We start from the raw sequence: 72,089 nt of genomic DNA, 5'->3' as shown, positions 1-72,089 counted from the left end.
GATCTCTTAGCACAGGCACCACCCCTAAAATTTCCAGTACACCAGCACCAGTCTGGAGACTATGTCCTCATCAAATGATGGAAATAAGAAAAAACTCGAGCCAGTCTAAGAAAGACCCTACAGGACCTGCAGCCCCAGATGATGTGACTTCTGTGGATGATGCAGGCCCCAGACATTATGCTGAAGAAGCATAAGGCTAAGCCAAATAATTTATTCCTTTTTAATTATCTCACTCTGCCTGCAACCAGTACCTGCTACACTCTATTAAGCTCATCTCTTAAATCCGCCTTTTCTTCTGCCCTGTTACTTAACAAACACCCCCTCCAGAGCTTCTAACAGTGAGACTGCTTGGCTAAAAGAAATTAACATGCTCCCAGTGGGGTTCCTCATTGATGGCATACAGTGAACTGAGATGCCAAGTAACACTATGGGTCACTCTTTAACTGGAAAAGAATGTTGCTAATTATACGCATGATTATATCATGTGATTTACTAATTCTAGGATGCAAAGCCAGAATAAGAGCAATGACTGTTATGCTTACAAACCTATTGCTGCGTACATCTGCACTTTCCAATCAAAAAGACCTAATTCAGAAAAGAGAAAATTGGGAGATGTAGGGGTTCAGTCAGGATAGTGTGGACAATTATAAAACATAAACCTTCTTGGAAGGCCAGGGGTGTTTGTATAGCTTCAGAGAGCTTGGCTGAAGGTGGCCTAATCCTCTTTGAACTATAGCAAGGGTAACTAACATACGAATGTAGAGTAGTTTGTCCAAATAGCTTGTTTACTCATGTGTTTCTAAAACTAACCTCTGACCATCCTCGGGTGCATGATTGCTCTCTACTCAGGGATTCGGCAACAGTAATTACCTTCTAGTAGTGTTTACTTGGGACTTCTGTCATTAAATGTGTGCTAAATAAATGCTGGGTGGGCCAGTGAGTGGGGGCCGCAGCTGACGGGACTTTCTTTTGAGTCTGTAAGTGGTTCAGACACTTGGCAGGACTGACAAGCCTACGATCTGTGTCAGTGTATGTTATTTATCCGTTGTTGAGTCAGGGTCTGCAGGACAGACCCCAGCATATTAGAAAGCCTGGGATCACCCAAGTGTCTTTATCATTAGACTGCATAGGTTCGGGCAGGAGTCTCTTTTATTAAAATGCCTTGGTTGGTCAGGTGTCTGGGGTAGCACAGGTGTCTCTCTCATTAGAATGCCTGGGGTTGTCCGGGAGTCTCTCCTATTAGAATGCCTGGGGTTGCCCAAGTGTATCTATCATCATGCTGCCTGGAGTTGGCCAAGAGCCTCTTTTATTAGAGTTTCTAAGTTCGCCCAGGAGTCTATATAATTAGACTCCCTGGGGTTGGCCAGGAGTCTCTGTCATTAGAATGCCTGAGATCATCCAGGTATCTCTATCCTTAGACTGCCTGGATTTGACCAGGAGTCGTTCTTAATAAAATTCCTGGAGTCATTCAGGCGTATTTATCCTTAGACTGCGTGAGGTTGGAGAAAAGTCTCTCTTGCTAGATTCACTGGGGTTGGCCGGGAGTCCCTCCCATTAGAATGCCTGTGGTTGCCAAGGTATCTCTATCTTTAGACTGCCTGAAGTTAGATGAGTCTCTCCCACTAGAATGTCTGGGTTCTCCCGTCTGTTTTTATAATTTGGCAGTCTCTCTCATTAGAATGCCTAGTGTCAGCTGGGAGTCTCTCCCACTTGAGTGTCTGGGGTCGCCCATGTGTCCCTTTCATTACAATGCCTCAGGAGGACCAGGAGTGTCTCCCATTAGAATGCCTGGGGTCACCCAGGTTTCTGTATTATAAGACTGCCTGGGGTTGGATAAGAGATTCTCCCATTAGAATGCTGGGGGTTGCTTAGGTGTCTCTATTATTAGACTGCGTAGTGTTGGCTGGGAGTCTCTCATGTTAGAATGCCTGGGGTGGCCCAGGGGTCTCTACCCTTAAAGAGATGGAAATTGATGAGGGGTGTCTCATTAGAATGCTTGGGGTCAGCTGGGAGTCTCTCCCATTAGAATGATTGAAGTCACTCAGGTTTTTTTATAATTAGACTGCCAGGGGTTGGCCAAGAATCTCTCCCAATAGTATGCCTGGGGTACCCACAGGTCTCTATGCATTCACTGCTTGTTCCAGGCAGGAGTCTCTCCCAGTACAATTCCTTTGGTCAGCTGAAAGTCTCTCCTATTAGAATGCCTTTGGTCCTCCAGGTGTCTCTTTAATTAGGCAGCCTTTGGTCAGTCAGGAGACTTTAGAATGCCTGCAGTCTCCCAGGTGTCATTGTCATTAGAATGCTAGGGGTTGGCCAGGAGTCTCTCGCACTACAATGTCTTGTGTCGCTCAGCTGTCTCTCTCATTAGGCTGCCTGTGGTCAGACAAGAGACTCTCCTATTAGAATGCCTTGGGTTGCCCAGGTGTATTTATCAATAGACTGCCTGGGGTCAGTCCAGAGTCTCTCCCATTGAAATGCCTGAGGTCGGACGGGAATATTTTCCTTTAGAATGCCTGTGGTTGTCCAGTTGTCTTTATCAATAGACTGTGATCAGCTGGGTGTCTCTCTCATTAGAATTCCTGTAGTCTCCCAGGTGTCTCTGTCATTACACTGCCTGGGGTCGGCCAGAAGTCTCTCCCATTAGAATGCCTGGGGTCGCCCAGGTGTCTCTATAGTTAGACTGCCTGGCATTGACCAAAAATCTCTCATTAAAATGCCAGTGGACGCCCAGGTGTCTCTATCCCTAGATTGCTTTCTTCAGCCAGGAGTCTCTTACATTTGAATGCCTATGGTCGACTGGGAGTCTCTGCTGTTTGAATGCCTAGGGTCTCCCAGATGTCTCTTTCATTAGACTGCCTGGGGTCAGTCAGGAGTCTCCTCTAGAATGCCTGATGTTGTGAAATGTCTCTATCATTAGATTGCCTGGAATCGCCCAGGTATCTCCATCATTAGAATGCCTAGAGTCAGCCAGGAGTCCCTTTCATTAGAATGCCTGGGTTGGCCAGGAATCTCTCACATTAGAAAGCCTGGGGTTGCTTAAGTGTCTCTACCATTAAAATACTTGGGGTCACCCACTTTTCTCTGTCATTAGAATGTCTGTGTTAGGTCAGGAGTCTCTCCCTTTAGAATGCCTGGGGTCCCCCAGGTGTCCCTATCTTAGACTGCCTGCATTTGGCTGGGAATCTCTCCCATAAGAAAGCCTGGGGTTGGCCAGAAGTCTCTCAAATTAGAAGACCTTGGGTCGCTTATGTGTCTCTAACCTTAAAATGCTTGAGGTCATTCACTTGTCTGTATTATTAGAATGCCTGGGTTAGGCTGGGAGTCTCTCCCATTAGAATGCCTGGCATCGCCCAGGTGTCTTTATCATTTGGCTGCCTCAGTTGGACCAGATTTCTCTATCATTAGAATCCGTGGGTTCATCCAGGAGTCTCTCCCAGGAGAATGCCTGGGGTCGGCCAGGACTCTCCCAGTGGAATGCCTGAGGTCGCCCATAAGTCTCTACCATTAAACAGCTTGCAGTCGACCAGGAATCTTTCTCATTAGAATTCCTGGGGTCGCCCTGGTGACTCTATCATTAGACTGACTGGAGTTGGCCAGGAATCTCTCCCATTAAAATGCCTGGGTTTGCCCAAGTGTCTTTATTTTTAGATTCCCTGTGATTGTCCAGGAGTCTCTGCCATTAAAATGCCTGGGGTTGGCCAGGTGTCTCTCTCATTAGAACACCTGGTGTCTCTATCATTATAATGCCTGGTCTCACCCCCGAGTCTCTTTCATTAGAATGTCTGGGATCAGCCAGCAGTGTTTTTCATTAGAATGCCTGGGTTTTGCAAAAAGTCTCTCCCATTACATTGTCTTGAATCTTGCAGGTGTCTAGATCATAAGACTACCTGGGTCACCCAGGAGTCTCACATTAGAATGCCTTGGGTCCCCCATGTGTCTCTATCATTAGACTGCCTGGCGTTGGCTGAGAGTCTCTTCCCTTAGAATACCTGTTGTCACCCAGGTGTCTCTATCATTAGACCGCCTGGGGTGGGCCAGGAGTCTCTCCCATTAGAATGCCTGGGGTCTCCCATGTGTCCGTATAATTAGACATCATGAGGTCGAGAAGGAGTCTCTCCTAAAAGAAATGCCTTGGGTCGCCCAGGTTTCTTTCTCCTTAGACTGTCTGGATTCGGCCAGTAGTCTCTTTCATTAGAATGTCTGTTGTCACCCACGTGTCTCTATTTTTAGACTCCATGGGGTCAGTCAGGTGTCTCTCCCATTAGAATATCTTGGGTTGGCCGAGAGTCTCTTCCTTTAAAATGACAGGGATCGCTCAGATGTTTCTATCATTAGAATGCCTGAGGTCGGCTGACAGTGTCTCCCATTAAAATGCCTGGATTCACCTAAGTGTCTCTATCATCAGACTGCCTAAGTTCGGCAACGGATCTCTCTCACAAGAATGCCTGTGGTCGCCCAGGTGTTCCTATCATTAGACTGCTGGCGGTCAGCCAGGGATCACTCCTGTTAGAATGCCTGGAATTGCCCATGTGTCTCAATAATTAGACTGCCTGTGATCAACAAGGAGTCTCTTTCAAGAGAATGCCTTATGTTGAGCGGGAGTCTTTCCTACTAGAATGACTGGGCTCTTCTAGGTGTCTCTATCATTAGAATGTCTGGGGTCAGCTGAGAGTCTCTCCTATTAGAATACCTGGGCTCACAAATATGTCTCTATTATTAGACAGCCTGAGGTCGGCTCGTAGTTTCTTTCATTAGAATGCCTGGGGTCATCCGGATTTCTTTACAATTAGACTGCCTGGGGTCAGCCAGGAGCCCATCCCATTTGAATGCCTGGGTTAAGCCGGGAATCCTTCCCATTAGACTGCCTGGGGTCGGCCTGGAGTCTTTCCCGTTAGAATGCCTGGGGTCGCCCAGGTATTGCTATCATTAAACTGCCTGGGGTCGGCTAGGAAATCTCTCTCATTAGAATGCCTGAAGTTGACCAGGTGTCTCCCCCATTAGAATGCCTGTGTTCACACAGCTGTCTCTATCATTAAACTGCCTGGGTTCAGCCAGGAGTCTCTTATTAGAATCATGGGGTCTCCTACATGTCTTTTTTATTAGACTGCCTGGTGTCGGCCAGTAGTCTCTCCCATAAGAATGCCTGAGGTGGAACGAGAGTCTATCCCATGAAAATGGCTAGGATCACTCAGGCTTTTCTTTCCTGGTGTCAGCCAGGAGTTTCTCCCACTAGAATGCTGGTTGCCCAGCTGTCTCTATCATTAGACTGCCTGAGTTTGGCAAAGTGTGTCTCTCACAGTAATGCCTGTAGTCATCAAGGTGTCTCTATCACTGGACTGCCTGGGGACAATGGGGAGGTCTCTCCCATTGGAATGTGTGGGCCTGCCCAGGTGTCTTTTAATTACACTGCCTGGTTTCAGCCAGGATTGTCTCCCAAGACAATGCTTGGGTTCAGAAGAGAGTCTTTCCTATCAGAATGACTGGAATCGCCAAGGTGTCTCTATTATTAGAATGTCTGTGGTCGCCAAGTCTCTCCCTTTAAAATGCCTAGGCTCATGCAGGTGTCTGTATCATTAAACAATGTGGGGTCTGTCGATAGTCTCTCCCTTTAGAATACCTGGGGTGGCCAAGGTGTCTCTATCATTAGACTGCCTGGGGTCGGCCAGCAGTCTCTCCCATTAGAATGCCTGGGGCCAGCCAAAAGTTTCCCCCATTAGAATGCATGAGGTTGCCCAGGTATCTCTACCATTGGAATGCTCAGGGCCGGCTAGGAGTCTCTCCCACTGAAATGCATGAAGTCACCCAGGTGTCTCTATTATTAGACTGCCTGAAGTTGGCCAGGGTTCTCTGCCAGAATGCCTGAAGTACCATAAGTATCTGTATCATTTGACTGCCTGTGGTCAGCTGCTAGTCTCTTTTATTAAAATCCTTCTGGTCACCCAGGTGTCTCTATGATTAGACTGCCTGAGATCAGCTGAGAGTCTCTCTCATTAGAATGCCTGGGTACGCAGGGAGCCTTTTTTGTTAGAATGCCTGAAGTCACCCACTTGTCTCTATCATTACAATGCCTGGGGTCGCCCAGGTGTCTCTGTCATTAGAATGCCTGGAATAGGCAAGAAGCATCTCCCATTAGAATGCCTGGGCTAACTCAGGTGTCTCTATCATTAGGCATCATGGGGTCGGCCAAGAATCTTTCCCATTAGAATGCCTGGGGTCGTCCAAGTGTCTCTATCATTAGGCGGCATGGGACCTGCTGGGAGTTTCTCCCATTAGAAAGAATTTGATCTCTCACATGTCTCTATGATTAGACTGCCTGGGTTCGGCCCAGACTCTCTCCATTAGAATGTCTGGGGTGGCCCAGCATTCTCTGTACTTAGACTGCCTGAAGTCAGACAAGAGTCTCTTTTATTAGAATAACTGGGGTTCATCATGAGTCTCTTTGATTGGAATGAATCAGGTCTCCACGTTGTCTCTATTGTTAGATTGCCTGTGGTTAGCTGAGAGTCTCTCCCTTTAGAATACCTGGGGTCGCCCAGGTGTCTCTATCATTAGACTGCCTGGGATCAGATGGGGGTCTCTCCCATTACAATGCCTGAAGTCAACCAGGCATTTCTATCATTAGACCGCCTGGAGTCAAACGGCAGTCACTTTCAGTATAATGCCTGGGATAGCCCAAGTGTCTCTGTAATTAGACTGTCTGGTGTCGGTCAGGAGTCTCTCCCGTTAGAATGTCTGGGGTCGCCCAGGTGTCTCTACCCTTAAATTTCCTTGGGTCAGCCAGGAGTCTCTCCAATTAAAATGCCCACTGTCATCCATTGGCCTCTCCCATTAGAATGCCTGTGGTCACCCAGCTGTCACTATCAGACTGCCTAGAATCTCCCTAATCAGAATGCTGGCGTCTCCCAGGTGTCTCTATCATTGGACTGTCTGTTGTCAGTCAGGAGTCTCTCCCATTAGAAGGCCTGGGGTCACCCAGGTGTCTGTAACATTAGAATGCCTGGGGTCGAATGGGAGTCTCTTCCATTAGAATGTCTTGGGGCGCCCAGGTGTCAATATCATTAGACTACCTGCAGTCAGCTGGGAGTCTCCTCCATTAGAATGCCTGGGGTCGTCCAAGTGTCTTTATAATTAAACAGCCAGCGGTCGGCCAGCAATCTCTCATTAGAATGTCTGGGTTAGCCCAGCTGTCTTTATGATTAGACTGCCTGGGGTTGGTCAGAAGTCTCCCCATTAAAACTCCTGGGGTAGACTGGGAGTCACTGCCATTAAAATGATGGGTGTTGTCCAGGTGTTTTTATCATTAGACTGTTGGGGGTCAGCCAGGGGTCTCCCCATTAGAAAGCCTAGTTTCAGCCTTTGTGTCTCCCATTAGAATGCCTAGGGTCGCTGAGGTGTCTCTATCATTAAAATAACTGGGGTCTCCCAAATGTCTCATTAGAATGCCTGGGTTTGGCCTGGAGTCTCTCATATTAGAATGTTTGCTGCTGCCAAGAAGCCTCTATCATCAGACTGCCTAGGGTCAGCCTGGGGTTTCTCCCATTAGAAAGCCTGGACTCATTTTGGAGAAGATGGCCGAATAGGAACAGCTCCAGTCTCCAACTCCCAGAGCAAGCGACACAGAAGACAGGTGATTTCTGCATTTTCAACTGACGTACTGGGTTCTTCTCACTAGGGAGTGAGGGACAATCGGTGCTGGTCAGCTGCTGCAGCCCGTCCAGTGAGAGCTGAAGCAGGGCGAGGCATCACCTCACCTGGGAAGCGCAAGGGGGGAAAGGAATCCCTTTTCCTAGCCAGGGGAACTGAGACACACAACACCTGGAAAATCGGGAAACTCCCACCCCAATACTGCGTTTTCCCAACGATCTTAGCAAAAGGGCACACCAGCAGATTATATCCCACACCTGGCTGGGAGGGTCCCACGCCAATGAAGCCTCCCTCATTGCTAGCAGAGCAGTCTGCAATCTACCGGCAAGGCAGCAGCGAGGCTGGGGGAGGGGCGCCCACCATTGCTGAGGCTTAAGTAGGTAAACAAAGCTGCTGGGAAGCTCGAAATGGGTGGAGCTCACAGCAGCTCAAGGAGTCCTGCCTGTCTCTGTAGACTCCACCTCTGGGTACAGGGCACAGCTAAACAACAACAACAAAAACAACAACAAAAAAGCAGCTGAAACCTCTGCAGACGCAAACAACTCTGTCTGACAGCTTTGAAGAGAGCAGTGGATCTCCCAACACGGAGGTTGAGATCTGAGAACGGACAGACTGCCTGCTCAAGTGGGTCCCTGACCCCTGAGTAGCCTAACTGGGAGACATCCTCCACTAGGGGCAGACCTACACCCCACACCTCACATGGTGGAGTACACCCCTGAGAGGAAGTTTCCAAAGCAAGAATCAGGTACACTCGCTGTTCAGCAGTATTCTATCTTCTGCAGCCTCTGCTGCTGATACACAGGCAAACAGGGTCTGGAGTGGACCTCAGGCAATCTCCAACAGGCCTACAGCTGAGGGTCCTGACTTTTAGAAGGAAAACTAACAAACAGGAAACACACCCACACCAAAACCCCATCAGTACGTCACCATCATCAAAGAACAGAGGCAGATAAAACCACAAAGATGGGGAAAAAGCAGGGCAGAAAAGCTGGAAATTCAAAAAATAAGAGCGCATCTCCCCCTGCAAAGGAACGCAGCTCATCGCCAGCAACGGTTATCAAAGCTGGACGGAGAATGACTTTGACGAGATGAGAGAAGAAGCCTCCAGTCCATCAAACTTCTCAGAGCTAAAGGAGGAATTACGTACCCAGCGCAAAGAAACTAAAAGTCTTGAAAAAAGAATGGAAGAATTGATAACTAGAATAATTAATGCAGAGAAGGCCATAAACGAACTGACAGAGATGAAAACCATGACATGAGAAATACATGACAAATGCACAAGCTTCAGTAACTGACTCGATCAACTGGAAGAAAGAGTATCAGCAATTGAGGATCAAATGAATGAAATGAAGTGAGAAGAGAAATCTAAAGAAAAAAGAAGAAAAAAAAATGAACAAAGCCTGCAAGAAGTATGGGGTTATGTAAAAAGACCAAATCTACGTCTAATTAAGGTGTCTGAAAGTGAGGGGGAAAATGGAACCAAGTTGGAAAACACTCTTCAGGATATCATCCAGGAGAACTTCCCCAACCTAGTAGGGCAGGCCAACATTCAAATTCAAGAAATACAGAAAACGCCACAAAGATACTCCTCGAGAAGAGCAATTCCAAGACACATCATTGTCAGATTCACCAAAGTTGAAATGAAGGAAAAAAAATCTTAAGGGCAGCCAGAGAGAAAGGTCGGGTTACCCACAAAGGGAAGCCCATCAGACTAACAGCAGATCTCTCGGCAGAAACTCTACAAGCCAGAAGAGAGTGGGGACCAATATTCAACATTCTTAAAGAAAATAATTTTAAAACCAGAATTTCATATCCAGCCAAACTAAGTTTCATAAGTGAAGGAGAAATAATATCCTTTACAGATAAGCAAATACTGAGCAATTTTGTCACCACCAGGCCTGCCTTACAAGAGACCCTGAAGGAAGCACTAAACATGGAAAGGAACAACCGGTACCAGCCATTGCAAAAACATGCCAAAATGTAAAGACCATCGAGGCTAGGAAGAAACTGCATCAACTAACGAGCAAAATAACTAGTTAATATCATTATGGCAGGAACAAGTTCACACATAACAATATTAACCTTAAATGTAAATGGACTAAATGCTGCAATTAAAAGACACAGACTGGCAAACTGGATAAAGAGTCAAGACCCATCAGTTTTCTGTATTCAGGAGACCCATCTCACATGCAGAGACATACATAGGCTGAAAATAAAGGGATGGAGGAAGATCTACCAAGCAAATGGAGAACAAAAAAAAAAAAGCAGGGGTTGCAATCCTAGTCTCTGATAAAACAGACTTTAAACCATCAAAGATCAAAAGAGACAAAGAAGGCCACTACATAATGGTAAAGGGATCAATTCAACAGGAAGAGCTAACTATCCTAAATATATATGCACCCAATACAGAAGCACCCAGATTCATAAAGCAAGTCCTTAGAGACTTACAAAGAGACTTAGACTCCCATAGCATAATAATGGAAGACTTCAACACCCCACTGTCAACATTAGACAGATCAACGAGACAGAGAGTTAACAAGGATATCCAGGAATTGAAGTCATCTCTGCAGCAAGCAGACCTAATAGACATGTATGGAACTCTCCACCCCAAATCAACAGAATATACATTCTACTCAGCACCACATCACACTTATTCCAAAATTGACCACATAATTGGAAGTAAAGCACTCCTCAGCAAATTTAAAAGAACAGAAATTATAACAAACTGTCTCTCAGACCACAGTGCAATCAAACTAGAACTCAGGACTAAGAAACTCAATCAAAAACGCTCAACTACATGGAAACTGAATAACCTGCTCCTGAATGACTACTGGGTACATAACAAAATGAAGGCAGAAATAAAGATGTTCTTTGAAACCAATGAGAACAAAGATACAACATACCAGAATCTCTGGGACACATTTAAAGCAGTGTGTAGAGTAAAATTTATAGCACTAAATGCCCACAAGAGAAAGCTGGAAAGATCTAAAATGGACACTCTAACATCACAATTAAAAGAACTAGAGAAGCAAGAGCAAACGCATTCAAAAGCTAGCAGAAGGCAAGAAATAACTAAGATCAGAGCAGAACTGAAGGAAATAGAGACACAAAAAACCCTCCAAAAAATCAATGAATCCAGGAGTTGGTTTTTTGAAAAGATCAACAAAACTGATAGACCGCTAGCAAGACTAATAAAGAAGAAAAGAGAGAAGAATCAAATAGATGCAATAAAAAATGATAAAGGGGATATCACCACCGACCCACAGAAATACATAATACCATCAGAGAATACTATAAACACCTCTATGTAAATAAACTAGAAAATCTAGAAGAAATGGATAAATTCCTGGACACTTACACTCTCCCAAGACTAAACCAGGAAGAAGCTAAATTCCTGAAGAGACTAATATCAGGCTCTGAAATTGAGGCAATAATTAATAGCCTACCAACCAAAAAAAGTCCAAGACCAGATGGATTCACAGCTGAATTCTACCAGAGGTACAAGGAGGAGCTGGTACCATTCCTTCTGAATCTATTCCAATCAATAGAAAAAGAGGGAATCCTCCCTAACTCATTTTATGAGGCCAACGTCATCCCGATACCAAAGCCTGGCAGAGACACAACAAGAAAAGAGAATTTTAGACCAATGTCCCTGATGAACATTGATGCAAAAATCCTCAATAAAATACTGGCAAACCAGATGCAGCAGCACATCAAAAAGCTTATCCACCATGATCAAGTGGGCTTCATCCCTAGGATGCAAGGCTGGTTCAACATACACAAATCAATAAACGTAATCCAGCATATGAACAGAACCAAAGACAAAAACCACATGATTATCTCAATAGATCCAGAAAAGGCCTTTGACAAAATTCAACAGCCTTTCATGCTAAAAACGTTCAATAAATTCGGTATTGATGGAACGTATCAAAAAATAATAAGAACTATTTATGACAAACCCACAGACAATATCATACTGAATGGACAAAAACTGGAAAAATTCCCTTTGAAAACTGGCACAAGACAGGGATGCCCTCTCTCACCACTCCTATTCAACATAGTGTTGGAAGTTCTGGCTAGGGCAATCAGGCAAGGGAAAGAAATCAAGGGTATTCAGTTAGGAAAAGAAGAAGTCAAATTGTCCCTCTTTGCAGATGACATGATTGTATATTTAGGAAACCCCATCGTCTCAGCCCAAAATCTCCTTAAGCTGATAAGAAACTACAGCAAAGTCTCAGGATACAAAATTAATGTGCAAAAATCACAAGCATTCTTATACACCTGTAACAGACAAACAGAGAGCCAAATCATGAATGAACTTCCATTCACAATAGCTTCAAAGAGAATAAAATCCCTAGGAATCCAACTTACAAGGGATGTGAAGGACCTCTTCAAGGAGAACTACAAACCACTGCTCAGTGAAATAAAAGAGGACACAAACAAATGGAAGAACATACCATGCTCATGGATAGGAAGAATCAATATCATGAAAATGTTCATATTGCCTAAGGTAATTTATAGATTCAATGCCATCCCCATCAAGCTACCAATGACTTTGTTCACAGAATTGGAAAAAACTGCTTTAAAGTTCATATGGAACCAAAAAAGAGCCCGCATCTCCAAGACAATCCTAAGTCAAAAGAACAAAGCTGGAGGCATCACGCTACCTGACTTCAAACTATACTACAAGGCTACAGTAACCAAAACAGCATGGTACTGGTACCAAAACAGGCATATAGACCAATGGAACAGAAAAGAGTCCTCAGAAATAATACCACACATCTACAGCTATCTGATCTTTGACAAACCTGAGAAAAACAAGCAATGGGGAAAGGATTCTCTATTTAATAAAGGTGCTGGGAAAATTGACTAGCCATAAATAGAAAGCTGAAACTGGATCCTTTCCTTACTCCTTATATGAAAATTAATTCAAGAGGGATTAGAGACTTAAATGTTAGACCTAATACCATAAAAACCTTAGAAGAAAACTTAGGCAATACCATTCAGGACATAGGTATGGGCAAGGAGTTCATGTCTAAAACACCAAAAGCAATGGCAACAAAAGCCAAAATTGACAAATGGGATCTAATTAAACTAAAGAGCTTCTGCACAGCAAAAGAAACTACCATCAGAGTGAACAGGCAACCTACAGAATGGGAGAAAATTTTTGCAATGTACTCATCTGACAAAGGGCTAATATCCAGAACTTACAAAGAACTCAAACAAATTTACAAGAAAAAAACAACCCCATCAAAAAGTGGGCAAAGGATATGAACAGACATTTCTCAAAAGAAGACATTCATACAGCCAACAGACACATGAAAAAATGCTCATCATCACTGGCCATCAGAGAAATGCAAATCAAAACCACAATGAGATACCATCTCACACCAGTTAGAATGGCAATCATTAAAAAGTCAGGAAACAACAGGTGCTGGAGAGGATGTGGAGAAATAGGAACACTTTTACACTGTTGGTGGGATTGTAAAGTAGTTCAACCATTATGGAAAACAGTATGGCAATTCCTCAAGGATCTAGAAACTAGAAGTACCATATGACTCAGCCATCCCATTACTGGTTATATACCCAAAGGATTATAAATCATGCTGCTATAAAGGACACATGCACACGTATATTTATTGAGGTACTATTCACAATAGCAAAGACTTGGAATCAACCCAAATGTCCATCAGTGACAGACTGGATTAAGAAAATGTGGCACATATATACCATGGAATACTACGCAGCCATAAAAAAAGGATGAGTTTGTGTCCTTTGTAGGGACATGGATGCAGCTGGAAACCATCATACTCAGCAAACTATCACAAGAACAGAAAACCAAACACTGCATGTTCTCACTCATAGGTGGGAATTGAACAATGAGATCACTTGGACTGGGAAGGGGAACATCACACACCAGGGCCTATCATAGGGAGGGGGGAGGGGGGAGGGGGGAGGTATTGCATTGGGAGTTATACCTGATGTAAATGACGAGTTGATGGGTGCTGACGAGTTGATGGGTGCAGCACACCAACATGGCACAAGTATGCATATGTAACAAACCTGCACGTTATGCACATGTACCCTAGAACTTAAAGTATAATTAAAAAAAAAAAAAAGAATTCTGGTGGAAGAAATGCCTGGCCAATCTAGCATTTTAATGGGAGAGACACCTGTCTGAACTTATTCATTCTAACAAGAGACACACCTGGCTGATCATATTCTTTCTCATGAAAGAAACACCTGGCCGACCTCAGACATTCTATGGTGAGAGTCTCATGGCTGACCACATGCATTCTAATAGAAGAGACACATGGCTGACCTCAAGAATTCCACTGGGGACACACTGTTCCAAGATGGCTGAATAGGAACAGCTGTGGTCTGCAGCTCCTAGTGTGATTGACACAGAAGACAAGTGATCTCTGCATTTCCAACTGAGATACTTGGTTCATTTCACTGAGACTGGTAGCTACAGCCTACGGAGAGCAAGCAGAAGCAGGGTGGGACATCATCTCACCCACGAAATACAAGGGGCTGGGGGATTTCCCTTTCCTAGCCAAGGGAAGCCATGACAGACCATAGCGGCAAAATTGGGACACTGCCACCTAAATACTGTGCTTTTCCAACAGTCTTAGCAAACGACACACCTGGATATTACATCCTGTGCCTGGCTCAGGAGGTCCCACACCCAAGGAGCCTTGCTCACTGCTAGCACAGGAGTCCCAGATTGAACTGCAAGGTGGCAAGCCTGGCTGGGGGAGGGGCTTCCACCATTGCTGAGGCTTGAGTAGGTAAACAAAGCAGATGAGAGGCTCAAAATGGGTGAAGCCCACCACAGCTCAGTGAGGCCTGCCTGCCTCTGTAGACTCCTGGGGGCAGGGCATAGCTGAACAAAAGGCAGTAGAAACTTCTGCAGACTTAAACATCACTGTCTGACAGCTCTGAAGAGAGCAGTGGTTCTCCCATCATGGTGTTTGAGCTCTGAGAATGGACAGAATGCCTCCTCAAGTGGGTCCCTGACCCCCATATAGCCTAACGTGGAGACACCTCCCAGTAGGGGCCAACTGACACCTCATACAGCTGGGTGCCCCTCTGGGATGAAGCTTCCAGAGCGAGGATCAGGCAGCAATATTTGCTGTTCTGCAGCCTCCACTGGTGATACCCAGAAAAACAGCATCTGGAGTGGACCTCCAGCATACTCCAATAGACCTACAGCTGAGGGACCTGACTATTAGAAGGAAAACTAGCAAACAGAAAGGAATAGTATCAACATCAACAAAAAGGACATCCACACCAAAACCCCATCTGTTGGTCACCATCATCAAAGACCAAAGGTAGATAAAACCACAAAGATGGGGAGAAACCCCAGAAGAAAAGCTGAAAATTCTAAAAACCAGAGCACCCCTTCTCCAAAGGATTGCAGCTGCTCACCAGAAATGGAACAAAGCTGGACAGAAAATGACTTTGATGAGTTGACAGAAGTAGGCTTCAGAAAGTCAGTAATAACAAACTTATCTGAGCTAAAGGAGGATGTTTGAACCTATCGCAAGGAAGCTAAAAACCTTGAAAAAAGATTAGATGAATGGCTAACTAGAATAAACAGTGTAGAGAAGACCTTAAATGACCTGATGGAGCTGAAAACCATGGCATGAGAACTACGTGACTCATGCACAAGTTTCAGTAGCCAATTCTATCAAGTGGAAGAAAGGGTATCAGTGATTGAAGATCAAATTAATTAAATGAAGTGAGTTTAGAGAAAAAAGAGCAAAAAGAAATGAACAAGCCTCCAAGAAATATGAACTATGTGAAAAGACCAAATCTGCGTTTGATTGGTGTACCTGAAAGTGACAGGGAGAATGGAACCAAGCTGGAAAATATTCTTCAGGATATCATCCAGGAGAACTTCCCCAACCTAGCAAGGCAGACCAACATTAAATTCAGGAAATACAGAGAACGACACAAAGATACACCTCGAGAAGAGCAACCCCAAGACACATAATTGTCAGATTCATGAAGGTTGAAATGAAGGAAAAAATGTTAACGACAGTCAGAGAGAAAGGTTTGTTTACCCACAAAGGGAAGCCCATCAGACTAACAGCAGATCTCTCAGCAGAAACTCTACAAGCCATAAGAGAGTGGGGGCCAATATTCAACATTATTAAAGAAAAGAATTTTAAACCCAGAATTTCATATCCAGCCAAACTAAGCTTCATAAGTGAAGGATAAATAAAATCCTTTACAGACAAACAAATACTGAGCAATTTTGTCACCACCAGGCCTGCCTTACAAGAGACCCTGAAGGAAGCACTAAACATAGAAAGAATCAAATGGTACCAGCCAATGGAAAAACATGCCAAAATGTAAAAACCATCTGTGCTAGGAAGAAATTGCATCAACTAATGGGCAAAATAACCAGCTAACATCATAATGACAGGATCAAATTCACACATAACAATATTAACCTTAAATGTAAATGGGCTAAATGTCCCAATTAAAAGACACAGACTGGCAAATTGGGTAAAGAGTCAAGACCCATCGGTGTGCTGTATTCAGGAGACCTATCTCACGTGCAGAGACACACATAGGCTCGAAATAAAGTTGTGGAGGAATATATACCAAGCAAATGGAAAGCCAAAAATAAACAAAAAACAAAAACAAACAAACAAAAAACCCCACAGGTTGCAATCCTAGTCTCTGATAAAACAGACTTTAAACTAACAAAGATCAAAAAAGACAAACAAGGCCGTTACATAATGGTAAAGGGATCAATTCAACAAGAAGAGTTAACTATCCTATATATGCACCTAAAACGGGAGCACCCAGATTCATAAAGCAAGTCCTTAGAGCACTACAAAGAGACTCAGACTCCCATACAATAATAATAGGAGACTTTAACACCCCACTGTCAATATTAGACAGATCAACAAGATAGAAAGTTAACAAGGATATCCAGGACTTGAACTCAGCTCTGCACCAAGCACACCTAATAAACATCTACAGAACTCTCCACCCCAAATCAACAGAATATACATCCTTCTCAGCACTACATCGCACTTATTTCAAAATTGACCACATAGTTGGAAGTAAAGCACTCCTCAGCAAATGTACAAGAACAGAAATCACAACAAACTGTCTCTCAGACCACAGTGCAATCAAATTAGAGCTCAGGATTAAGAAACTCAATCAAAACCGCTCAACTACATGGAAACTGCACAACCGGCTCCTGAATGACTGCTAGGTAAATAACGAAATGAAGGCAGAAATAAAGATGTTCTTTGAAACCAATAAGAACAAAGATACAACATACCAGAATCTCTGGGGCACATTCAGAGCAGTGTGTAGAGGGAAATTTATAGCACTAAATGCCTACAAGAGAAAGCAGGAAAGATCTAAAATTGACACCCTAACATCACAATTAAAATAACCAGAGAAGCAAGAGCAAACAAATTCAAAAGCTAGCAGAAGGCAAGAAATAATTAAGATCAGAGGAGAACTGAAGGAGATAGACACACAAATACCCTTCAAAAAAATCAATAAATCCAGAAGTTGGTTTTTTGAAAAGATCAACAAAATTGATAGACCACTAGCAAGACTAATAAAGAAGAAAAGAAAGAAGAATAAAATAGACACAATAAAAAATGATAAAGGGGATATCACCACCAATCCCACAGAAATACAAACTACCTTCAGAGAATACTACAAACACCTCTATGCAAATAAACTAGAAAATCTAGAAGAAATGGATAAATTCCTGGACACATACCCTCCCAAGACTAAACCAGGAAGAAGTTGAATCACTGAATAAACTAATAACAGATTCTGAAATTGAGGCAACAATTAATAACCTACCAACCAAAAAAAAAAAAAAAAAAGTCCAGGACCAGACGGATTCACAGCCAAATTCTACCAGAGGTACAAGGAGGAGGTGATTCCTTCTGAAATCATTCCAATCAATAGAAAAAGAGGGAATCCTCCCTAACTCATTTTATGAGGCCAACATCATCCTGATACCAAAGTCTTGCAGAGACACAACAAAAAAGATAATTTTAGACCAACATCCCTGATGAACATTGATGCAAAAATTCTCAATAAACTACTGGCAAACCAAATTCAGCAGCACATGGAAAAGCTTATCCACCAAGATCAAGTGGGCTTCATCCCTGGGATGCAAGGCTGGCTCAACATACGCAAACAAATGAACATAATCCATCACATAAACAGAACCAAAGACAAAAACCACATGATTTTCTCAATATATGCAGAAAAGGCCCTTGAAAAAATTCAACAGCCCTTCACGCTAAAAACTCCCAATAAAGTAGGTATTGATGGAACGTATCTGAAAATAATAAGAGCTATTTATGACACACCCACAGCCAGTATCATACTGAATGGGCAAAAACTGGAAGCATTCCCTTTGAAAACTGGCACAAGACAGGGATGCCCTCTCTCACCACTCCTATTCAACATAGTGCTGGAAGTTCTGGCCAGGGTGATCGGGCAAGAGACAGAAATAAAGGGTATTCAATAAGGAAAAGAGGAAGTCAAATTGTCCCTGTTTGCAGATGACATGATTGTATATTTAGAAAGTCCCATCATCTCAGTCCAAAACCTCCTTAAGCTGATAAGCAACTTCAGCAAAGTCTCAGGATACAAAATTAATGTGCAAAAATCACAAGCATTCTTACACACCGGTAACAGACAAACAGAACCAAATCATGAATGAACTCCCATTCGTAATTGCTACAAAGAGAATAAAACACCTAGGAGTCCAACCTACAGGGGATGTGAAGGACCTCTTCAAGAAGAACTACAAACCACTGCTCAACAAAATAAAAGAGAACACAAACAAATGGAAGGACATTCCATGCTCATGGATAGGAAGAATCAATATCGTGAAAACGGCCATATTGCCCAAGGTGATTTATAGGTTCAATGCCTCCCCCATCAAGCTACCAATGACTTTCTTCACAGAATTGGAAAAACCTACTTTAAAGTTCATATGGAACCAAAAAAAGAGCCTGCATTGCCAAGACAATCCTAAACCAAAAGAACAAAGCTAGAGGCATCACACTACCTGACTTCAAACTGTGCTATAAGGTTACAGTAACCAAAACGCATGGTTCTGGTAACAAAACAGAGATATACACCAATGGAACAGAACAGAGGCCTCAGAAATAACACTACACATCTACAATCATCTGATCTTTGACAAACTTGACAAAAACAAGACATGGGAAAAGGATTTCCTGTTTAATAAATGGTGCTGGGAAAACTGGCTAGCCATATGTAGAAAGCTGAAAGTGGATCCCTTCCTTACATTTTATACAAAAATTAATTCTAGATGGATTAAAGACTTAAATGTTAGACCTAAAACCATAAAAAATCCCTAGAAGAAAACCTAGGCAATACCATTCAAGACATGGGCATGGACAAGGACTTCATGACTAAAACACCAAAAGCAATGGCAACAAAAGCCAAAATAGACAAATGGGATCTAACTAAACTAAAGAGCTTCTGCACCACAAAAGAAACTACCATCAGAGTGAACAGCCAACCTACAGAATGGGAGAAACTTTTTGCAATCTACCCATCTGACAAAGGGCTAACATCCAGAATCTACAAAGAACTTAAACAAATTCACAAGAAAAAAACAAACAACCCCATCAAAAATTGGACAAAGGATATGAACAGATACTTTTCAAAAGAAGACATGTATGCAGCCAATAGACACATGAAAAAATGCTCATCATCACTGGCCATCAGAGAAATGTAACTCAAAACCACAATGAGATACCATCTCACACCAGTTACAATGGTGATCATTAAAAAGTCAGGAAACAACAGGAGCTGGAGAGGATGTGGAGAAATAGGAACACTTTTACATTGTTGGTGGAAGTGTAAACTAGTTCAACCATTGCAGAAGACAGTGTGGTGATTCCTCAAGGATCTAGAACTAGAAATACCATTTGACCCAGCCATCCCATTACTGGGTATATATCCAAAGGATTTTAAATCATGCTACTATAAAGACACATGCACACATATATTTATTGCGGCACTATTCACAATAGCAAAGACTAGGAGCCAAACCAAATGTCCATCAGTGATAGACCGTATTAAGAAAATGTGGCACATATACACCATGGAATACTGTGCAGCCATAAAAAAGGATGAGTTCATGTCCTTTGTAGAGACATGGATGAAGCTGGAAACCATCATTCTCAGCAAACTATCACAAAGACAGAAAACCAAACACTGCATATTCTTACTCATAGGTGGGAATAGAACAATGAGAACACTCGAACACAGGGCAGGGAACATCACACACCGGGGCCAGTGGGGTTTGGGGAAGGGATAGCATTAGGAGGAATACCTAATATAAATGCCAAGTTAATATGTGCAGCAAACCAACACGGCACATGTATACATATGAAACTAATCTGCACGTTTTGCAAAAGTACTCTAGAACTTAAAGTATAATTTTAAAAAAGAGAGAAAAAAAGAAAGTTATTCTGAAAAAAAAAGAAATTCTACTGGGAGAGACTTGTGGCCTAACACGAACATTCTAATGGGAGAGACACCCGGCCAAATGCAGTCATTCTAACAGGGGAGACACCTAACTGAACTCAGGCATTCTAAAGGGAGAAAAATCTGGCCAGCCACATTCATTCTAACAGGAGTGACACCTGGCCGACCTCAGGCCAGGAGAGAGACCTGGGAGAGAGACACTTGGCCTACCCCATTTATTCTAAACAGAAAGACACATGGCAGACCTTAGGAATTTTAACAAAGGGGACACCTGGCCTACCTCAGGCATTATAACAAGAGAGACTCCTGGCTGACCTCATGCATTCTAATGAGAGTGACACCTGGCTGTCCTCATTCATTTTACCCGGAGAGACTCCTGGCCGAATTCAGGCATTCTAATGGAAAGACATCTTGCTGCTCTCAGGCATTCTAATGGGAGAGACAGCTGGCAGACTTCATTCATTCTAACAGGAGAGACACCTGGCCAACCACAAGCATTCTAAGGGGAGAGACACCTGGCCGACATCAGGCATTTTAACAAGAGAGAACCCTTGCCAACCTGAGGCATTCTAAGAGGAGGGTCTCCTGGCTGTACTCAGGCATTCTGATTGGAGAGACTCCTGGCCGATCTCAGGAATTCTAATAGGAGAGACACCAGGCTGACCTCATTCATTCTAATGGCATTGACTCCTGTCCAACCTCAGGCATTCTAACAGAGAAACCTGGGAGACCACAGGCATTCTAAGGGAAGAGTCACTTGGCCAACCTCATTCATTCTAACGGGAGACATACCTTGTCGACCTCATGTATTCTAACTGTAGAGACATTTGGCCGACTTCAGGCATTCTAAGGGGAGAGCCTCCTGGCCAACCTCAGGCATTCTATGGGAAGAGACCCCTGGCAGAACTCAGGCATTCTAATAGAAGAGACTCCTTGTCGACCTCAGGCATTCTAAAAGGAGAGTCTCCTGGTTGTCCTCAGGCACTCTAATGGGAGAGACTCCTGGCCGACCTCAGGCATTCTAAGGGGGAGAGACACTAGGTTGACCTCAGACATTCTAATGGGGGAGACATCTTGCCATCTTCAGGCCTTTTAAGGATAGAGATATCTGTATGACTTCACCCTTTCTGAGGGGAGAGACTCCTGGACAACCACAGTCTTTCTAACGGGAGAGACTCCTGGCTGACCTCATTCTAACAGAAGACACACCTGGCCGACCTCAGGCATTCTAAGTGGAGAGACTCCTGGCTGACCTCAGACATTCTAAGGGGAGAGTCTCCTGGGCGACCTCAGTCATTCTGAGTGGAGAGACACCTGACTGACATCAGACATTCTAAGGGGTGAGACAACTGGCTGATCTCAAGCATTCTAATGGGAGAGACACCCTGGCCAACTTCATTCATTTTACCAGAAGACACCTGGTTGACCTGAGGCATTCAAAGAAGAGAGACACATTGCTGAGCTCATTCATACTAAGAGGAGAGTTTCCTGGCCTACCTCAAGCATTCTAAGGGGAGAGTCTCATAGCCAACCTCAGGTATTCAAAGGGGAGTGACTCCTGGCAGACCTCAGGCATTCTAACAAATGAGACACTTGACAGACAAAATTCTTTCTAATGGGAGAGACAACTGGTGGTTCTCAGGCTTTCTAACAAGAGAGACACCTGGCCAACCTCAGGCAATCTAATGGGAGAGACTTCCTGCTGATTTCAGGCATTCTAATGGGAGATAATCCTGGCTGACCTCAGGCATTCTAAGGGAAGAGACACCTGGCAGACCTCGGGCATTGTAGTGGAAGAGACACCTGGCCAACCTCAGGCATTCTAAGGGGAGGGACTCCTGGCCAATCTCAGGCATTCTGAGTGGAGAGTCTCCTGGCTGACCTCAAGAATTGAGTGGAGAAACACCTGCCCTACATTTGGCATTCTAAAGGGAGAGACTCCTGGCCAACCTCAGGCATTCTAACTGTAGAGACTCCTGGCTGACCTGAGACATTCTGAGAGAAGAGACTCCTGGCCAAGCTCAGGCATTCTAAGGGGAGAGACTCCTGGCCGACCTCAGGTATTCTGAGTGGAGAGACACCTGTCTTATATTAGGCATTCTAAGGGGAGAATCTCCTGGTCAATCTCAGGCATTCTAATGGTAGAGACTCCTGGTTAACCTGAGGCATCCTGAAGGGAGAGACTCCTGGCCGACCTCAGACATTCTAAGAGGAGAGTTTCCTGGCTGATCTGATTTATTCTGATGGGAGAGACACCTGTCTGACCACAGATATTCTAAGGGGAGAAACACTGGCCAAATGCAGGCATTCTAATGAGAAAGACACCTGACCAACTTCAGACATTCAATGGGAGAGACACCAGCCAACCTCATTTTCTCTTAATGGTAGACATCTGGCCAACTTCAGACATTCAATGGGAGAGTCTCCTGGTGGACCTCATTCATTTTGATGGGAGAGAGTCTCCTGGTGACACCTGACCTCCTGGTGGACCTCATTCATTTTGATGGGAGAGACACCAGGCCGACCTCATTTATCTTAAAGGTAGACACCTGTCTGATCTTCATCATTCTAACAGGAGAGACTCCTGGCTGACCTCCAACATTCTAACATGAGAGACACCTGACCGACCTCAGTCATTCTAAGGAGAGTGTCTCCTGGACGATCACAGCGATTCTATGGACAGAGACACCTGGTCTACCACAGGGATTCTAACAAGAGAAACAACTAGCCAACCTCAGGCTTTCTAACAGAGACTCTTGGCCAACATCAGACATTCTAAAGATTGAGACTACTGGCCAACCTCAGGCTTTCTAATGGAGGAGAAATGTGGCAGACCTAAGGCATTCTAACGTGAGAGTCTTCTGGATGACCTCAGGCATTCCAAGGGGAGAGACACCTGGCCAACCTCAGGCATTATAATGGGGAGGACTCCTGGTCTAACTGAGGGATTCTAATGGGAGAGACACCTGGCTGATCTCCATCATTCTAAAGGGAGGAACTCCTGGCTGACATCAGGCATTCTGAGGGGAGAGTCTCCTGTCCAAATTCAGGCATTCTGAGTGGATAGACACCTGACCAACATCAGGCATCCTAAGGATAGATATACCTAGACCACAAGCATTCTAAAGGGAGAGACACCTGGCCTTATTCATTGTAATGGGAGAGAAACCTCGCTGACTTCATTCATTGTAATGGGAGAGACAATTGACTAAGCGCAGGCAATTTTAATGGAGAGACATCTGGCTGACCTCAGGCATTCTAAGGGGACAGGCACCTGACATACCTCATTCATCCTAATGGAATTGACAGCTGTCTGGCCTCAGGCATTCTAACAGGAGAGAAACCAGGCCAACCTCAGGAATTCTAAGGGGAAAGACACGTGGCCAACCTCAGGCATTCTAACAGGTGAGACACCTGGCCCTCCAAAGGCACTGTAATTATACAGACACTTGGCCAACCTCAGGTTTTCTAAGGGGAGAGACACCTGGATGGCCTCATTCATTCCAATGGGGTGACACCTGGCCTACTTTAGGCATTCTAAAAAGAGAGTCTCCGTGCTGACCTCAGGCATTCTATGGAGAGAAACACCTCGCCATCCTCAGGCATTCTAACTGAAGAGACTCCTGGACAACTTCAGGCATTCTAAGGGGAGAGACACCTGGTTGGCCTCAGTCATTTTAATGGGGGAGAAATGTGGCCGACCTCAGGCATTCTAATGTGAAAGTCTTCTGACCTTAGGCATTCAAAGGGAAGTGACACCTGGCCGATCTCAGGCATTGTACAGGGATAGACTCCTGGCCAAACTCAGGGATTCTAATGGGAGAGACACCTGATCAATCTCTGGCATTGTCTGAGGTCAACTTGGCAGCTGTCACCTTGCCATGTCTGAGGTCAAACAGATGGCCTCTGCCTTGCAAAGTCTCTCCACTTGCCAAGTCTGAAGTTGACAAGACAGCTCTCACCTTGCAATGTGTGAGGTTGACCAGCTGGCTCTCGCCTAGCCATCTCTAAGGTTGACCAGAAGGCTGTCACCTTGCTATGTCTGAGGGTGACCAGAGGGTTCTTGCCTTTCACGTCTGAGGTTGACCAAAGGACTTTTGCCTTGCCATGTCTGTGGTAGAGCAGACAGCTCTTGCCTTATGTCTGATGTCGACCAGGTGACTCTCATCTACCCATGTCTGAGGTCAATCAGATGACACTTGCCTTGCCATGTCTGAGGTCGACCATGATGGCATTCAGCTAGCCATGTCTGAGATCAACCAGACAGCTCTCCCCTAGCCATTTCTGATCTCAACCAGAGGGCTCTCACTTTGCCATGTCTGAGATTGACCACATGGTTCTCACCATGCCATGTCTGAAGTCGACCAGATGGCTCTTGCTTTGTCATATCTGAGGTTGACCAGATGGCTCTCGCCTTGCCATGTGTGAAGTTGACCTGTTGGCTCTCACTTTGCCATGTCTGGGGTCGACCAGGTGGCTATCTCTTTGCTATCCTAATGTTGACCAGATGTCTCTGGTCGTCCCAGGTCTGAGGTCAACCAGAAGGCTCTTGACTGTGACAATACCATGGATGTCCAGTAGGAGGCTGCAATCATAATTTACTGAGGCCTCCATTTCCCCAGTTTCACCAGAATAGTCATCCCATCTCAGACTCCCAAGTGCCTGGGACTACTCGCACCATTTTGTTTGTTTGTTTGTTTTTTCCTCCATCTGCACTTGTGGGATGCCAGAGCCACGTGTGCTTTCATTTGCTTCACCTCAGACTTGCCTCTGTCCCTGTTTGCATGTGTCACAGAAAGCAGTGTCAGGACGAAGGAACCCCCGGGGTTTGGAGACCAGGGCAGGTCATTACTCTGCCCAGGGAAGAGGGAGGCAGTGGGCTCACAGGTCAGTGAATTTTCTGCTGATACCACGCCTTGAGGCCCATGGGACCCTTCTGTGCCCCAGCAAAGCCCTCCCCACCTCACCAAATTGTAACTACATCCCTGCTCACCAGTAGGATCCCAAATCGGATCCAAAGAGGAGTCCGGAGATCCCAGCGGTACCCTGAAGCTCCACCTCCACTGGGAACCAAACCTGAAGACGGCTCAAGGAGGTCCTGGGGACAAGACTCCTAGAGGTCCCGCCCTGGGTCACGCGCACCCCCTCGCCCACACCTCACCCTACCCACCGCCGCAGATGCACTCCCCGCCACCACCGCCGCCACCATTTATTAAAAGGGCCCTATCCTAAAATCTCCAGGAACAGAACACGAGTGGTCCTTGCCAATGCGCATGCGCAAGTCGAGAGCTGGTTTTCATGTCCCAGTGAACCCCCACTGTTGCCTAAGGAATGGGTCCCTGAGACTTGGCAAAGCAGGAGCCCTCCGTGGCAGCACGTGGGTGTGGAGGCTTTAGCCTGGCCTCTCCAGGGGGTCGACAGGATAGTCTCCGGATGCCAGGAGTCAGGGAGGGCTAACCAGGACAAAGGAACCTCAGGTGGAGACCAGGGGAAGCAGCATGGGATCCCAGCCTCAGGCCAGCCCAGACGGTGTGCGAGTGTCCCCAAAAGTCATGCCCCCTGTGATCTTGAGGACAGGCCTGCCTGTGTGCCCATGGGCTGCCCTCTTACCCGAGGGTTGTTCTCATGAAGAGCAGAACCTGGCAGCCTCAGGGGCTGCTTGGGGGTGAGTGTTTCTGTGCCACTGCTGTATGTTTGTGCGTGTATGTCTTTCTTTCTCTCCTCTCTCTCTTTGTCTGTTTCTCTCTCTGTTTCTGCCTCGCCTTCTCTTTCTCTGTCTCTGTGTGTGTGTGTGCCCCTGTGCATGTGTGCGTTGGGACGAATGTGTCCTGTGTGCTGGAAGGCAGTTTCTTGCATGTTGACCTGTCTTTGATGAGCCTCTTTCTGCATCTCTGCCTGGGTTATGTGGCCGGTTGTCAGTCGTTTCCCAGGGGTTCCAGTTTGGGTTTGTGAAGGCCTCAGTGATGTGGGGAGCTGCGTCAGATGTGTAGGGGTAGAAATCTCTTCCCCATCTAGAGCGGTCTCTTTTCTAGGATGAAGACGACCACACTAAACCCAAAGACAAAAGCTTCACAGGTAGCTCATTGTCCTCTTGTGGGAGGGGTCCAGACCCACGTCAGTGAAGACAGTTCTAACTCCTCCGGTGCTTCCCTCTCCTTGAGAAATGTAGCCACACTGAGACACAGGGTTGGGGAAGAAACTGGGAATGGGAAGTGACAAGGGTCAGTGAAACGCTGGCCTTTCTGGCCAAGTCACCTATTTGGCAGTCCTTGACAGATGCCCATGGCAGTGGCATTGTGCTGTATCCTGCCTGGGCTCTGGCCTCTGCTCTGCCCTCCCTCTTGCTCTGTCTGCCATGTTTCTGAGGGGCCTAGATGTTTCTTGGTCTGTCTCAGTGTCTTCAACAAGGAAGACTTTGGGGTTCATCAGGGAGAAACTTCATGAGAATCCATTTCCTAAGTGTTTCCCTCTCCAAATCTGTCTGGATGATTGGGCATGTGTGACATTCCTGGAGCTGTGGGTTTCCATACCTGTCTCAAACAGGGAAGCTCCCTTGGTCTCCATGTTCCACCAGATAGCTGCGTGGTTCATCTAGGATAAGCAGTAGGTGACCTGAGGCAGGCCTTTGCCTTCTCAGACAGGAGGTGTTGCATTTCATCTGCACTTCCTTCCTGTCTCCTTCTTGAGGGACATCTGGTTCCTCTACTCCTGGGTAGGACTGCCTCCCAGCACTGAATCTTTTGAATGCCATGGATATCAGGGAGACAAAGTGACTGACTTTTGGCTGGGTGCAGGGGAGGTTGCATCAGTGGTACCTACCTATTGGAGGGGTGAGGGTGGGGTGTCCTTTACAGAAATCTCGTGGCTCCTCAGCCAGGCATCCCTGAATGTGGCTTGGACTCCAGCACAGATCTTCTCCTGGTTCCCAGGTGTGCTTTGATTTTCCTTGACTTTCTTGGGGAGGTCTCCAGTGCCCACTGGGCCCCTGCCTGGATATCACTGTAGGTCTTGCCATCACCCCATATGGCCTCAGAGGCACACTCTATCTGCCCTAGTGGGATGCCAGTGCCACATATGCTTTCACTTGCTTCACCTCGGACGCACACTTGTCCCTGTTTGCACATTTACCAGAAAGCAATGTAGGGAGCAGGAGCCCCCGGGCTTTGAAGGTCATGGCAGGCCACTTCTCCGACCAGGGAGGAGGGAGGCAGGGGCTCATAGGTCAGTGATTTTTCTGCTGACACAATACCTTGACGCCCCTGAGACCCTTCTGTACCACAGGGAGGCCCTCCATGCCACACCAGATTGTAACCCCATCTCTGTTCACCTGGTGGGGTCCCGAATTGTATCAGAAGAGAAGTCCAGAGATCCCAGGAGGCGCCCTGAAGGTCCACCTCCACCAAAAACAGAACCGGAAGATGGACCAAGGAAGTCTGAGGATAGGACTTTTAGGGTTCTGGCCCTGGGTTGCGCGCATCCCCCCTCCTGTGCCTCCCCCTACCTGCCCCTGCATCTGCGGCCACCACCACCGCCACATACCCCCGCCACCACCTCTATTTTTTAAAGGGGCCACATCCTGACTTCCAGGGCCCAAACATGAATTGACTTTATCAGTGTGCATGCACAAGGTGAGAGCCCGTGCTCACCTCACAGTGACCCCCACTGTCGCTGGGGGCATGGGTCCCTGAGGCTTGGTGAAGCAGGAGCCCTCCGTGGCAACGCGTTGGTGTCAGGGACTCGGCCTGCCATTTCCAGGGGTTCAACACGATGGTTTCCGGATACCAGAAGTCGCGGAAGGCCAACAAGGAGGAAGAAACCCAGGCAAATTCCAGGGGAAGCAGCGCATGATACCAGCCTCAGGCCTGCCCAGACAGAGTGCGCGTGAGTGTTCCTAAATGTCGTGCCCCCTGTGATCTCCAGGACAGGCCTGCTTGTGTGCCCATGGGCTACTCTCTTACCAGAGGATCATTCTCATGGAGAGCAGAACCCAGTAGCCTCAGGGGCTACCTGGGAGTGGATGTTTCTGTGCCACTGCTGTATGTCTCTCTGTGTGTATGTGTCTCTTTCTCTCCTCTCTCTCTCTCTGTCTCTCTCTCTGCTTCTGTCCTGCCTTCTCTTTCTCTGTCTCTGGGTATGTATCCCCCTGTGTGTGTGTGTGTGTGTGTGTGTTGGGACAAATGTGCCCTGTGCTTTGGAGGGTGGTTCCTTTCATGTCAGCCTGCCTTTGGTGAGTCTCTTTCTGTGTCTCTGCCTGGTTGTGTGGCTGGTTGTCAGTCATGTTCCCCACGGTTCCAGTCTGGGTTTGTTAAGGTCTCGGTGAAGTGGGGAGCTGCATTGGACCTGCAGGGGTGGAAATCTCCTCCGAATCCTGAGCAGCCTGTTTTCTAGGATCAAGATAACCACACCACACCCAAAGACAAAAGCCTCACAGGAGCTCATTGTCCTCCTGCAGAGGGGTGCAGACCGACATCAATGAAGACAGTTCTAACTCCTCCGGCCCTCTCCTCTCCTTCAGAAATGTAGCCACACCGAGACACAGACTTGGAGAAGAAGCTGGGAATGGGAAGTGGCAAGGATCTTTGTCACTGAAACACTGGCCTTTCTGACCAAGTCACCCATTTGGCATTCTTTGCCATATGCCTATCTCAGTGGCATTGTGCTGTATCTTGCCTGGGCTCTGGTCTCTGCTCTGTCCTCTCTCTTGCTCTGTCTGCCATGTTTCTGAGGGGCCTAGATGCTTCTTGGTCTGGCTCAATGTCTTCAACAAGGAAGACTTTGGGATCCATCATGAAGAAACTTCATGGGGATCCATTTCATGATTGCTTCGCTCTCCAAACCTATTCCTGGATAATTGGGCAGGTATGATCTTCCTGAAGCTGTGGGCTTCCATACCTGTCTCAAACAGGGAAGCTCCCTTGGTCTCCATGTCCCACCAGATGGCTGTGTGGTTCATCTAGGATAAGCGGTAGGTCACCAGAGGGGGGCCTTTTCCCTCTCAGAAAGGTGGTGTTGCATTTCATCTGCACTTTCTGTCACCTTCTTGAGAGACATCCGTTCCCTCTGCACCTGGGTGGGACTGCCTCCCCGCACTGAATCATTTGTCTGCCACGATGTTAGGAAGCCAAAGGGACTGGCTTTTGGCTGGGTGCAGGGGAGATTGTGTCTGCAGTACCTACCAGATGGAGGGGTGGGGATGGGATGTCCTTTGCAGGAACCTCTTGGCTCCTGGAGCAAGGATCCCAGAATGTAGTTCAGACTTCAACACAGACCCTCTCCTGGTTCCCAAGTGCACTTTGATTTTTCCTTGACCTTCTTGGGGATGTCTCCAGTGACCCCTGGCACATTTCTGAACATCATTGGAGGTCATGCCATCATCCCATACAGCCTCAGAGACACATGCTCACTCCATCTGCCCATGTGGGACACCAGTACCATGTGTGCTTTCATTTGCTCCACCTCAGACTCATCTTTGTCCCTGTTTGGAGGTGTCCTGGAAAGCACTGTCAGGATGCAGGAGCCCCTAGGCTTTGGAAACCAGGACAGAGCACTTCTCTGCCTAGGGAGGAGGGAGGCAGTGGACTCATAGGTCAGTGAATTTTCTGCTGACACCATGCTTTGGGGCCCATGGGACCCTTCTGTGCCCCAGCGAGGCCCTCCCGCCTTGCCAGATTGTAACCCTATCCCAGCTCACCCAATGGGATCCCAAATCGGATCCGAAGAGGAGTCGGGAGATCCCAGCAGGAACCCTGAAGCTCCACCTACACCAGGAATCGAACTGGAAGATGGCTGAAGGAGGTCCTGGGGATAAGACTCCTAGGGGTCCAGTTCTGGGTCCCACACAGCCCCCTGTCCCATGCCTCCCCCTACCCACCCCCACATCTGTGACCACCACCACCCCCCCAGCCCCTGCAGCCAGGACACCACCATTTATGAAAGGGCTGCATCGTGACTTCCCTGAGCACAATGTGAATCGGCCCTGCCAATGCGCATATGCAAGGCGCAAACCAGTTCTGGCGTCACAGTGACCCCCATGGTCACCCACGGGATGGGTCCTGGAGGCTTGGTGACCCAGGAGCCCTTGAGGCCCATGGGACCCTTCTGTGCCCCAGTGAATCCCTTCCTTCCTCACCAGATTGTTTCCTCATCCCTGCTAAATGCTAAGCCTGAGAAAGTTTTGGAGAAATAAATACTGCGGGCGAGAGTGGTATTACCTGAAAAATCACATCCAGAGTCCTGGCTTAGGTTTAAACTTGTGTCACTCCTCAAACAATCGTGAAGTTGCATCACCACCACCAGAGTCTGCCCTGAAGGTCTGGAAAAACCGGGGCTTCCCACTATTCTGAATCACTTTATGAAACATTAATTTCAACACTTTTTTTAGTGTTAGTGAGAGGCAGCCACAAGACCAGCACTGTCATGAAACAGGCAGTCCTGTCTTGTTTGGCGTAAGTTGGGTCTTCTTGCATAGGTCCTCAAACAAGTCACACTGAAACAATTTACTTTGGAACTTTTCCGAGACACTCTGACTGGAAGTCAAAGCAGCCTGGAAATTCATCATGCTAAAGGATCCCCTCTGCTTTTGAATGTTAATGATTCTTCCCAAGTGTTCATTACTCAGAGACTTGTGCAGCCATAAAGTAACTCCGTCTTCCTTTATCACATTTGTCACATATTTAATTACCAAGTCATTATTTTCATAATCAATCAAATAAGGGATATTCTTCATTACCACCTGGGTTTTCTCATTAGAAAACAATGTCTGTTTCCTATCCCATTCCACAAATACAACACTTCCCAGCGTGCAGCTCAGTTCTCTGACCATCACTAAATCCCCCCAACAGGCCCCAGGGAATCCACACTCTCCCTGACGACAGTGACACATCTGGCCTGGACACCAACTTGGGAATTTTGATAGAAAGGGAGTACCACTTTAACCAGTGAAATGAGAGTTTAGCTGAGAAATTCTATGACACTGTGGGAAGACAGCTGTGACTATGAAGGCCTTCCTTTCTCACTAAGGATTAGAGACATACCTTAGCACACATCTGTGACAGATCCCTGTCCATCTTCCATGTCTAATCTTCTTATTCATTCTTCTGCCCTATCCCCCAGCTACAAGACCCTTGTCCCCGTTAAAGCACCACTTTTTTTTCTGCCTCTGGTCTTTGTAGAAATGTTCTCATCTGGAATTCTCCATGTCTGCTCTTTGCATTGCTGGTTTCTCCCAGCCATTCGGGTCTCTGGTCAAAACTTATTTTTAGAGAGGTCTTCCCTAAATACCAAACCTGAAGTAGCACCCCAGATATAGTTCATAAAATAGCACTATTTTGAAATCTTCCCAACACATACAACATCCTGGCATTTTTTTGGATACTTATTGGTTCATTGTCATTGTGTCAAAATTAGAATTTAATCTCTATGTGAGCAGGGATTGTCTTATTCATCTCTTTATTTTTAGGACAGTTAGTGTCATGCATGGAACATAGCATGAGGTCAGTGAATATAATCCCCCTCATGTTAACTTCATGCACTGGGTCTTACATGGACTCTTATTGTGCAACCATGGAAACACAGGCAGAGCACATGTGGAGAAAGTGATACAAATGTGGACTGAACCAACTGTGATTTTATGCATCAATACAACCACCTCCATGTGCATTTGATTCTGTTTATGATTCAGTTTTAGAACAGGCAGCTTCCATTTTGAATCAACCTGACATTTTTATCAACTCATTTAATGTATAATGTATGCATAGAAAACCATGCAGACTGCCTACATTCAAAGTATAAAATTCCATGAGCCTTGATATTTGCATATATTCAGGACACCACTGCCACAATTAAGATAAAGAAAAATGTCATCATCCCCAAAAGATTCCTCATCAAAATGGACTGTATCCATTTACAACCCATTTCTCCATATACTCTGGCCCTTAGTCTACCACTAATATTTTTTTTGACACAATAAATTCATTTTATATTTCAAGAAAACTAACATAAATGAAGTCAGAGAATAAGCATTATTTTGGGTCTAGCTTCTTCAACATAATAATATTGAAATTCATGACTGTTGCTCCATTTATAATTTAGTTTGTTTCTTGCTAGTGTTGAGTATTATTCCATTGTATACCTATGTCATTTTTAAAAATTATATGTACATTCTTCACTTTATCATCAGTTTGTTGTAGGAACAGTAATGTTCCCATATTGTTTGATTCAATCTCATTCCTAGGCAGGGTCTGTGTACCTGGAATTCAGGTGTGAGACTTCAGAGTTTTGTTTTTTTTTTTTAATGTGTTGACAGCCAAGCATTGCTTGTATCTGTGGAATCTTTCCACCATATGGTTTCCTGTTCATCCCCAGAGGTGGAGAATTTTTGTTTCTATGCTTCTACCAGAAGCAGGACACAGATCTTAGTCTGTGTCTTGGGACTTTAAAGAGATTATTATCTCTCTTGGAAAGACAGGGAGGCTTAGCTTCTGGTTCTTCTGCAGATGGAATAAATTTTTGCCACTGTCCTGTGGGCTAAAGAGTTTGCTTGCCCTCTCCTAGCAACACAATGCTTTTAATTGATAGGAGAAAACAATCTGGGAAACAGGTGGGGCTTTGTATTCTCTCAGAAGCCAGAGATCCCTAGCTGTACAGTCAAGCTACCCAGGAGTTTCTCTTAGGCAAGGGCTGCCCTACCTCCAACTTTTCTCCTGAGCAAGATCGAGAGGAACAGCTTGCACATGCATTGAACTCTCCTTATGTCTGGGGTCCCCAGCTTTTCCAGACTGGCATGCTAACTCATATGGTCCTTAACAATTCATTACAATTTTAGCTGATTTCTTACTCACCTGTGTGGCAGCCATCCCTTGTCCCATATTCTGGCAGAGGTAAAACAGTCTGGTTGGCCTGTCTCTTTCTAAAAGGTCTGGCCCTTCTCTGGAATTATTTGGTAATCATAAAATCTCTACTGTCTGATGAGCTCAGTAAAATGTGTAGTTTTATAGATGAACTTGGTTTCTCTTGTTATTAGAACAGGAGTAATATTCTTTACCACTTTCTAAACTGTAAGCAGAAGAGAAAGAAGAATCTATTTTCTTTGCTTTTTAATGCTTCTACTTCTTTCCTCTTATTGTTGAACCTTGCTCCCATAGCATGACCTATGCATATATCCAAGTGTGAATCCGATCTTGAAATGATTGTGCAATTGCCATGCAATACACATAGTCTACAAATTTCATGTTTAATATTTTGGAATATTTCAGTCAGGAAAATAACCTTCTAAGACATATTATGTCCATATGATTAATTATTAATCTATGTCAAGATAAAATTTTTCACAGCTTCAATATGATATGGAATTTAAACTCTAGGTAAATTTGCTAATATATGAAGAGCTCTAAAATTCAAAAAGAAAAAATAATATAAAAAGATTATCCATCAAAGAAAAAATACAAATGAGCAATACATTAAAAGTGTTCAAAATCAGCAATAATAAACACTTACAAATTGCAAGATACCAACTACGCTGATGAAATATAAAATACATATGTATAAAAGACAATACCTATAATTGAAATAAGTATCAAGAGCCCGATAATTGTATTTGTTGCTGAGAAAGTTTACAAAATTTGGGAGGTTTGTAGTGTGCATTAAGAGCGCTAAATATATACATATATTTTAACCTTTTATTTTTTTACATTTTGTTGTTTATGACAGGGAGGCTTAGCTTCCAGTTCTTCTGCAGATGAAATAAATTTTTACCACTGTCCTGCCAGCTAAAGAGTTTGCTTACTCTCTCCTAGCAACACAATGTTTTTAATTGATAGGAGAAAAACATCCATATTTTTGTATTTTTTTTAATTTGCTACTAAACTTTATTTTAGTATGATATTGTTTTTATAATCTAAACATTTCTCAAGAAAACCTTTGTTTTTTTTTACTTATTTATTTATTTATTATTATTATTATACTTTAAGTTCTAGGGTACATGTGCATAACGTGCAGGTTTGTTACATATGTATATTTGTGCCATGTTGGTGTGCTGCACCCATCAACTCATCAGCACCCATCAACTCGTCATTTACAAAAAAAATACCTGATTTTTGTATTTTTAACAGAGACAGGGTTTCACTGTGTTAGCCAGGATGTGGAATTAATCACAGGTTGTGATTCATATTTGAATGATCATTGTATTTGAATATTTTAATTTAAATATGTCCACTTATACATTGTTTATATTAATAAAATTTTGGACAGAATTTGCATCTAACTATTTAATTGGTTCTATCATAACTTACAAATTAGAAACTTACACATTAAATATCAAAACCTAACAATTTCTATTTGGTCCAATCAGTTAAATAAAATTTAAATTTGTTGTCAATATTTGTAAAAATTACTTCCCACATAGAATTTTAGAGTGCTGGCTTTTCTTCAAAAAACAGAGAAGATCTGGGATACTCTATTTCAGTGTGAAGTAATAAGAATAAATGAATAAATTTAAAAATTAAAAACAATCATTTGGCTGCAGCTAAGTAACATCCTTTTTCTTTTAGTCTGGCCATGCATTCTCCAATTCTCTAGGACTCCCTTACTCAGTAGTGCATTGTGGCCAACTTTTTAAAAATAAATTTACCTGCTAGTATCCTGTATGCATAGGATTTATGACACTGTAATGAAATAGCCAACAGTGCATCCATAAAACTGTGCACCAGTTATTCATTAAACTATGTAAAAAATGTTACTATAAACATAATCTATTTATTTGCATGTCTCCATGTTGTTTTGTTCTGTTTTGAGATAGTTTCTCTCTGTCACTCAGGCTGTAGAGCAGTGGCACAGTTTCAGCTCACTGCAACCTCTGCCTTTCAGGTTCAAGTGATTCTCCTGCCTCAGCCTCCAGAGTAGCTGGGATTACCAGCATGTGCAACCACAACAGGCTAATTTTTTGTATTTTAGTAGAGATGGGGTTTCACCATGTTAGCCAGAATGGTCTCGATCTCCTGACCTCATGATCTGCCCACCTCAGCCTCCCAAAGTGCTGAGATTACAGGAGTTAGCCACCGTGCCTGGCCGTGTGTTTTTGAGAAAAGGTCTTGCTCTGTCACCCAGGCTGGAGCGCAGTGGCACAAACATGGCTCACTGCATTTTCAACCTCCTCGGCTCAAGCAGTCCTTCCACCTTAGCCACCTGAGTAGCTGGGAATACAGGCATGAGCTATCATGCCTGGATTATTTTATTTTATTTTTTGTAGATACAGGGTCTCACTATGTTCCCTAGGCAGATCTTGAATTCCTGGGCACAGGCAATCCTCCTGCCTTGACCTCTCAAAGTGCTGAGATGATAGGCATGAGCCACCATCCCAGGCCTGTGTTATTGTTGTTTTATGCTGAATAACAAATCACAAAGTGAGTGGTTTGAAAAATTAGAAGTCTGTTATCTCCCAGGGGGCCAGGAGTCTAGGCACAGATTAACTGAGCCATCTGCTGTTACATTTGGGATGATGGAGAATAAAAGCTGTCTTTTTAAAAAAATCTTATCTGCAAGGAAAACTTATTCCTAATCACTAGAGTATCATATTATTGACACAAGATTTGTTTCCATTTTAATTAGAAAACTCTAGAGGATGCTTAGACCAGTAGCAAATGGTTCTTCCTTGCTGTAGTTTGGGGGATATTGGCAGGTGGTGAGTATTATTCTATTCAGGCCTCTTGCCTAACTTGGTTTTAGAAGGCATGAGGTTCTTTATGGTTCTATGTCTGTGGGTAAGGCTGCAGATGCTGCTTATGCTAATTCTTCCTTCCTTACAAATAGCCAACTCTTTATTTTGTGCATCACCAGCTATCAACAAAGACGTTTTAGGAATTATTTTCATGTTAAAGGCAGGCTTTGTTCTAGTGTTCTACTGTGAACTATCCCAGCATTAGACCCATCAGAGGTTTGTGCGGAGAGCTCTAATGTTAGAACAGTGAGCACAGTACTCTCTGCCAATTTGCCCATTACCTCCTCTGTCTCCCCTCTCCTGTGAGTCATCTTTGTCTTAGTAGGAACTACTGTCTGGCTTTCTCAAGAGAAAACTGAATTGCTGCTCTAATGGACTGTTCATGGATTTGAGATCTTATTGTAGTTAGGGAGGTTGATACTTTCATGGCTTCATAATTGATGCTTCAGAAAACATTCTCTCTAATTGGAAATTTTAACAATCTCCATAAAGACTGTTTTACTGTCCCTAAGGCTTTGAAATACATTCTTGTTTGGTAATCAGAATGAAAACCAAATTTTTCCAAGCACATAATTGTCTTTTTTTTTTTTTTTTTTTTTTTTTTTTTTTTTTTAGACGGAGTTTTGCTCTTGTTGCCCAGGCTGGAGTGCAATGGTGCGATGTTGGCTCACTGCAACATCTGCCTCCTGGGTTCAAGCGATTCTCCTACCTCAGCCTCCTGAGTAGCTGGGATTACAGGCATGCACCACCATACCCAGCTAATTTTGTGTTTTTTAGTAGCGACAGGGTTTCCCCATGTTGATTAGGCTGGTCTCGAACTCCTGACCTCCAGTGACCTGCCTGCCTTGGCCTCCCAAAGTGCTGGGATTACAGGCATACGCCACCACACCCGGCCAATAATTGTGTTCTTGACCTTTATTTTGGGTTATAGTCTATTTATATGTTATAATCTAAATTAAATTTATTTGATTTTGTGGAAGAAGTAGAGAAAATTAGTTTACTTTTTCAATTGAGATTACTTTAAATGAAAAATCTAACAGCATTTAATTTTCACTGTTTTGTTTTCTTACCATTGTCTCTGCTCAGCCATCTTTTTAGTTATTAGATGAATTGGATAATTTTTGCATGAGAAATACTTTGACACTCACGTATATCAATGAAAGTGTGCCTCCACTTTTGGTTTTGGTTTACTACTTAAATTACTCTTGAATTATGCTGACAAGATCCATCTCAAGTTTCTCAAAGCATAATGTGAGGAGAGAAAAAATTCTACATGCTGGGGGTTTCCTTGAAGGAAATCACAAAATCCCTGATGCCTCAATGAACATGCAGACCTTACAGGCTGCCTAAGCATAGAATGTTAATTCTGAACATCTTTCTTCCAGATCTTTCCCTCCTCCCTTACATGGGGCAGATATCAGCATATAGTAATTTATTTAAAGAAGTATCTACTTACTGCTATCTCTGGATCAATGCTTGTGCTAAGCTCTGAGATTATAGGGACAAGTTAACTAGGTTCCTCCTTAAAAGAATTAAGACTTAAAGTAAAAAAAATACAACTAAGTAATAGCTTCCCTTAACTCTCTTTTGGATGGGGTGAAAGCAGCTGGTAAAGATCTTTAGCATCAGTGAGGGCACAGGTAAGCCTTCATCGCATACAGCATGGTAAGCAAGGGTCACAAATGGGGATAAATGGGTGAAGAAAATTTCAGGAAAGAAAACAGATCATAGTTTAGAGAATCTGAAAATTAGACTAACCTGGATTCAAATCCTACCAGCACTGCACATTAGCTGTGTAACCAAGGAAAGGTCTTTACCATTCAACATTTGCTGGATACAAGGTTAATACAAAAAATGTAATCACTTTCCTATATGCCAGCCATAGATACCTGAAATTTGAAATTAAAACACCATACCATTTATATTAGCATCCCCAAAAATAGAATACTTAGCTAAAAATTTAACAAAGTATGTATAAGATTTATATAAGGAGAACCATAAAACTATGATTTTAAAAATCAAATAACTGAGGAAGTTGAGAGATAGTCCATGTTTATGGATAGAAAGATTCAATATCTTCAAGATGTTGGTTATTTCTAATTTGACCTATAGATTTAACACAATTAAAATAAAAATCTCAACAAGTTATTTCATGGAAATCGACAAACTGATGCTCAAGTTTGCATGAAAAGGCAAAAGACCCAGGATAACCAACATTAGAAAAAAAGAAAAGCCAGAGGACTGACACTACCCATGTTCAAGACTTACTGTAAAACTACAGTAATCAAAAGAGTATGATATTAATAAAAGAACACAAAAAGAGATTAATGCAACAGGTTATAGAGCATGGATATAGACCCACATAAATATAATCAAGAAGCAAAGGTAATACAATGAGGAAAAGATGGTCTTTTCAGTAAATGACACTCAAACAACAGGATATACATATGAAAAAAATCTACAAACAGTCTTTACACTGCTTATACATTAACTCAAAATGGATCATAAGACTAAATGTAAAATGCAAAACTGTAAAACTTCTGGAAAATAGCATAGGAAAAAAAATCTACACTACTTTGGGCATGGTGATGGCTTATTAGATAAAACACCATAGGCATGACCCATAAAAGAAACAATTGATAAGCTGGGCTTCATGATAATTTAAATCTTCTGTTCTACCAAAGGTACTGTCAGTAGAAGGATAACACAAGCTACAGACTGGGAGAAACTATTTGCAAAAGATATATCTGATACAGTACTTCTACCTAATATATTTAAAAAATTAAAACTCAACTATAAGAAAAAAAGCTTAATTTAAAAACACAGGCAAAAGACCTGAACAGATACTTCGTCAAAAATATATGTAGATGCCAAATAAGTACATGAAAAGATGCCCCATATAATATAATATTAGAAGATTTCAAAATAAAAGATAAATAAGATATGATTATACACAAATTACAGTGGTCCAGATTCAGAACACTGACAACGCCAAATGCTAATAAGCATGTGGAGCAACACGAACTCTCTTTTCATTGCTGATGACACAAAATGGTGCAACCACTTTTGAAGACAGTTTGACAGTTTCTTACAAAACCACACATACTCTTATCATAAAATGCAGCAGTTGTGCCCCTTAGTATTTACCCAAATGTGTTAAAAGCTTACACCCACCCAAAAACCTATGCACAGATATTTATAGAAGCATAATTACTAAAACTTGAATGATGAATGGACATTATATCTAGACAATTAAATCTTATTCAGTTATTTAAAAAAAGAACTATCAAGACATAAAAAAACATGAAAGAAACAAATACCTGTTGCTAAATGAAAGAAGCCAATCTGAAAATGCTACATACTGTACTATTTCAACTATATGACGTTCTGGAGAAGACAAAACTATAGAAACAGTGAAGCAATCAGTGATTTCCAGGGGTTGAGAGGAGGGAAGGATAAATAGGTGAAGCATAAACAATTTTTAAGACAGTACAAATATTGTAATGTGTACTATACATAAACTGTATGTGTAGTATCATACTGCATTATATTCTGTATAATAATATAATAGTGGATACATGTCGTTATACATTTGTCATTATAATGTACAACATGAAGAGTAAATTCTAATGCAAATTATGGAGTTTGGGTAATAGTAAAATGTAAATACTGACTCATTAATTGTAACAAGCCTGCCATTCTGGAGGGAAAAGCTGTGCATCTGTGAGGGAAGGGAGTATATGGGACATATCTGCACTTTCTGTTCAATTTTGCTGTAAACTTAAATGGTCCTAAAAAATAAAATCTAATTAAAAGGGAGAAAAGACATTTGAAATTTTAGACATGTAATCAAAATGCCCAACTTGTAGTGATAAAATTTTCTGTATCTTGATTGTATTAATTTTAATATTCTGGTTGTAATATTGTACTAGAATTTTACATTACTTTGCCCCAGATTTTTGAAAACAACTTCCCTGATCACATTATTATTAGCAACCTCCTCCATAGTACCTTTACTCTCTTTATAGCACTTCTTACTGTAAAAAAAGCATTCTACACTGACTTAATTATGTGCTCATTGTCTTCTTCCCCTTCATAATGTAGGCTCCACCTGAACACAAAAACAGTATTTGCACCTGATAGCTGCTTGATACCTATGCAGTCAGTAAACATTTGAGTGAGCAGATTTAGTTACAGTTATGATGATAATGGTAATAAGAGGCTGAGGCAGGAGGTTCACTGGAGCCCAGGAGTTCAAGGCTGCCATGTGATAAGGCTACTTCACAGCAAAACCCTGTCTCAAAAAAAAAAAAATGGTGATAATGATGATTGTGGTGCTGCTAATGATAGCAGTGGTGATGATGGTGGTGGTGATGATGATATTGATGGTGATGATGTGGACTATGATGATGATAATGACGACAGTGATGGTGATAATGGTGATAGTGATGATTATAATGTTGATGATGATAGTCATGGTGATAATGATTTACAGTAAGTTTAGCTGTGGTGGGTCACATTGCTGTCCATTCTCAAAGATCAATCATAAAGCTGGTGCTTTGCCTTCTACATATCTACTGCTCCTCTATGCAATGAGGACCCCAACTTCTGTTGGAGCTGTGGCTTAGACTTATCCTGAGCTGTGGAAGTTGAATTTTCCATTGGAAACATTTCCTTGCCCCCTTGATTGGCAAGGGGTGGTCTGTGGTCTTTACAGATCATCTCAAGTCTAACTCAAGATGAACTCTGCTTCTCTTCATAATCTTTTATTTAACCCACATAAAACTTTAAAGCAGGCTAGGTGCAGTGGCTCACACCTGTAATCCCAGCACTTTGGGAGGCCAAGGAGGGCAGACAACCTGAGGTCAGGAATTCAAGACCAGCCTGGCCAACCTAGTGAAATCCCATCTCTACTAAAAATACAACAATTTAGCCAAACATAGTGGTGTGTGCCTGTAATGCCAGCTACTTGGGAGGCTGAGGCAGAAGAATCACTTGAACATGGGAGGCAGAGTTTTCAGTGAGCCAAGATTGCATCATTGCACTCCAGTCTGGGTGGCAAAGTGAGACTTTGTCTCAAAAAACAAACAAAAAGCCACTAAAGCAAAGATCTATGCATGATCCTTATTTGAAGTATTGAACTGAGACTTAGCGACATCGAGAAATAAGCTCAAGTTTGCCAAGATAGAAACTGGCACTAGGTGGGAAAAATATCTCACTCCAAAGTTTAGATTAACTTTTTGACACTATTTTATATGACTATTGAACCATCCACTTTATAAATAAGATCCATGGTTTGCCTTTCATGAGCTTGTGAGGAAGTTCTCTGCATCATCCTAAGCTTGGGAACACCTATTATTCCTTGGTGTTTCTTTTTAACCTATATGCTGTGCCTTTTCAAGTCCAAACTCAGTGTAGGTCATGGCTTATGGATTTCAGAGTGGACAAATACATCTGGATCTGGCATTAGTCTCTTTCATAACCTACTAATTATTTATAAAAGATTGGCAGTGACCAGTATTTCATTAAGTATTTTTGGAAAAGTCTCAGTTCATAAATATTCTAAGCTAAAAGTATATTTAGAAAGCCATATCTGAACTGAATTTTTGATGCACATAACTTTTCTTTTCAAAACTCACTCAGCCACTCTGAAAATTTTCCCTCCCATAAAGGACATGTTGTTAGCTTCTCAGAGCATCTTGCTTTTTATATTCAGGAAAGTATTTTTGTTTTCAATTTGTTATTTATGTCCTTCACAATTTTACTAATTTTCTGTTTTCAGCAGATAAGAAACATACTGGTATTTGGATTTTCTATAAGAGGAGAATCAATAAAGGAATAAAAGAAGAAAGATGGTATCCTATGAGGATATCCTATGAGAAATAGGAGGGACTGTATGAAAGAAAGTAAATTGCTGTCACCTGAGGATACATACCATATTTCTAGTCTTGGTTCAGGCAAATTTAATGATGTGAGCTTAAATAAGTCTCCTGCTTCCCAAGGCTGCTTCATAACCATACAAGTATAAATTCCATGTTCCTCAGTGGTGCATCCCTGCTTGTGACATGTCCACCTGTTCAAACCTTATCATTAACCACTTCACCTCTCATCTCCTCCTTCTGAACACTTTGTCATCAGGTTACTGAACTGCAAGGATCAGGCAGAGATACTGAGGAAGCTGTTGCCATGGTTTCTAGCAAGCCAGACTCACTCATGAACTTCTTGGGAGAATGAGCCCTACTGTGGATTCCCAGTCCAAAATGAATAGGAAATAAATTGAGTCACGTTTTCTCTGACTTCCCAGTAAACTGTGGAAGAAACCTCGTAGCCCTCATTCAATATGTGAACTAAATTGAAAGATATAAACAGGTTGTTTCTAAAACCATTTTTGTTCCAATATTTTGTTTAATTTACTGCATAAAAGACCAAAGACTAGTATACTAGTCTGTTATCGCATTGCTATAAGAAAATTAGTGAGACCGGGTAATTCATAAAAAAACAAAAAGGCATTTAACTGACTCACAATTCTGCAGGCTGTGCAGGAAGCATGGTGTCAAGATCTGCTTCTGATGAAGGACTCAGAAAGCTTCCAATCATGGCAGAAGGCAAAAGTAGAGCAGGCAGCTCACGTGGCAAAAGTGAGAGCAAGAGAGCAAGGGAAGGGATTCCTCATACTCTTAAACAATCAGATCACACATGAACTCAGAGTGAGAACTCACTCATCACTAAAGGGATGGTGCTAAGCCATCCATGAGGGATCTGCCCCCATGAGTCAAATACCTACCACCAGGCCACAACTTAAACAGTGGGGATTACATTTCAACATAAGCTTTGAAGGGGACAAACATCCAAACCATATCACTTCATATTCTTAATTTAATACAGAATATCAGACTTTGGTTCCAGCTCAACTCACTGCAGTCACCATTAGAAAATTTATTTTATAAGTAATTAAATCTTCTTATTCTTGTAATGTAATTTATCACCACTAACCCGAGGAGCTCTATTTCCTCTTGGAGCTGTGCATAATGCCACTAAGAAGGTGCAGAGACTTTCCAGAGTATGAGAACTTAAAGTTCTCCTATGTCCACAGCATCCTCTGGCTCAAGCATAGACATCCTGTTCTAGGATGCTTCTAACTGAAAATTGTCGTGCCTGCATTGGCTAAAAGAAGTTTTTGGAAGAGCACTGGGAAGGGGTAGTCTGTATTTATCAGGATACCTTATGACAGAGACAAATATCAGAAGCTTAATACATTCTTTGATAAATGTAGGTAAGCATGATGTGGGTTTGTCAGCTCTTCCATCTCTTACAGCTGCATCTTCTGGAGCATGTGGCCCCTCAAAGTTTACTGAGGCAAGATAAAGAGCCTAAGGAGGAGGCCCGCAAGCTCTTAACTACTCCAGCCTGGAAGTGACACACATCACTTGCGTTTACAGCTCATTGGCCAGAATTAGTCACATTACCCCAATACAACTGCAAGGAAAGCTGGGAAATTTAGGGGAGAACATGAAACATTTGGTCTGCACAAATTGCTCTGATACACACCCCCAGATATTTTGGGTTTTGTCAAAATACATTGTAAAAGCTCAGTTGGAACAGTCAAAAACTGAAGAGGAACATTCTTAATTTCTCTTATTAGAGATTTCACCAATTTTCTGTCTTTTAGTTTGTTCTGTTTGGCCTTCACATTATCCTATTGTGTCAGTTACTCTGAGCAGAGTAAAGCAAGAAAATACACATGAAAGAATAGTTTTAGAGAATGTAATGGATCAGTGTTACTCCCCCTTCTAATAGCTTGTTTTTATGCCTATTACCTGGAGTTGTTCTTCTAATGAGCCTTAAATGACTGCTCTAAATTGACGCTGAGAATTGATGCCCTGATTGCTTCCTGAATATCCTACAGGAAAGTTATATCTGCGGGCCTTCCTGACCGCACCTTGTCTTCTATTTTATTTCAATAATTAGTATTTAATTAGTGCACCTGGGCTTTTCTCAACTGCCTTTTGGTTCTGCTGCTGTCCAGGGTCAGATATAAGGTAAGCGGTGACCCAGACTGCTCAACAGTTGAGTTCACGAAGTGATGAAATCTTCTCCCATCTTAATTAGCCCTCACAGAGAAGCCTGACTTCAAATCCTTAGTAACCCCTGGGAGTCTTGTTTCTCTAGATACTCGGCAGCAAAGTGAGGTTTGCATACTGCAGTGGGTACTTGGAGTGACCAGTGTTTGAATAGTTTTATTTTGCCACACTCTGTGTGTGGGTGTGGGTTAAATGATACTGAAGAGGCAACAAAAGTTTTTCAGGGGAATTGTGGGTGGCCATCCTGGAAAGAGTAGCTTCTAGCTCTCTCTGTCCTGTTGTGTCCTACACTGCCACCAGTTCAAAGCCTGCTGGGGCTCAGAGAAGAAACAAGAAACTTTGACTTCTCTCCCTGCTCCTGGGAGCACCATCGGGCTCCCAAAATAGCACGCAGACCACGGAGGGTGCAGGGGGCCTTTTGGACAGCTTAGAGAATACATCCAAGCCTATGGCAAAAAGGCAGGACCTGGCAAAGGGGAAGGCGATTGGCTGACACTGAGGCTCCAGAGTGTGAGAGAATCAAGAACCTGGCAGGGCAAAGCACCAGAATGTCCTGAGGCACCTGTGTCCTCACACCCCAGCTCTACTGGCTTCATAGGCTCCTTCCTAGCCAAATGTCTTCCAAATCAAGAAATCAGGGTCAGCTTGCTTGCGGGAGTAAAGCAAAAACAATAGAAGGCAGAAAGAATACTGACCTTGGTATTAGAGGAATTATTAAGAATTATTTTAGGCAGATAGAGAGGATAAGGGGTCCTTGGTAAGGTTTTGTCTTTTTTAAAAAAATTTTTTATTATTAATATTATACTTTAAGCTCTAGGGTACATGTGCATAACGTGCAGGTTTGTTACATATGTTTACTTGTGCCATGTTGGTGTGCTGCACCCATCAACTAGTCAGCACCCATCAACTTGTCATTTACATCGGGTATAACTCCCAGTGCAATCCCTCCCCCCTCCCCCCTCCCTATGACAGGCCCCGGTGTGTGATGTTCCCCTTCCCGAGTCCAAGTGATCTCATTGTTCAGTTCCCACCATGAGTGAGAACATGCAGTGTTTGGTTTTCTGTTCTTGTGATAGTTTGCTGAGTATGATGGTTTCCAGCTGCATCCATGTCCCTACAAAGGACACAAACTCATCCTTGTTTATGGCTGCATAGTATTCCATGGTGTATATGTGCCACATTTTCTTAATACAGTCTGTCACTGATGGACATTTGGGTTGATTCCAAGTCTTTGCTATTGTGAATAGTGCTGCAATAAACATACGTATGCATGTGTCTTTATAGCAGCATGATTTATAATCCTTTGGGTATATACCCAGTAATGGGATGGCTGGGTCATATGGTACTTCTAGTTCTAGATCCTTGAGGAATCGCCATACTGTTTTCCATAATGGTTGAACTAGTTTACAATCCCACCAACAGTGTAAAAGTGTTCCTATTTCTCCACATCCTCTCCAGCACCTGTTGTTTCCTGACTTTTTAATGATTGCCATTCTAACTGGTGTGACATGGTATCTCATTGTGGTTTTGATTTGCATTTCTCTGATGGCCAGTGATGATGAGCATTTTGTCATGTGTCTGTTGGCTGTATGAATGTCTTCTCTTCTTTTGAGAAATGTCTGTTCATATCCTTTGCCTACTTTTTGATGGGTTTTTTTGTTTTTTTCTTGTAAATTTGTTTGAGTTCTTTGTAGGTTCTGGATATTAGCCCTTTGTCAGATGAGTAGATTGCAAAAATTTTCTCCCATTCTGTAGGTTGTCTATTCACTCTGACGGTAGTTTATTTTGCTGTGCAAAAACTCTTTACTTTAATTAGATCCCATTTGTCAATTTTGGCTTTTGTTGCCGTTGCTTTTGGTGGTTTAGACATGAAGTCCTTGCCTATGCCTATGTCCTGAATGGTATTACCTAGGTTTTTTTCTAGGGTTTTTATGGTATTAGGTCTAACATTTAAGTCTCTAATCCATCTTGAATTAATTTTCATATAAGGAGTAAGGAAAGGATCCAGTTTCAGCTTTCTACATATGGCTAGCCAATTTTCCCAGCACCATTTATTAAATAGGGAATCCTTTCCCCATTTCTTGTTTTTCTCAGGTTTGTCAAAGATCAGATGGCTGTAGATGTGTGGTATTATTTCTGAGGACTCTGTTCTGTTCCATTGGTCTATATCTCTGTTTTGGTACCAGTACCATGCTCTTTTGGTTACTGTAGCCTTGTAGTATAGTTTGACGTCAGGTAGCGTGATGCCTCCAGCTTTGTTCTTTCGGCTTAGGATTGTCTTAGCAATGTGGGGTCTTTTTTGGTTCCATATGAACTTTAAAGCAGTTTTTTCCAATTCTGTGAAGAAACTCATTGGTAGCTTGATGGGAATGGCATTGAATCTATAAATTATCTTGGGCAATATGGCCATTTTCACGATATTGATTCTTTCTATCCATGAGCATAGTATGTTCTTCCATTTGTGTATGTCCTCTTTTATTTCACTGAGCAGTGGTTTGTAGTTCTCCTTGAAGAGGTCCTTCACATCCCTTGTATGTTGGATTCCTAGGTATTTCATTCTCTTTGAAGCAATTGTGAATGGAAGTTCATTCATGATTTGGGTCTCTGTTTGTCTGTTACTGGTGTATAAGAATGCTTGTGATTTTTGCACATTAATTTTGTATCCTGAGACTTTGCTGAAGTTGCTTATCAGCTTAAGGAGATTTTGGGCTGAGACAATGGGGTTTTCTAAATATACAATCATGTCATCTGCAAACAGGGACAATTTGACTTCTTCTTTTCCTAAGTGAATACCCTTGATTTCTTTCTCTTGCCTGATTGCCCTAGCCAGAACTTCCAACATTATGTTGAATAGGAGTGGTGAGAGAGGGCATCCCTATCTTGTGCCAGTTTTCAAAGGGAATTTTTCCAGTTTTTGCCCATTCAGTATGATATTGGCTGTGGGTTTGTCCTAAATAGTTCTTATTATTTTGAGATACGTTCCATCAATACCAAATTTATTGAGCGTTTTTAGCATGAAGGGCTGTTGAATTTTGTCAAAGGCTTTTTCTGCAGCTCTTGAGATAATCATGTGGTTTTTGTCTTTGGTTCTGTTTATTTGCTGGATTATGTTTATTGATTTGCATATGTTGAACCAGCCTTGCATCCCAGGGATGAAGCCCACTTGATCATGGTGGATAAGCTTTTCGATGTGCTGCTGGATTCGGTTTGCCAGTATTTTATTGAGGATTTTTGCATCAATGTTCATCAGGGACGTTGGTCTAAAATTCTCTTTTCTTGTTGTGTCTCTGCCAGGCTTTGGTATCAGGATGATGTTGGCCTCATAAAATGAGTTAGGGAGGATTCCCTCTTTTTCTATTGATTGGAATAGTTTCAGAAGGAATGGTACCAGCTCCTCCTTGTACCTCTGGTAGAATTCAGCTGTGAATCCATCTGGTCCTGGACTTTTTTTGGTTGGTAGGCTATTAACGTTGATTCAGGGATTCAGCTTCTTCTTGGTTTAGTCTTGGGAGAGTGTAAGTGTCCAGGAAATTATCCATTTCCTCTAGATTTTCTAGTTTATTTGTGTACAGGTGTTTATAGTATTCTCTGATGGTAGTTTGTATTTCTGTGAGGTCGGTGGTGATATCTCCTTTATCATTTTTTATTGTGTCTATTTGATTCTTCTCTTTTTTCTTCTTTATTAGTCTTGCTAGCGGTCTATCAATTTTGTTGATCTTTTCAAAAAACCAACTCCTGATTCATTGATTTTTTGGAGGGTTTTTTGTGTCTCTATCTCCTTCAGTTCTGCTCTGATCTTAGTTATTTCTTGCCTTCTGCTAGCTTTTCAATGTGTTTGCTCTTGCTTCTCTAGTTCTTTTAATTGTGATGTTAGAGTGTCCATTTTAGATCTTTCCAGCTTTCTCTTGTGGGCATTTAGTGCTATAAATTTTACTCTACACACTGCTTTAAATGTGTCCCAGAGATTCTGGTATGTTGTATCTTTGTTCTCATTGGTTCCAAATAACATCTTTATTTCTGCCTTCATTTCGTTATGTACCCAGTAGTCATTCAGGAGCAGGTTATTCAGTTTCCATATAGTTGAGCGGTTTTGATTGAGTTTCTTAGTCCTGTGTTCTAGTTTGATTGCACTGTGGTCTGAGAGACAATTTGTTATAATTTCTGTTCTTTTAAATTTGCTGAGGAGTGCTTTACTTCCAATTATGTGGTCAATTTTGGAATAAGTGTGATGTGGTGCTGAGTAGAATGTATATTCTGTTGATTTGGGGTGGAGAGTTCCATACATGTCTATTAGGTCTGCTTGCTGCAGAGATGAGTTCAATTCCTGGATATCCTTGTTAACTTTCTGTCTCATTGATCTGTCTAATGTTGACAGTGGGGTGTTGAAGTCTCCCATTATTATTGTGTGGGAGTCTAAGTCTCTTTGTAAGTCTCTAAGGACTTGCTTTATGAATCTGGGTGCTCAGGTATTGGGTGCATATATATTTAGGATAGTTAGCTCTTCCTGTTGAATTGATCCCTTTACCATTATGTAATAGCCTTCTTTGTCTCTTTTGACCTTTGATGGTTTAAAGTCTGTTTTATCAGAGACTAGGATTGCAACCCCTGCTTTTTTTGTTCTCCATTTGCTTGGTAGATCTTCCTCCATCCCTTTATTTAGAGCCTATGTATGTCTCTGCAAGTGAGATTGGTCTCCTGAATACAGAAAACTGATGGATCTTGACTCTTTATCCAGTTTGCCAGTCTGTGTCTTTTAATTGGAGCATTTAGTCCATTTACATTTAAGGTTAATATTATTATGTGTGAACCTGATCCTGCCATTATGATATTAACTGGTTATTTTGCTCGTTAGTTGATGCAGTTTCTTCCTAGCCTCTATGGTGTTTACATTTTGGCATGTTTTTGCAATGGCTGGTACCAATTGTTCCTTTCCATGTTTAGTGCTTCCTTCAGGGTCTCTTGTAAGGCAGGCCTGGTGGTGACAAAATTGCTCAGTATTTGCTTATCTGTAAAGGATTTTATTTCTCCTTCACTTATGAAACTTAGTTTGGCCGGATATGAAATTCTGGGTTGTAAATTCTTTTCCTTAAGAATGTTGAATATTGGCCCCCACTCTCTTCTGGCTTGGAGAGTTTCTGCCGAGAGATCTGCTGTTAGTCTGATGGGCTTCCCTTTGTGGGTAACCCGACCTTTCTCTCTGGCTGCCCTTAAGATTTTTTCCTTCATTTCAACTTTGGTGAATCTGGCAATTATGTGTCTTGGAGTTGCTCTTCTCGAGGAGTATCTTTGTGGCGTTCTCTGTATTTCCTGGATTTGAATGTTGGCCTGCCCTACTAGGTTGGGGAAGTTCTCCTGGATGATATCCTGAAGAGTGTTTTCCAACTTGGTTCCATTTTCCCCCTCACTTTCAGGCACCCCAATCAGATGTAGATTTGGTCTTTTTACATAATCCCATACTTCTTGCTGGCTTTGTTCATTTCTTTTTCTTCTTTTTTCTTTAGATTTCTCTTCTTGCCTCATTTCATTCATTTGATCCTCAATCGCTGATATTCTTTCTTCCAGTTGATCAAGTCAGTTACTGAAGCTTGTGCATTTGTCACGTATTTCTCGTGTCATGGTTTTCATCTCTGTCAGTTCGTTTATGGCCTTCTCTGCATTAATTATTCTAGTTATCAATTCTTCCACTCTTTCTTCAAGATTTTTAGTTTCTTTGCACTGGGTATGTAATTCCTCCATTAGCTCTGAGAAGTTTGATGGACTGAAGCCTTCTTCTCTCATCTTGTCAAAGTCATTCTCCGTCCAGCTTTGATCCGTTGCTGGCGATGAGCTGCATTCCTTTGCAGGGGGAGATGCGTTCTTATTTTTTGAATTTCCAGCTTTTCTGCCCTGCTGTTTCCCCATCTTTGTGGTTTTATCTGCCTCTGTTCTTGGTGATGGTGACGTACTGATGGGGTTTTGGTGTGGGTGTCCTTCCTGTTTGTTAGTTTTCCTTCTAACAGTCAGGACCCTCAGCTGTAGGTCTGTTGGAGATTGCTTGAGGTCCACTCCAGACCCTGTTTGCCTGGGTATCAGCAGCAGAGGCTGCAGAAGATAGAATATTGCTGAATAGTGAGTGTACCTGTCTGATTCTTTCTTTGGAAGCTTCCTCTCAGGGGTGTACTCCACTGTGTGAGGTGTGGGGTGTCGGTCTGCCCCTAGTGGAGGATGTCTCCCAGTTAGGCTACTCAGGGGCCAGGGACCCACTTGAGCAGGCTGTCTGTCCGTTCTCAGATCTCAACCTCCATGTTGGGAGATCCACTGCTCTCTTCAAAGCTGTCAGACAGAGTCATTTGCGTCTGCAGAGGTTTCTGCTGCTTTGTTGTTGTTGTTGTTGTTGTTGTTGTTCTGTTCCCTGTCCCCAGAAGTGGAGTCTCAGTTGAAAATGCAGAAATCACCTGTCTTCTGTGTTGCTCCCGCTGGGAGCTGGAGACTGGAGCTGTTCCTATTCAGCCATTTTGCTCCGCCCACCAGGTTTTTTTCTTAAAAGCAGCTCCAGAAATGTTTCTTTTCTAGTAGAAAAATGGCTCAAAGGGCCAGGCTAGCAAGCTTTGATATGCAAATGCAAGCCATTAGAACCTGGGTCCATCTAATATGGTGATTCCCACCCTCTTCTCCTTGGTACACCACGTGTACCAAGCATCATAGCCACCCCCAGAGATCTCCACGTATGAAGAACATTATGGTGGCCTGCATTTCCATGTTAAGATGCTAGGGCCAGTTTTTTCTTGGGCTATATAAATGACATACCTGGTCAAACCAATCCTCTGGTTCATATGCACATCAGACACCACCTCCTCCAGCCTCCCGATATAACCGACTTTTTTCTACTGCACTCAGGGTGTCCTCTCTCTGCTTGGAACAGAAGGGACAGAGGTCCCTCTGTCTCTGTACAAGGGAGATTCTGCCTTCTTTTTTTACCTATTAAAGTCTCCACTCCTTAAAACCACTCCACGTGTGTTTGTGTCATTTAACTAAATTGGTGCAAGACAAAGGACCTTCGTTTTCCTCCAGTCATCGGAGCTGTGTCATTGGCCAGGAATCTGAGGTATAACATTCATCAGAGCAGTGAGTATGGGAGCAAGCTAAAGATCTGTTCTATCATTCTGAGGCACTCTTGGCCTCTATTTTAAAACCAAATCAAATCAATCAATGGGCATTAGTCAGGCAGTTAAATTCACGTATCATGGCTGCCATCCTAGAGACCCTGATGTCAGGCTTGCTGGTGAGAACATGGAGAACCCCCCAGTACCCATGGGTCATTGAGAATGTTGACCATGTTTTGAATCAGTTTTCTTTCACAGGGAAACCTCATCATCGTGTGAGGCTAGAAAAAGTTCTGAGGCAACTGAGAATTTCTAGCCAGGGCACAGCATGGCGTTATCCAAAGGCCTCTGGACCAGATCCAGCCTCCGACAGCCCATCTTGGGTGTTGACAGAGAATCCCCAGCTTCTTGTCACAAAACTTTCTTTTTCTATTCGTGGTCTCTTACTCTCTCTGTGTGTCTAATGTGCGGGAATGCAGTAATCATGAGTTTAGTTCAGGAATCCCATTGCAATATTTTAGAAACAGAGGCATCCCCACACCACCCCACAGTGAATGTCTCTCTTTCTCAGCCCCTGGTCTGGAAAGCACATGGCATTTCCAGGTTTCTCTCTGCCCTTGGTGCAGAGAATACATGGCATTTCTAGGTCTCTCTTCTGCTTCGCTGGCAAGCACATAGTATTTCTAAGCAAACAGGGCCACCTAGTGAAAATAGAAATCCCACTTATGAGGCTTTTTTTTTTTTTTAAATTAACAGTAACACTGCAGCTTCCTTTTGCACTGTTAGAAATCAGGCTCTAAGCATCTTCCGTGAATGGGAAAAGTCTGTTTCCAACAGTCAGGAGTTAAATGTCTTCCATAGCCAAATTTTAGTCTTGATATTGTCCAATCAGCAGGAAAACAACCATTCAGTTACTATATTCCTTTAAGTCACCTATTCTGTCTCCAATTAAGACAATATTTAGCTAGTAAGGGGATTTTAAGTCTAGAAGTTAACTGGAATCATTTTTTTAAGGGTAAATGCTTTAGCGTGGGCCATAACAGCAGGATATAGCGTTCAATCTAGCATGACTCCTTCATTAAAGGAGTCTTGCCCAATTACATAGTTTTTCTTGAGATCCCTTTTTTTTTTTTTAAGGGAGCCACACAGGTCACACAAGTCTAGGTCGTCCAAGGGAAATAATAGGAGAGGACTAGGGCTACTTGGGTAAGTGTGACTAAGCCTCAAAAGTCTAGTTCTTCTGGTGCCATGGCTTGAAAGGGTATGCCAATGGTCATGGGCAGCACATTTAATAAGGTACTGGAACCCAGGAATCAGGAAGAGAAAATAGTTGGGGGGAATGCCCCCACTGTTTTCTCCACCCTGGGCCACATAGGGAAAGGCAGGAGACTAAAAGAACCCTTTTGTTCTCACTTCTCTTTCTAGATTGGTAACAAATCATCTTCAGCATGCACTCTCCCAGAGTGTGTATTTTAAAGCACTGGGACTCCTCTGACCCCGAGACTCTGAAGAAAAGGCACCTCATATTCTGTTGCACAAGGCATGGCTTTCTTGCCATCTTGGGAACAGACAAACTTGGCCTGCTGGGTGGAGCCTTAATTTTAACATTATCTAACAGTTAAATCTTTTCTGCTGACAGAAGGGCAAATGGAATGACATCCCCTATGTGCAAACTTTCTTTGCCCTGGAAGGCCAGACCTTTACAAGTTCTGTACAATTGATCTAGTTCTTTTAGCATCCATGGCAGGTAAGTCCAGGGAATAGTTCCCCAGAGGAAAGGAAAGTTTCAGAAGAGCAATCTAAGACAGTTATTGAATGTCCCAACCCTTCCAGTGTCCCTCCAATTGTACCATCAGCTCCTCCAGCTCCACCATCTCCAGTATATCCTACTCTTCCTCCTTCACTTTTACCTCTGTAAGAAATGTCTGATGGGAATGGTGCCATGAGGGTTCAAGTTCCCTTCTCATTACAGAACATTAAGCAAATAAAGGGAGACTCAGGCCAATTTTCTGACAACCCTGATAGGTACATAGAAATTTTCCAAAATTTAACTCAGGTGTTTGACCTCACATAGAGGGATATTATGTTGCTGATAAGTCAGACTCTCATTGCTGCTAAAAAGCAGACTGTTCTGTAGGCAGCAGAAAAAAAAAATACAGAGTTGAGCAACATGCCTCCTATAGCTGACCAAGGAGAAAAAGAAGAGATAGGGAAGGTGAGAAAGAGGTGGGAACTCCAATCCCATTAGAAATGGAAGCATTTCCAGTAAATAACCCTAACTGGAACATCAATAACTCAGGAGATAACGGGAAAAGGAAATACTTTTTAAGGTGCATATTAGAGGGACTATGGAAAACCAGGGCCAAATCTCTCAATTACACTAAGCTGTCCACAATAGACCAAAGACCAAATGAGAATCCCACAGCCTTTGTGGAAAGGCTGAGAGAAGCACTAATAAAACACATCTCTTTTACTCCTAATTTAGTCAAGGGACAGCTCACCCTGAAGGAGAAGTTTATTACACAGGCAGCTCATGATATTAGAAGGAAACTACAGAAGCAAGCTACAGAACAAGATAGCACCCTAAAGAACCTCCTGAGAATAGCCACTTTTGTTTTTTTTTACAATAGGGATCAAGAAGAGGCCCAAGACAAAATAAAGGAAATACAAAAGAAGAACAGAGCCTCTAGTAGCAGCGTTGCAAGCTTGCAAAGTCCAGGATCCCCAACTTGCATCCATTCGCTGTTACTGATGTAGCAAGTCAGGGCATTTTTAAAAGGAATGCCCTGGAATCAAGACCAAGCCACTTCAACCCTGTCTACCCTGTGACAGAGACCACTGGAGATGGATCTACCCTTGAAGACAGAGGTCACTGGGTTCAGAACCAGTTTCACAGATGGTCCAGCTGGACTGACAGGTCCTGCGGCTCAAACGTCTGGTTCCGGTGACTCAGACTGCCATTACAGCATGGGAGCTCTGGGTAAATCTGGAAATTGAAGGAAGGAAGGTAAATCTCCTTCTAGATACTGAAGCCAGTCTCTCTCTTCTCCTCTCTAATCCAGGCCTCCCCTCTTCCCATAGCATGACCATAGTGGCGTCTCAGGAAAACTTCTAACCCAGTATTTTTTTTCAACCCCTTAGCTGCAGATGGGGGGACCTACTATTTACACATGGCTTTCAATCATGCCTGAAAGTCCCACTCCTTTATTAGCTAGAGATATTCTAGCTCACATGGGGGCCAGGCATCACTTAATGCCCCAGGACAAATTTTTGTCTTCCCCAGTGGAAGATAACATGAATCCAAAAGTGTGGGCAACTCAAGGAAAAATAGGTCGAGCAGTAACTGTTATGCCAGTACAGATCTACCTTAAGGATCCCACTTCTCTTCCTAACCAGAGACAGTATCCCCTAAGGTCAGAGGTTAGGAAAAAGCTAGAAGCCATTATTAATAACCTAAAGATGCAGGGCCTCCTCAAACCCTGTAATAGCCCCTGCAACACCCCAAAATTAGGAGTGAAGAAACCCAATGGGGAATGGAGACTACTTCAGGACCTTCACCTCATTAATGAAGCTGTAGTTCCAATCCATCCAGTGGTACCTAATCTTTATATCCTGTTAACTCAAATACCTGAGGGAACTAAACGGTTTACAGTCCTAGATTTGAAGGATACCTTTTTCTGCATACTGTTACATCCTGACTCTCAATACCTGTTTGACTTTGAAGATCCAGCCAGTCCACCCAGTTAACATGGATGCTGCCTCAGGGATTTTGAGATAGTCCTTATCTGGACAGGCACTGTCAAAAGACATCTCTGAGTTCTCTCATCCTTAAGTTAGGGTGTTGCCATAAGTTGATGATATTCTGCTCTGTGCCCCAACTGAGGAAGCTTCTCTGGAAGGCAGTGAAGCTCTTTTCGACTTCTTAGCTAACAGAGGACATAAGGTTTCAAAACCCAATGCCCAGCTCTGCAAAACCTCATTGAAGTACCTAGGTTTAGTGCTGTCCAAGAGGACCAGAGCATTAGGAGAAGAAAGGATTAAGCCTATTTCCCCCTTTTCCCTCCCCCAAACCCTCCAGAAACCAGGAGGATTTTTGGGCAATATAGAATTTTGTAGACTATGGATACCTGGGTATTGTGAAGTAGCCCGTCTGTTATATAACCTCATGAAAGAAACTCAGGGAGCTAAAACTTATCTTTTAACCTGAGAACCTGAAACTCAAAAGATCTTCGACCAACTAAACCAAGCCTTGCTTAAGGCACCAACTCTCAGCTTTCCTGTAGGGAAGGCCTTCAATCTATGTATCAGAAAGGAAGGGAATGGCCCTAGGAGTTTTAACACAGGCTTGAGGACCAGTTCAACAGCCAGTGGTTTACCTAAGTAAGGAACTTGATTTGGTGGCTAAAGTATGGCCAGCATGCCTCTGGGCCATTGCTTCAGTGACTCTGATGGTCCCAGAAGCCTCCAAAGTAATCCCGGGAAATGATTTAACTGTTTACACCTCACATAACATGGCAGGACTACTGCATTCTACGGGGAGCCTTTGGCTAATACATAGCTGACTCCTTAAATATCAAGCCCTGCTGTTAGAAGGTTCCAACATCCAATTAAAAACTTGTTCTCTCCTAAATCCAGCCACCTTCCTCCCTAAGGAAACTGGGTAACCTGAGCATGACTGTGAACAAGTTACAGTACAGACATATGCCGCCAAGGAATATCTCAGGGAAACTCCCCTAGATAACCCAGACTGGACCCTCTTCACAGATGGGAGCTCTTTGCAGAACAAGGGACCCATAAAGCAGGATATGCAGTAATCACTCTAAATGACATCATTGAAAGTGCATCTCTCCCTGCAGGCACAAGCGCTCAATTAGCTGAGCTAATAGCTCTTTCAAGAGCAATTGAATTAGGCAAAGGAAAGGTAGCTAACATTTACACTGACTCCAAGTATGCTTTCTTGGTTCTCCATGCTTATGCTGCCATTTGGAAGGAAAAGCATTTTCTTACCACCAATGGATCTCCTATAAAATATCACCATGAAATTAACAGGTTATTACCCTCAGTTTTCTTTCCATGAGAAATAGCAGTGATGCATTGTAGGGGACATCAAAAGGGAACAGATGAAGTAGCTGAAGGAAATAGAATAGCTGATCAGGCAGCTAAATCAGCAGCAAGGAGGCCTCAAGACATCAACCTGCTTCAAACCCCTCTAATCTGAGAAGGCTCCATAAGAGAAATTAAACCTCAGTACTCCCCTCCAGAAATAGAATGGGCCACTTCTCAAGGGTATATATTTCATCTCTCAGGATGGCCACAGTCAGATGGCTATAGTAGCCAGTGGATGGCTACTCCTTCCATTGACTGGAGACTGGCAAACTCCACTTGCCAGCCTCCAGCCAGTGGAAAATCATTTAAATTCTTCACCAAGCTTTGTACTTGGAAAAAGATAAAACTTATCAATGTGCCCAGAAATTGTTTTCAGGAGAGGACTTACTAAAAACAGTCAAACAAATTGTTAATGCTTGTGAAGTCTGTCTTAAAAATAATCCCCTGAACAGGTGACTCCTTCTTCCTCAAACTCAAAGAATAGGAAATTGTCCAGGTGAAGACTGGCAGATAGACTTCATCCACATGTCCAGGACAAAAGGCACTCAATACCTGCTGGTATGAGTAGATACCTTCACTAACTAGAAGCATTTCCATGCCATACAGAAAAAGCCTCTAATGTAATAAATGTGTTAGTTAATTACATAACTCCCCACTTTGGTCTACCTAAGTAGCTTTAAAGTGACAATGGGCCCTTGTTTAAGGCAGGTGTCACTCAAAGAGTCTCAAAAGCACTAGTCATAGAATATCATCTCCATTGTGCTTGGAGACCCTAATCCTCAGGAAAGGAAAACTAAAGATATTATGAAGAGACATTTCAGAAAATTATACCAAGAAACTCATCTTCCTTGGGTCACTCTTCTTCCCATGGCCTTACTATGAATAGCAAATACCCCTTCAAAATTAGGTCTTAACCCTTTTGAGATATTGTACAGATGGACTTTTTTCCCCAATAATTTTCTATTAGATTGGGAAGACTCTGAGCTACTTAAGCATGTAACCTCTCTGGCCCACTTCCAACAGGAATTAGCAGTTAGTAAAAGCTCAACCCCAGGAAATTGGACCACCTCTAACCCAGGAGATTTGGTACTGGTAAAGGCTCTCCCTTCTCTCTCTCCCTCCCTAAGCCCAAGCTGGGAAGGGCTTTACACTGTTGTTCTTTCAACCCTCTCGGTAATAAAAGTTACAGGAATCAATGCCTGGATACATCACACTCAAATCAAAGCCTGGAGAGCTGAGGAAACAACCCCTGACAGCCCAGATGAATATGCTGAATATCAATGTGAAGAAATAGAAGCTCTTAAGCTGAAAATCACAAAATATAAGTAACTGAGTAAGATCTACTCATCTTACTTAGTCTCACCCCTACCTCATCAAATACTTTTTGTTGTTTCTACCTCTCCTTTCAGATTTGTTGCCAAATATTAGAACTTATTTTGATGGAATTTATTTACTATGCCACTCTTGCAAGAATTGCTATACTCATACAACTACTTGCAGTAGGACTATACACTGTACCACTCTCTGGGTGAAATATCAGACAGTAATCTCAATTACTGTAGTATTTTGCTAAATTATTATTCTCATAGCAGGAATAACAGTTCCTAACAGGAAGTAAACATGAGCATTTTACTATCACTAAGTGTTAAAACTTTTTACTGGATTTAGTAATACATCACACCCTTTAGCTACTACAGTATTCACTATGGCCCATTTGTACAACAAGACTAATTGTTGGGTCTGTCCTAAGTGGTTCACTCAGTTCAATGATGCTAAGAAATCTTAAAATGACCCAGAACTCACCATCTTAGGATTTTCTTTGTTGGCTTACCTTTAACCTTTAAAGACTTATCAGGCATAAATGGGACATGGTATGGGAGCACTTTCAACTGGGTAACTAATTCCTCTCAGGAGAACATTCTGCCCCCAGTGTCAAAGAACACTTTCCCTAAAACTCAACTTCACTCCTTCAGGTTGGGAAAAGTTGGCCTAGTAACAGCAAATGCCTCCCTCTGCTTTGAAAGCAGTGGGGAAAGCCCATACTTGGGCTCAAATATTGTAACATCACACTTGTAATTGTTGGTAGTTCAAAGATGTGGGGAGGAGAGTGCAACAAGGGGGATCTAACAGAATCAGAAGCCCTAGTGGGGGGCTTTCAGAATCTAGCCTCTCCTTCTGGTTGGAAGTCCCATGATGGGAGTGACATGCTCTAAACAACCACCTTGACTATAATGTAAAGAAAAACACATGGGCCTTTTCAAACATGCCTGCTTATGGAATTCCAGATCCTTGCATGATGTTTGCTAATAGTAGTGGCTTACATATCTGTGGGCAAACTGGAGATATCTGGACTGACAGCCCTTGCCACAAGAATCATCTGAGATATTGGCCAGAATACAAAATGTCTAATTTTTTGAAACTCCATTTGTCAGGTGGACCCTTCTCACTTGGCATGTCAAATTCCAATTGGCATCATAAATGACTGTCTTAAATATGGTTATCCTTATCCCAAGGATGCCCATATTATGTGTAAAGAAGGGGAATTTCTAAGACATTAGAAAAGTCTGCCACTGTCTCTCACAAACCACAACTTGGAACCATCCCTTCAAGAAACAGGACTAGATATTCCTTGTGGCTCCTAGATACACTTAATTCTCCCAAGGCATTAGAAGGGCACTTGTATTACAGTAGCAGTAGCTCCCAACTTATTTTTAAATTCTACCGAGATGGCAGCATCGTCATGGAACATACCTAACTTAGGCTCTTTTCCAGAAACTGCTATCTCAAATACACTGGACAAAGAGATCTATCATTTCTAAGCCCTCATATGGAGATTTAACTGAAAAGGCAGATTGGAGAAGGGCATGCACATGACAATCCCAACTTGAAAAGAAACATGGATGGGAAATTCTATAGCTGGAGGCCTATTCTGGTTTACAGGCATCCCTCTCCTTGAAAGATCAATATTTAATATCTCTATTATGATGCAACAAGAATGGAAGGTAACTATAGGTGTAATAGAGGCACAACAACAATCTATAGACTCTTCATCCTCAGTAGTAACACAAAAGAGACAGGCCTTAGATGTCCTCACAGCTGAAGTAGGAGGTACTGGTGTGCACTTTTAAATGAAACATGCTGCTTCTGGATTAACATCTCTAGTAGAGGAAAATCTACAGGTACATAAAGATTAAATCAAAAGTATTAACAGGCTAAGAGAATATGCAGACTTCAGTCCCAGGTGGCTATAATCCCTCTTTAATAAATTCCATTCTTCTTTATGGAATTGGTTAGCTCCTATATTAAGCCCCCTCTTGCTTATATGTCCTGTATTAACATTTGAACCTGTATACTCAATACTATAACTTGAATTGTTTCCTCTGAAATCAAACTCCAAATGGTGCTGCAAACAGAACCATGCAGGAACACGCCATTCTTCCAAGGACCCTTAGATCGACTCCCGGAGGAGCCCTAACTGCAGTTCGCCAATTAACACCCCTTTTCAGCAGGAAGTAACCAGAAAGAGTTGTTGCCCAAATCCCCCTAACAGCAGTCAGGGTAACATCTCCTCAGGGGCTAATATTATATGAGTTATTAAGAAATTATTTTAGGCAGATAAGATAAGGGGTTCTTGGTAAGTTTTTTTCTTAGAAGCAACTCCCAAAATGTTTCTTTTCTAGCAGAAAAATGACTTGAAGGGCCAGGCCAGCAAGCTTTGATATACAAATGCCAGTCATTAGAAAGTGGGTCCAATCCAATATGGGGATTCCCATCCTCTTCTCCTTGTCACCATGAGTGCCAAGCATCAGCCCCCCTCTCGCCCCCACCCCTGCCCCCGCCCAGAGATCTCCGTCTGCAGAACATCATGGCGGTCTGCATTTGCATATTAAAGGGTTAGTGTGAAAGGGCCAGGTTTTTCATGGTCTACATAAATGACATGCCTGGTCAAACCAATCCCCTGGGTCGCAGTCAAATCAGACACTGCCTCCTCCAGCCTCCTAATATAACCTACTATTTTCTGCTGCTCTGGTGGTTTCCTCTCTCCACTTGGGGCCCCCCTCCCTCTGTCTCCCTACAAGGGAGTTTCTTCCTTCTTTTTTGCCTACTAAACTCTCTGCTCCTTAAAACCACTCCATGTGTGTTTGTGTCATTTTATATAAATTCGTGCAGGACAAAGGACCCTGGTGTTCCTCCAGTCATCGAAGCCGTATCATTGGGGTCAAGAAAACCTGTGTTTAAAACTCTGCTTCTGTTGTGTGACCTTAGTTAAGTAGCTCATCCACTCTGGATGTTAACTTGTCTATCAAATAGATAAGCCTCAAGTTCCAGTCTTTCAGAAACAGTCTCTGAGTTTCTTTTTTATTTATTTTTAATTTTTGTGGGTACAGAGTAGGTGTATATACTTGTGGAGCATATGAGATATTTTTATACAGCATGAAAATGCATCAAAATTACATCAGGGTAAATGGGATATCCATTCCCTCAAGCATTTATTGTTTGTGTTATAAACAATCCAATTATATACTGCTAGATATTTTAAATATATGATTAATTTATTTTTGACCCTAGTCACCCTGTTGTGCTAGCAAATACTAGGTTTTTTTCTAACTACGTTTTTGTACCAATTAATCCTCCCCACTTCTCCCTCCACTCCAATACCCCTTCCAGCCTCTGGTAACCATCCTTCTACTCTCTATCTTCATGAGTTCAATCGTTTTGATTATTAGCTCCCACAAATAAGTGAGAACATGATGTTTGTCTTGAGGAACACCAACCCCACCCCTCAGTCCTTGTCCCAAACACTCAGCTGTGATCTTCCTAAACTTGCCACTTTTAGCCCACCAGGAGAGGAGGGTGACAGGCTGGGAGAAGTGGAAGGGAAAGGCAAAAGGTAGATGGCAGCAGGCAACTTGATCCTCTTTGATTCCTCTTTTGCCTGAGAGAAAAATAATGTGTCTGGTAAGACAAGGGCCAGAGGAAGAATTTGGGAGGGCAGTGGCTTCTCAGCTGCACCAAGCCAGGGATGTTCTTTGGAACTCCTTACACACAAGCCAACCCTCTCCCCAAACAGTCCTTAACCTGCTGAGGAGAAGTTGAAAAATCAAGGGACACTTTCTCTACCACTCCTAGGCACAGAGCAAGCCCTGTCTCTAGGGGTGTGTTGGGACAAAGGTCACACTTGCATGGACCCAGGCTTAACCCTCTCCTGCCAAAACGCTAGACACACACCTCATGGAAGGCTCTCCTAGTGAGGCCTTTCCTCACCAGCCTCAAGTACTGCTCAGTTCAGGCTTTTCTCTCAGGAGGGAATGGTTCTGAGATAGGGAAATCAAACGGAATCCATGTGTCAGCCTGGAGAGGCACTCCAGTTGTCCTTGCCTGCTGCTGCACATTTAGTCTTTCCCAATGGTTACAAGACTGTTTCTGAGTTCCTGTCATTAAGAATATGACCACAGGGACTCATGTGACTGATTTGGCTGCAGTCTCTGTTCTCTGGGGCTCAGGAAGATTCTACCTGGAAAGGTTTCGATGGTCCTTGGCCTGGAGTGGAGGATGGACAAAGCAATTTGGGGGAGTCCCTGTTACTTAGAGCTTCATTGTGTTTATAGCAGGCAGAGAACTAGCAAACATCTAGTCTACACTACAGATGAGAACATTGAGGTTCAGCCAGGGGAAATGACTTACCCAAGAGCATACAACATCTTTAGTAGCAGATTCAGGACTCCAACCCTAGTCTCCAATTGCTATCACGGAGTTCGCTCTGCTCTACTGCACTAATCTTGGAGCCTGTATTAGTCCATTTTCACAGGACTCTAAAGAACTACCTGAGACTGGGTTAATTATAAAGAGCCTTAATTGACTCACAGTTCTGCATGGCTGGGGGGGACTCAGGAAACTTACAATCATGGCAGAAATTGAAGGGGAAGCAAGGCACTTCTTACATGGCAGTAGAAGAAGGAAGTGCCCTCTGTCTCTACTAAAAAATACAAAAAAAAAAAAAAAAATTAGCCGGGTGTGGTGGCAGGCGCCTGTAGTCCCAGCTACTCAGGAGGCTGAGGCAGGAGAATGGCGTGAACCCAGGAGGCAGAGCTTGCAGTGAGCTGAAATCGTGCCACTGCACCCCAGCCTGGGCGACAGAGCAAGACTCTGTCAAAAAAAAAAAAAAAAAAGAGGGAAGTGCCACACTCTTACACCATCAGATCTCATAAGAACTCACTATCATGAGAACAGCATGGGGAAAATCACCCCCTGATCCAATTACCTCCCACCAGGACCCTCCTTTGACATGTGGGGATTACAATTCAAGATGAGATTTGGGTGGGGGACACAGGGCCAAACCATATCAGAGCCCAACCATGACAACACCTCTGAAGTGTGGCCTCCTCCAGGAGGGACCATGGATTTCTGTAGATATAGGTGGACTCTGGGTAAAGGTGCCAGGGCCAAAGATCCTCATGTCTCCCCCTCTACTCTCTCTTTCCTTCCCCAGAGCCCTGCCCCAGACTTGTATAAGATCAGCAGTTGCTGACAGATCCTGCTCAACCTCAGCAGGGAGTGGGTGAGGGCAAGGGCTGGAGAGGGCTTGAAGCAGGCCTTTGGGATGGAGCCTGGTGAGCCAGCCCTGTGTCAGGAAGAATGTGTGGCAGCGGACGGGCAGAATGGGCAAATGGCGGTGGGGGATGTTGGCTATTTTGGCAGGTGCAGGAGCAAAACTACAGGAACATGTGCCCCATGCCATAAATGCCCATGTGGCCCTCCAGGTGCTCAGATAAGCTATTTGAAACCAGAACAGACACACAGGGAACATGCACACAAAGTAAACCCTTTTGAGGGTCCTGATAAAGCAGAGGCCACCCAGGCATGGGATTGCAGGCTGAGAGCAGAGTTTGGGGGCAGAAGGCAACTTCCAAGACGTTCCTTAATCTGTGTGCCAGGATCTTGGAAGTCAGAGGGTAAGAGCGCACCTGCAGCTGCATTTGAGCTGATGCTGTGGATACAAACTCCTAAATCTATGTGGAGACAGTTTTGTCTACTAGGAAAGGTCACCCCATGACCAGGCTACTTGCTCCTTCTAATGGGCTGAGCAGTGTTGGCAGGCTGCTGGCTCTGCAGGGCTCAGTGAGAATATCTGCAGGATGAATCTTCTCCATGACCCCCAAGGCCATGTGGCAAGCCCTCCTCCCAGGGAATGGACTTAAAGTGCTACAAGAGGTCAGATACAAAGCAGAGTTTTCATTCAAAAACCTAAAACAGGAAGCTGAGCGGGGGGGAGTGAGGACTGATAAAGATCATTTCTCAATGGTTTTAAAATCAAACGATGTAAGACCATAATCTGCCAAAGCTACCAGATTATAAATCCATAGTTCAGGACCCAGGCAGTCCATTGGCTTGCACGTGGATGTCTATGCATGTGTATGTTTGTGTTCATTGCTGGCACATTGTAGGTTCAGTACGTAATGAAAATGAGAGAGGAGGAAAGCAAGTCTGGTGGCAGCCGAGCTGACTTTTCCATCTGTCTCTGAATCCTCACAGCCCAGGTCCTGCTTGGCTCTGAAGGAGAAATGGTCCTCTGGACCAGGTCTTCCCCTTCCCCATGAGTCCCCTGAAACCTGCAGATCTTGCCTACTTGTGATCCACACTCTTCTATGTGTGGGCAAAGAATGAAGTCTTGCCATTATCTGCCCCCTTCTCCAATCACTCCACCACATGTCCTGGCTTTCAAGTCCTCAAATTCTTCTCTCAATCCTGCTGCCTTGGGAACTACTGTGTTGTATCTACTGCTTCTGTCCTTGAAAGAATCCTCTGCACATGGGACTTCCATTTGCTCCACACTATTCAGGACCCCATCCCCTCCACAGTCCCTGGTGGCCTCTGAGTCCTATGGCCTTGATTCCCCAGCCAGGCATACCTTCCTCCATGTGGGCCTCCACACTACTAGCAGATCCACAGCAGGGCCAGCTGAAGCCACATGCCTGCCAGCCAGCATCCTGAGAAGGAGGAGATAACAGGAAAGCAAGGGGCTTGACAGAGAGAGACAAATGGGGTGGGGGATGAAGTGGAGAGTGTTAAAGATGCCAGGCTGCTCAGAGAAAAATCAGGGAACCTTTAATCTCTCTTTCCCATTCTAGCCCACCAGGGCCCTGGCTTGCTTTGTGTCCTGGCCTGGAATAACCTAGAATTTAGGAATTGCTTTTCCTAAACCCTCCCTTAACTTAAGGGTGGCTTATTGTTCCTTGTAAGCTGAACAGCCCTTCAAACAGACTACAGCTTATTTTTCTGGATGCCTGGAAGAGGGATCTGGGCATCTAGAGCCCTACAGAGCCCAATGGACAAACCCCAGTAGATCCTGGGTATCATGGACTGCATGTGTGAGGCTTCTACTGACTGTTCCAAGGCAGGAGCTCTGTTCAGGAAGCTATGAGACAGTCACTTAGCTAGTGAGGAAATCCAGCCACCATCCAGCAGCCACTGCTCAACACCAAAGAGTTACTCCCAGCCCATTGTGGATATCCCTGTCCTTGCAAAGTGATGTAACAAAAGTCACCTTTCAGTACAACAATCGATGGCAAGAGAAATCCAAGCTGCAGTGGCAGGAAAAAGCATGTGCTGAAACAGTACTTGCAAATTTCAGGAGCCACAAGAGGACAGGCCACTTAGGGGTCACAGGGCCACTGTGACAGTAGAGCAGGTGAGCAGGTCAAAGACTGGTGAGTGGGAGTCCTGTTCTGTCTCCAGAGGGTGCTCAATGTCATCCTCCTCTAAAGAGGTCTCCCGACCCACCTGCCTACCCAGTGGCTACTACTCATCTAACTCCCAAATGAAGTCATCTTGGACACATGCTGGTCTCTTTATTAGCTGTGTCCCCAACAGGAATGAGGGCAGGGACCTCATGTGTTGGATTCACACATACAAATGAGAGGGAGCTGTGGAGCGGTGCCCCTGACATTTCCCCAGCAGCCTGCCCTCAATGGGTACCCCAGGGAGTGTGTGTAGGCATGAAGGGCCCCACCCCTGGATCTGAAGCTGCAGGAAAAGCCCCCAGTGTCCTCTCAGGCTCTTACTCCAGGGTAGTCGGGCTCCATTACCTGAGAAAGGCTTTTAGGAGCCTCTCCTAAGTCTGTGTGGGGAGAATTTTGCTTACTAAGAAAGTTTATGTGTGAGGGGGACTTTCCAAAGTTTAGAACATGACCATGTGAAGATTATCTGCTAGAGGCTCAGAGGAAGGAAATGTATCAGGGTCACATTGGAGGTTCTGGTGGAGCCAGAGCTGTTGAAATCACCCAAAGCTCTGGGCAGGACTGACCCCATTCCTCTGTCCTGTCCTCGATTTGTCCTTCAACTCTCAGCTGTGGAATTGGAATACTCACCAAGCTTTGGCCCTGGCAGTGGGTGAGGTTTGCTTGGGGCAGGGCCCTTAGGTCCTGGTACTCCTAACTCGGCGCAGGCACAGGGGACAAGGCACAGGAGACTCACTGGTTGGAGGTGGGCCAGCCCAGGGGCACTGGGAATCCTGCACAGATGGGGTTCTGAGGTCCTCTGTTCCCTGGACCCCGGATCTGAGACAGGACCCCTCATCCAGAATCATGGAGCCAGGGCAGGGCTCCTGCCCCACATGCTTGTGGGGAGTAGGCAGGGCTCTGCATGTGGTCTCATCCCCTCTGGTTATGGGTAGCACCAGAGTAGTCAATCAACAGTTAGAGTTCTAATGATTGAAAGAAAAGCATTAAACTACAGTCTGAAGGGGCTGAGGGGCAACAGGCTGACTGTCTTAGGGTGGTTGGTCCTAGAGTCTCTGACAGCTCATCATTCTACAAGCTCACACAGCCCATGTGAAGAGAAGAGGAGGGACAAGTGGCTGGGAGCAGATCAGGACCTCAGTGATGGGGACATCACAGACACATGGAGGCACATGCTGAAGCTGATGAGATAGATAACCCTAGAGTTCTTGAGGGACACCGCACCTGACTCTAGAAGTGACCTGGAAGGGGTGGACATCTTCAGATAGGGTGCTGAGCCCCCATAGTGCTGATGTGCACCAGCACAGATTCCAGTATCTGCTGTGCCTGCAGTGAGACAAGGTGTCAGGGTACACCTGCTCCCAGAGGCTAGGCTGGGAAGAAATTGGCTGAGTCTCACCAATATCCCTGAGCCCTAGAGGCCCTGGCCAGAGAGGTCCATAGGCAGACAGGGGGCAGAGGCAATGAGACACAAGGGTGCTTCTGCAAGAGTCATGGCTCTGGCATGAGGGAGACCTCTTGAGATGCAGACTCAAAGGTCTGTCTTGGCAGGGTTTGTCACACCTGTGGGGCAAAGAGCTAGGAAAAGGAAAGGCTGGGAGAGGAAGGGGCCACTGGATAGGAAGGCAACTGATAGAGTTTGGCTTTGCCCCTACCCAAAATCTCATCTTAAATTGTAATTCCCAAAATCCCCACGTGACAAGGGAGAGACCAGGTGGAGGTAAGTGAATCATGGGTGCATTTCCCCCATGCAGTTTTCATGATAGTGAGTGAGTTCTAATGAGACTTGATTATTTTATAAGTGTTTAGGTAAGTTTCTTCTTTGGTCATTCTCCTTTCTGCCACCTTGTGAAGAAGCTGGCTTGCTTCCCCTTTGCCTTCCACCATGATTGTAAGTTTCCCGAGGCCTTCCAAGCCATGTGGAATTGAGTCTATTAAATCTCTTTCCTTTATAAATTACCCAGCCTTTGGTATTTCCTTAGAGCAATGTGAGAACAGACTAATAAAGCACATTCCTTTGCATGAATGATACGCCCAGAATGGGTCAGAGCCCTGCAATCTGTTGGCTGAAGGGGCAGGGGCTCTGTAGAGCTGCAGGGAAGCAAAGTCAGCTGAGGGTTCTCCTATGTTCCTGTGTTTGGTTCAGACCAGCCTGTGTGAGCAGATATGGGGCATCCTCGGTGGTTGGACTGTGCAATTGCAGGCACATTAGTGTGTGCACACAGGGGAGTATGTGAGGATCTCCCACCGTGCACCTGTGGCCCTCTCCCTCAGAGCCAGGCCCCTCCCTGCCCCCCAGTGTCTAGTTAGAGGTCAGATTTCTTTTCCCACTGAGTCCGTTTTGGTTGCTGATTCTTCATGCCTCCTGATTGAGAGAATCGAGGTGGAGATCAGGGACTAAGGCAGGACAGTGAGGGGCTCAAGATCCCCCAGGCCCAGCCCCCATGCCCAGCGTATTCTCCCTCTTCCTGAAAGGAAGCGACCCAGACCTACCCCTTCCCTCTGCTATAATCTGACCCACAGGCCTGTCCATTGCTCCCTTACCTCCCCTGTATCTACCCCTGAAATGACTCATTGCTCTGGGGGCTGTTCCTTCTCTGCTCCAGATCATCCCACCACAAATGGGCCCAGAGTAAAAGACATCAGGGAAGAAAATGGTATCTGGGAGTCTTGATCTCCAGACTCCTGGGCCCTTTTGATCCACATGTTGAGCCTGACGTCACCACCCCTAACAGCCTCAAGATCTCCTAAAAAGAGAGCCTTCCATCCTAGGGTTTATGGCCACTTGCAGCAGCAAGGCATTTTCAGAGGCCCTGGATTGAGGATAGACTCTGCCTCACTCCTGTTACATCCAGAGTATGCTATAGACACCTGAAAAAGCTCCCTCACTGTCCCTAGGGAGCTATGTGCTCAGCTAAGGAGATGGGCTCAGGAACATGATGGTAATTCAAAGTTCTGCCAACATTACTTGACATATGAAAATACAGAGTTTTCTAGCACTGCCATGGCCAGGATTTTGGTTTTGGAGACCTCAGAGCTAATCAGCCTGAAGATCCCTTGCAGGCCCCGAGCCCCCCACCTTCTGGCTGTAGGTCGATCTGCCAGTTCCTTCTCCAAGAGGTGGTGCTTGCTGACTATACCCACATGAGCAGTGAAGGGTTCAGTGTGAGAGGAACTCAGAAACTTAATGGATTCTGCTCTCTGGGAACCAAGAACACAAAATGCTCCCTGACCCATACAGGTGAAGTGCACAGGCCATGCTCAGCACATCAGGTATCCTCCACACCTCTGGAGGTGTGCTGACCGGGAGCCTCATGTTGGCACTGCAGAATGGAAGACAGGACAGACAAGTCATGAGAGACACCCCCACCTCAGGAAGGGAGACCAGGCCTGTCCCTAGGACTGGAGGCCTAGTCCCCAGCACCAAAGAGAACATGGTCCTCCCTCACAGAGTGTACTATGTTGACTTGGCCAAAGTGAAGAACTTCCAGATTCCAGGAATTTTTCTCCATTCCTGAGAAACATCCCACTCAGTGGGACATCCCCAGGATCAGAACATCTTCCACTCCTTCCTTCTCTTCTCTTCCCACATCTATCACTTTCACCTCAAAGACACCTCCTGAGTCAGGTCCTTCCTTTCCATCTTCCCCACCTAAACAATCAACATCTATCTGCTCCCCAGTCTGCCACCCAGAGCTCTTCACCAGGCTGCTTATATCTGACATAAATCTGGTCCTGTCCTTCCAGCTCTGACCCCTCAGACTGCAGAACGGGGGCCAAACTCCTTGGCACAGCACACAAGGCTCTCATTATCTGGTCCCTCCCCCTGCCCACACCCCATGCCTATGTGCCAGCCAACAGAACACCCATGCTCTTCACTGTGCCCTTCCACATGGTGTTCCTTCTATTGGAAATGCCATTCCTCCAGTTTTCCACCTGAAAACATCCCACTAGTTCTTCAAGTTCCATGTTGAATGTCAATTGCTTCATAATACCTTCCCCAGCTCTCACAGGCTGAGAGGTTGCAGCTACTCCTGAGCTCCTAACCCTGGGTTTGATATTGCTGTCCCTGCTTGAGTGGTCTGTGTGTGTTTTATGGTCTCATGTGAGTTGCTTTGGGGCACCAACTCTGCCATTCATCATTGTACTCATCCTTTTCCATCCCCACCCCAACCCCCAGGCCTAGCCTAGCACAGTCAGCTTCAGTGAATGTTTAGAGGGCAGATAAATACAGCACGAGTGGATTAAATTCCTAACACATACGTGCAACTGCTTTTCCGATCTGATATATTTTTTCCCAAAGCATGGTCCTTAAACTCCTTGCATCAATGTTACAGAGCATGGGGACCCTTATTAATCCCACAGATCCACAGGCCCCCACACAGGACCTGCTGAGGCAGAGGCTTTCCCTCCCTATACTGTTCCTGGTCTCCCTCCTGAAAAGCTTCCTCCTCCTTCCCACCTCAAGACTAAACCCTCCTCCTTCTTTGGTGTCTCATCCAAGCCCTGCCTCCTCCAAGCAGCTCTCCCTGATCCTACTTCCCTGTACCATCTAATCCAGCTATAGTCTCTCCTATCAATCCCATCCCTCACCAGATCTGGAGCCCTGGGCAAGGAATGCATGTTCCTTTTGTGTATCATAGGATACAACCTGGCACAAGGGGCATGGGTGGCAGATACTCAGAAAACAATTTGAACAGGACCAACAGGAAAGAGCTGGGGCTTCCAGGCCCCCTGGCCCCCACTGCAGGTTAAAGTGGTTTCTCAGTTGTCTTTCCTGGGGCTCATCTGAAGGGGCAGGAAAAGCGGTGGCTTGTGAGAGTCCTGGGGAGGTCAGTGATCCCCTCAAGCCCTCAAGTCAGGATGCTTCCTCTTCCTTGGATATCCTACCCCTTCCAACAAGCATCAACTGTGACCAAAGAAGTCTGTGGATAAGCCTTCATTAAAGACCCTTGTCTTGTCTGGTAAACATACCTGTGAAATCCCATACACCAGTCAGGGTCACAAGCCCTTCTCCAGGCTTCCTTCTAGGGAACCTGTAACTAGCTGTTTTCCTATCTGCCTCCTCACTGCCTGCCAGCCCTGTGGGGCACCGATCAACATTGGGCTTTCAGCCTCCTCGATAGGGCCTGGCACACATTAGAGACACAATGCCCAGTGAATGAATGAGTGACGCTGTGAACCAAATAATTAAGAATAAACACTAGGACAAGGCAATATGAGATTTCTCCACCCCGCATACTTTGTACTGTTTGGGCAGTGGCCTAGCAGAGAGCAGTGGGAGAGCCCTGTTGCTCTCCACCTCTCCCCCCTGCTCCTGTGCAAGCCTCCTAAGTGAGGCCAGGAACCGATGAAGGAAGGTGTAGGTCTCCTAAAGCCCAGCGCCATCCTGGCCTGTACCGTCATCTGCAGCTCTGACCTTGTCCACTACGTGGGGCTGCTCATGCTTACTGGCACCCAGTTCCTGGGTCACTAACCTACTCTCCTTTATTTAGCACAGCCTTGTCTGCTTGGGGCCACCCATGGGAACCCAAAGCCCTACTCTATCCAGAGCATTGCCCTATCTAATCCAAAGCTCCTATGCTGTGATGGGTGCCGGATTCCTCAGTTTACCTTGCAGTGGATTCAAGACAAGGGTGTGCTGTGCCCTCACCTGAAAGGAGGTGGTCCTGGGCTGGAGTATTTGAGGGAGCTACTGCAGGTGCATCGAGTGGATGAAGGGGTCTGCCTCTTCCTCCTTACTGGGGATTTTCACCCAGATGGGGCAGGGGGAGCATCACACAGAGGTCTACAGCCCAGTGGTCTCAGGCAACTACAGACCCCACAACTCATCCCAGGAGCTGCAGAAGAAGGGGAAAGTGAGACAGTCCTCTGCCTCTCTCTCCTGCCTCCTTCACCTTCTGCAAGAGTGGTTGGTGGATGCATTTCCTTGGGGCCAGGCCACCAGGCAGAGCTTCCTAGGGGAGCTTCAGGAAAAATCTGAGGCTTCCCAAGAGTCTGCTGGAGCCCTGGAGTCCAGGCCTGGATGAGGATGTGATAGGGGGTACCAGGTCTCCCTGCCCCATGGCTGGTGCCCCTTCAAGTCCAGCAGCCTGCCCCATCTTAGTCCCTGTTCTGACCATGGCTGGAAGGAGACAGTGGGGAAGAGACTGCCAAGACCAGCCTGCCTTAGTGGGGTGGATGGGAGACAGAGAGGGAGCCAGAGACAACCTGGGTGGAAATAGGAGGGAGCCCTCCAGGGTGGGAGGTAAAAGGGTAGGAGGGAGGGGACACTGCTAACCTGGAGTGTGACTAGTGATAGGCAGGAGACCACAGTCAGAGGGCCAACACATCCTGCTCTGCAGAGGATGGCAGTTTCTTCCAAGGGAGGGCCCTTGCTGTCTGCCTCTCAGTGGTGGCTTGGCCTCCCCTGAGAGGCCGGCTGTCCTGGGCCTGGGCTGCGCTGAGGCTGTGGTCCTTTTTAGAGCCAGCTTGATGTCTGGTCAGGCTCTTCTTTAGCACCGGTGGCATTTCTCAGACACCAGTCTCCTTTATGAGCCTGGTGTGTTTTCTGAGACACTTGTCTTTTCTAGAACCGACTTCTCTGAGATGGACCTTTGCTCTCTCACTGCTATCTTCTCCGACACTGATGCCTTTCTTGGGGCCAGTGTCTTCTCTGAGACACTTGTCTTTTCTGGAACCAGATTCTTCTCTGAGCTGTCTTTTCTGATACCACTGTCTTCTCAGATAGTTTTCTCCAAGGCTAGCACCTTCTTGGAGATGGAGGTTTCTTCTAAGACCAGTCTCTCATCCAGTGCTGTCTTCTCTAGGATGGAGGATTTCTCTGAGACTGGAGACTTCTCTGTTTTTTTCCCTCCCTCTTGGTTCCCTGCTCACCAAACTCTCCTCCTCCAGGGCCCAGGGACTCCGCTGCTCCTGGCTTTGTCTCTGGTGAGGTGGGGTCTCCAGTTCCTTCTTGGGGACTAGGAGATGCTGCATGGCCTGCCAGGGTCTCAGCTGTCCCTTCCCTCCTCTGCCTCCTGCCTCTCCCAGATGGGGGCCTATGCAGCCTTCACCACCTGCTACCTCTGCCTCTTCTGGCAGGTTATGATAGCTTGGATGTCCTCATCCTCATCTTGGGAGGCTGGGGGCAGCAGCTTGGAAACCTCTGCTTCTTCCACGCTTGAGAGTCTGAGTAGGGAGGTGGAGTTGGAAATAT

The sequence above is a fragment of the Macaca thibetana genome, chromosome 19 (genome assembly GCF_024542745.1).
Source record: "Macaca thibetana thibetana isolate TM-01 chromosome 19, ASM2454274v1, whole genome shotgun sequence".
Taxonomy (NCBI): domain Eukaryota; kingdom Metazoa; phylum Chordata; class Mammalia; order Primates; family Cercopithecidae; genus Macaca; species Macaca thibetana.
This window is presented reverse-complemented; position numbering follows the sequence as displayed.